Genomic DNA, 56321 nt, shown 5'->3' with positions numbered 1-56321 from the left:
GACTGACGCTCAGTGAGGTTAGGTGACTGATATGAGGTCATATACCCCCTGAGAACTGTGCCAGGGTTTGAACCCCAGTACACCTGTCCGATTTGGGTATTCTGCATGTCCAGCCCCTCCCCCACTGCCTCATCTCATGTGCCCTTTCACTCCAGTCCTTAGTTCTCTCCTCCACGCCAGCTGTTTATCCCACAAGTTTATTTAGGATAAACTTGTCTGTGGGAGGATTGCTAGCTCCAAAGGTTGCACATAAGGAGACTCCACAAACCTGCAGATGATGCTTCCACTGTCAGGTTGAAAGCAGGTCTCCTCTCTGAGCTTGGCATCGGGCCAGTCACCTGGAGGAATCCCAAAGCGGTGATAGAAGCCCCTGAGCATCCTTCCTGCCCTCCACGCCGTCAGGAATGTCAGCTGATGCTGTCTCCAGGTGAGCGGAGACATGCAGGTGCGTTCCTGAGTCACACACAGGTCACGTCCCTGGCAGAAACCCAGCCTGCTCTCCAACAACACCCTCCAGCCGTTCCCAATATCACGCAGATGATAGAGCAGTGAGACAAAAATTGGACGAGTGAGGCCGGGTGTGGTGACTCATGCCTATAATCCCAGTACTGTGGGAGGCTGAGGCAGGTGGATCACAACGTTGGGAGATCGAGATCATCCTGGCCAACAAGGTGAAACCCTGTCTCTACTAAAAATACAAAAAAGTTAGTCAGGCATGGTGGCGTGCGCCTGAAGTCCCGGTACTCAAGAGGCTGAGGCAGAAAATCACTTGAACCCAGGAGGCGGAGGTTGCAATAACCCAAGATTTCACCACTGCACCCCAGCCTGAGTGACAGAGCAAGACTCTGCCTAAAAAACAAAAACAAAACAAAAAAACTAGATGACTTGGCCACCAGTAAAGGAGGCCCAGGGTTTAGGGTTTAGTTCTTTAGGTGGAACAAGCCCAGTTATCCCATGGAACTGATGTTTATGGTTTCTCTGAATAAACATAGAAATTGATCCTCTCAATCATTCTTTTTTTGAGACAGGGTCTCACTCTGTCGCCCAGGCTGGAGTGCAGTGGTGCAGTCTCAGCTCACTGCAACCTCCACCTCCTGAGTTCAAGCAATTCTCCTGCCTCAGCCTCCAGAGTAACTGAGATTATAGGTGCACGCCAGCACACCTGGCTAATTTTTGTATTTTTAGTAGAGACGGGGTTTCAGCATATTGGCCAGGCTGATCTCAAACTCCTTACCTCAGGTTATCTGCCTGCCTCACCCTCCTAAAATGCTGGGATTACAGGAGTAAGCCACCACGACTGGCCTTAATTGCATTTTCTTAATGAGTATTAATGATAATCACCTTTTCAGGTGCTCATTAACCATTGTGATGTCTTGTTTTGTGAAGTGTTTGTGTTCATATATTTTTGCCTAGTTAAAAAAAAAAGAGCTGTCTATGTTTTTCTTATTGACGTGTAGAAGTTCTGGGTGTGAGTCATTTGTCAAAAACATATGTTGCAAACCTATGTATTCCTAAGGCTTGCCTTGTCATCCTCTCCTAATGGTCTCTTGATGAACGGGCCATTTTTCTCAACGGTGATGAAGGCCAGTCTTTCATTTTGTGATTAGCACTTTTTAAAGAACTGGTTTTGTTTTGAGATAGGATCTCGCTCTGTTGCGCAGCCTGGAGTGCAGTGGCGCGATCGTAGCTCACTGCAGGCTCAAACTCCCAAGCTCAAGCCATCCTCCTTCCTTAGCCTCTGGAGGAGCTAGGATCACAGGCCCAGACCACCACACCTGGCTGATTTTTGTATTTTTGCTGAGAGTGGGTTTGCCTATGTTGCCTAGCCTGGTTTCAAACTCCTAGCCTCAAGCAATCTGCTTGCCTCAGCCTCCCAAGGTGTAGAGATTACAGGGACGAGCCAACATGCCTGCCTTAAAGTACGTGTCTAGATGACTTTGTTTATCCCAAAATCACAAGGCATTCCCGTTTCCTTCTAGCAAAATTGTTGTTTTTACCTCTCACATCTAGGACTATAATCTATTTCAAATTAATTTTTGGATATGGTGTGAGGTAGGGGGCTTTTATTGAAAAGACCATCCTTTCATCAGTGATTTCCAGTGCGTTCCTGACCCTATGGTTAGAATTACCTTCTTTAGGCACTCATAGGATCACTCCATTTTCCCATCTGTCTTCAATGGCAGACCATTGCTCTTATGGACAATAATCAGATGATGATCAGCTCCTTGTGTAACAGCACCCAGCTTGATCTGCCACCTCCTGTTTCGCCTGCCAAATCTTGTCTTGTGTCTGTCTGCATTTCCACTTTGAATACAGAGTTCTTTGATCAGGTCACACCCTCCTCCCCAAGCCCTTCCCATGTAGTGTTTTCATCCTGTTGGACTACTTAGTCAAACTTCAAGTCTCATTTCTTCCAGAGCCTTCTCAACAACACATTCCCTGTCCTTTAAATCTAGGTTGAATGACTTCCATATATGTGTTTGTCATACCCCTGAGTTTCTAATTATATTTATGTGTTTATTTTATTTTTTGAGACGGGGGTCTCACTCTGTTGCCAAGGCTGGAGTACAGTGGTATGATCTCAGCTCACTGCAGCCTCCACCTCGTAGGTTCAAGCAATTCTCCCACCTCAGTCTCCTGAGTGGCTGGGATTACAAGGGCGTACCACCACATCCGGATAATTTTTACATTTTTAGTAGAGACAGCGTTTCACCATGTTGTCCAGTCTAATCTCGAACTCATGCCCTCAGGTGATCCACCTGCCTCAGCCTCCCAAAGTACTGGGATTACAGGCGTGAGTCACCATGCCTGGCCTTTTTTTTCTTCTGCTCTGTCATCTGTCCAGGCTGGAGTGCAGTGATGCAATCTTGGCTAACTGAAACCTCCACCTGTTGGGGCTCAATTGATCCTCCCACCTCAGCGTTCTAAGTAGCTGGGATTACAGGCACCTGCCACCACACCCAGCTAAATTTTGTATTTTTAGTAGAGACAGGACTTCATCATGTTGGCCAGGCTGGTCTCGAACTCATGGTCTCATGATCCACCCACCTCAGAGTGATCCACTCCGGACCTCAGGTGATTCACTCCTCCCAAAGTGCTGGGATTACAGGTGAGAGCCACTGAGCCCAGCCTTCTAATGATATTTAAATATCTCCCCTACTATAACTTCTCTGAGGGAAAGGAGGCCTATTTAGTTCGCATGAGGGGTGTGTCAAAGTACTGTTGAATGAATACATTTAAGGGACAATCCTGTCCCAGGAACCCAGAAAGCATGGACCTTGGAGAAACAAGGACGTTTCCAGTGTCAGATCTAGTGCTTGGCAAATAGATTATTATTTTCGAGGCTCGATTTCCAAATCTGTAAATTAAGATGTACTATTCTCTACATAGGATTGTAGTGGGCATCAAATAAGATAATGTGGCTGGTCGTGGTGGCTCACACCTGTAATCTCAGCGTTTTGAGAGGCTGAGGCGGGCACATCACTTGACGCTAGGAGTTCGAGACTAGCCTGGGCAACATAGTGAGACCCCACCACCACCACCTCCATCTCTACAAAAAATTAAAAAGTTAGCAGGGCAAAGTGGCGGGCGCCTGTGCTCTCAGTTACTTGAGGTTGAGGCAGGAGGATCTCTTGAGCCTGTGAGTTCGAGGCTGCAGTGAGTGTGATTGTGCCTCTGCACTCCAAGCCTGGGCAAGAGAGGGAGACTTTGTCTTTAAAAATAATGAAATGGTTAAACCAAATTTCTTCTCTTCAGAGGACAGTAAAAAAAGAAAATAATAAAATGGGCCGGGCGAGGTGGCTCACTTCTGTAATACCAGCACTTTGGGAGTCCGAGGATGGCGGATCACGAGGTCAGAAGTTCAAGACCAGACTGGCCAACATGGTGAAACCCGGTCTCCACGAAAAAATACAAAAATTAAGTGGGCATGGTGACTCGTGCCTGTAATACCAGCTACTTGGGAGGCTGAGGTAGCAGAATTACTTGAACCGAAACTCTGGAGGCGGAGGCTGCAGTGAGCCGAGATCGCACCACTGCACTCCAGGCTGGGCTACAGAGTGAGACTCCATCTCAAAAAAATAAAATAAAATAAAAATAATAATAATAATAATGATAAGGTAATGTGCAGAAGTATTCAGCAGTAATTGGCACGCGGAGGGCCCATTGAGATTTTTTTTCTTTTTTTGAGACAGAGTCTCGCTCTATCACTCAGGCTGGAATGCAATGGTGTTATCTCGGTTCACTGCAACCTCCGCCTCCCGGGTTCAAGCAACTGTCCTGCCTCAGCCTCCCGAGTAGCTGGGACTACAGACGCCCAGCTAATTTTTGTATTTTTAGTAGAGACGGGGTTTCACCATGTTGGCCAGGCTGGTCTCGAGCTTCTGACCTCAAATGATCCACCCACCTCGGCCTCCCAAACTGCTGGGATTACAGGCGTGTACCACCGCGCGCCGCGATTGAGTAAGAGGGTACGCAGAGAACAGACTCCCGCCCGCTCTTCCCCATGCACATGCGCGGCCGCCGCGCGCCCTCAACCAGGCCCTGCGCGCCCCTACGCGTCCTCACGCGTGCGTGATCCACCGGAACCCGAGCACGGGCAGGAGGTGAGAGGCGGGGCCTCCACAGTACGTATGCGCTGTGCGAGGCCGTGCGTCGCGGGGGGCGGGGTCGCGCAGTCGCACCGGCGCCCCGGCTCCGGAGCATAAACAAGAGCGGGGACGGGATGAGGCGGTGGTTGATCCCCGGGAGACTAGTGGTGGCAACGGAGGCGGCGAGCGGGGCCCGGCGCCGACACTGAGTGCAGCCTGACCCGCCCTCGCGCGCGCGCGCGCCCTCCCTGGCCGGGCCCACCCGCCGCGCGCCAGCCATGAACCTGGCGAGCCAGAGCGGGGAGGCCGGCGCCGGCCAGCTGCTCTTCGCCAACTTCAACCAGGACAACACGTAAGGCCAGAGTCGGGGTCAGGGTCTGGAGTTGGGGTCGGGGTGAGGCCGGGGTCGGGCCTGGGCCTTGGCAGCGTGGGGAGGTCTTCGCTGCCAAGCTCAGCGGAGTCGCAGTTTCGGCCTCCCTGTGGGCCAAGGCGAGCAGAGGCGTCCCCAGGGGCGGGCCTGGGGCGCGCAGGGAGGGGCGCCCTCCAGGGAGACCCTCGGGTGCTGCCCTGCAGCTGCGGCCTCGGGGCGGGAGAGGTGGTGAAGAGGCGGCTGCTTTCACCCTCCTGCGGGGAGGCCCCCTGGCTTTACACCTCAGTACTTCTCGCAAAGTTGGGGCCAAACTTTGGGGCTTGGCTTGTCTAGGCCGCCTGTGGAGCGGTGGGAGTGAGTCGCTTCCTCTTCTCTCCTCTCCCTGCTTCTTGCTTAGCGTCTCCTATCAGTCTCTTCTGAATCAGCCCCTTCTCACTGTCTCTTCATCGTCTTAAGGCCCCTTCTCTCTTTCTGATGTTCTTTTCTTTCTCATTGTTCTTTTTTTTTTTTTTTTTTGAGAGGGAGTCTCTGTCACCTCGCAGTAGCGTGATCTGATATCAATGCAACCTCCACCTTCCGGGTTCAAGCAGATCTCCTGCCTCAGCCTCCCAAGTAGCTGGGATTACAGGTGCCCACCACCATACCCTGCTAATTATTTTGTATTTTTAGTAGAGACGGGATTTCAACATGTTGGCCAGGCTGGTTTCGAACTCCTGACCTCAAGTGATCGCCCACCTCCGTCTCTCACAGTGCTGGGATTACAGGCGTGAGCCACCACGCCCAGCCCGCACTGTTCTTTTTGGCAGGTAACTTTGATGTCGTCTCCAGCAAGGAACAAACTTAGCAATAACCTTGGCATCTGGCCTACCTAGGGAGAACCTGAGCCAAGAGAGGGGTTACAGACCAGTGCCCCAGGAGTCTCGGAGCTCTAGGGGGTGGGTCATCCTCAGGGCAAGAGAAGACCTTAGTGCCAGCCCATGCATTCGGAAGCTGTTTGTCCACAGTGATATGAGTTAGAAGCTGGGTCTTCAGATTCCTGGGAGGAGGACTTGTGAGGATGGTTAATAGATCAGCTTTCTGGAGAGAGGAGGATGAGTTATGGGGTTGGAAGGGAGGAGAGCCATCTTGGAAGTGAGTAAGAGGAAGTGATGAAAGAGAGGAGGAGTGGGTCATGTGGCTTCTTACTAAGTAATTGGTTGAGTTGTTACTGCCTGAGTGGAATTAAAGCAGAAAACGAGATTTTTTTTTTTTAAAGGAAATTTAAAGTTTAGAATGGCCGATATCCAGTGGATGGTGTGCAGCAAGTGTTCAATAGCACTGTCACAACGCTGTGAAGACAGTCGCACAGTTGGACTATGTGAGAGTTGGAAGGGGCAGATCGCCTCATCCCACCACAGATGAGGAACTCGTTCTGAAAGGTTCTGAGCTGGCCTGGGTCTTAGAATTGGTTAATTGTGGAGTGGGAGCAGGAGTCGAGTCTAGCCTCCTGAGTTCTCTCCCAATATTATTTCTGCTCTGCCATGCTGGTTTTTTCTACCTGTGGAGTAGAATTCTGAAGACAATGAATTTAGAAATCATAGCATAACAATGTATAAAGATTACTGTAGTGTTCAATGTGACCAAAAGCCAGACAGCAGAAACAGTTCAGACAGCCTGTTGCAGTTGAAGTGGAATAGACTATGTTCAATCCAAGTAGGGAAGAGGACATTCCAAACCAATTGTGATTTGGTTTTGAAGCCCAAGCCCACAGTATTTTGAGACCAGTAAGAAATGGTAGTAGGGGGTTTTATGCCTTATATAAAGTAGAGAGTTTCCAAAACATCATCGACCACTCTTTCAGTTTTTCACTAATTATTTACAGCAGAATGAAATCAAATAAAGAAAAGCATTCTCTTTTGCTGTGACTTCAGCTAGACTGCCATGTTCCCAGTGTAATAGAAGAATGTCACTGTGGCCTGAATTAGGATCTTTTCACACTTGGAAATTTTCACATTTACCCATGTTTCTATGTGCCCTGGAGTTATTATGTTCAAGAAATTGTAACTTTGGGATTTCATAACTTTGACTTGTCGGAGAGACCTTGATGTAGTGTAAACCTAAATTGGAATGAAGAGTAAGTTAGGGTTATACTCAAAGCTGACTAGACCAAAATGACTGTAATTTGTTTTAAATCTACCATTGAAAGAAACAGAGAAGTTCCCGGAGGGAGCTTTAATGGCTTTTACCTTTTCCTCCCTTCTTAATCTCCAGAATTTATTGAGGAACATAATTTTTAGCAAGACAAAGAATGTCCATCTAGAACTCACATTGACTGTATTCGGTAAGAAAATTTGGAAGCCAGTTCTCTTACTATAATATATGTTAGTTATAGGGTCATTTCACTTTTTTTGTCTTTTAAATTTTTTCTGTAGTCGTTACATATCAAACTATAACTGTCCTGCCTTTCTTCTTGTACTGGTAATATGATTTCCAATATTGTACTTTCTCATGATTCTTATCTTAAAAGTGTAAATAAGTTTTATTTGCATTTTACCATCTGTTTGTTTTTGTTTTTGTGTTTTTTTTTTTTTTTTTACCTAGAGCAGTGAAAAGGGGATCAAGAGCAACTGGTCCTGGCCATCGCGCTGTTGTCTGGTTAGTTCCAACCCTGGTTTCTGAAAGTATCACCTTGGAAGGCTTATGTTAGAGGACTTTTGGCTTTCTGAAATTGAAGTGAAATTAATAAGTGGCAGAGGATCACTTGAATCTTAAATGGAAATACCAAGGACTAAATTTTTCCGGTGGACACTGCAGCTTGTGGGAAGTTAGTGATGTGGCAATGTCTATTTTAAACGCCACATGTAAAAGGGATGGCGTAAAGAAGGGACTTGACTTTCCAAGTCTTGTGTTTGCAGAATTTATGTTCTGAAGTGTCTGGGAACAATAGGAGAAACCTATTTGCTTCTACCATGTCTCTTGTAGGTTACGTCATTGTGCTGGAAAGGTACTGCTCTCCTCTCTCTGCTCATCTGTTAATCAAGGGTTTTGGTTTTTGTATTTGAGATGGAGTCTCACTCTTGCCCAGGCTAGAGTGCAGTGGCACAATTGTAATGATCATAGCTCACTGCAGCCTTGAATTCCGGGGCTCAAGTGGTCCTCCTGCCTCAGCCTCCCGAGAAAATGGGACTCTAGGCATGGGCCCCCACACCTGGCTTATTTTAGTTTTTGTAGGCAAAGGGTCTTGCTCTGCTGACCAGGCTGGTCTTGAACTTCTGGCTTCAAGCTATCTTCCTGCCTCAGTCTCCAGAGTATTGGGATTACAGGTGTGAGCCATTGTGCCCGGCCTGAAGATGGTTTTTAAGATCCTTCACCCTGAAAGTGTTAAGTCGTTCTGCCTGCTCTGCAGGAGGGTATGTTGGAGGAGGGCAGGGGGTGACTGAGGAGGATATTGTCCAACAGCAGTGACCACTGGGAAGGAGACTGACTCGTCATCGGGACTTGTGTGACCCACAGGACGTGCATCATGCAGCCAAGGAAGAAGTTAGGTGACGCCCAGTTTCTGGCTTGGGTTCTGGATGAACGTGATAACATCATGGTGAAAAAGCCTAGAAAGAGCGACCTCTGCCCGGGATACTGATGAGTCAGAAAGGCTGCAGGGATAGGGAGGTGGAGGTCTGGAATGGAGAGGATGTGAGGCGGAGCGGGGATGGGGCAAGCTGTCCATAGCCCTGAAAGAGAGGGCACCAGGGCCTACCCACTGGAGGTCTGGACTGGCAGCCACAGTTGAGGTTGCTTTAGGTTACAGTGTTGGGCTGTATCCATCTAAGCTCGCCATCGAGTATGGCTCCTCTGCAAAGATCATGAAGGAGGAGAGCCTTTACGGACTGACAATTAGGGATGGTGGAGAAAAGGAAGTTAAGCAGAAGATCTGACTCACATCTTCATTTTTTAGTGGCCATCACTGTCTTTTTAATGTTGAAGGTTCAAGTTTAAATTCATTGACAGAGGCTTTCAGTTCAAAATGATGGATCAGACATAAACATTTATTGTGGCTCCATCCCCAGGCCCTAATAAAATGTTAATCAGTAAAATATCAAAAAGCTGTATTTTCTAATTTTAAACATTTCTTAATTTTTAATTTTTGTAGAGATGGGGTTTCACTTTGTTCCCCCGACCGGTCTCAAACTCCTAGCTTCAAGTGACCCTCCTGCCTGAGTAGCTGAGATTGCAGATGCAAGCCACCACTCTTGGTCTCAAAAAGATATTTCAAAAAGCTTAAATCCATAGGATAGAAAGAATGAGAATGGAGATACTAGCCAGTTTGGAAGCTAGCAAGTGGTAAAGGAAGCTGGATCTAAAATTGCTAATGGAGAAAGCAGAGAAGCAACATAGTTTAAACTGCAAAATCCCCGACAGGCTCAGGAATGGGCAGTCCAGGGCTCCAGAAGCAGGGTGGTGGGGGTGTGAAATGAGGAGGATGGGTTCCAGTGTGTTTAAAATGCAGTGACTCTCCTTTCCTAGCAAGGGACAGGCCTGGTCTCTGCGGAGGGTAGAGCAGAGTCTCTGGGTTTTGACACCAGGCACAGTTGAAGATTGGGGTATTGAGCAAATACACTTTTTTGGTTATGATGTGCTAGTTTTCCTCTTTGTCAGTGAAAGATCCCACTGATGGGCCAGTTACAGTGCCTTATGCCTGTAATCCCATCACTTTGCAAGGCCAAGGTAGGAGAATCCCCTGAGTTTAGGAGTTTGAGACCAGGTTAGGCAACATGGGGAGACCCTGTCTCTACACAAAACACAAAAATCAGCCGGGTGTGGTGGCATGCGCCTGTGGTCCCAGCTACTCAGGAGGCTGAGATGGGAGGATTGCTTGAGCTCAGGAGAGGTTGGGGCTACAGTAAGGCGAGATGGTACTGCTGCACTCCAGCCTGGGTGGCAAAGTGAGACTCTGTCTCAAAAAAAAGAAAAAATCCCACTCTGTTGCCGTAAAGAAATAAACATTTTTTGGCAATAAAACTGTGTTAGGGCAGATCTCATACTTGCTCTGCCTCTCCCATTAATATGTCAGCCATTTTATGGTCAGGTCAGTTTCAAAATGGTTTAAAGCAAAATCTCCATAGGTGTGTGGAACTCGATTGCTTGATGTTGAGATGAAAATATCAATTGTATTTATATTTAATACCATTCTTTAAAAATATTTACCTTTGGCCGGGCACGGTGGCTCAAGCCTGTAATCCCAGCACTTTGGGAGGCCAAGGCGGGTGGATCACGAGGTCAAGAGATCGAGATCATCCTGGTCAACATGGTGAAACCCCATCTCTACTAAAAATACAAAAAATTAGCTGGGCATGGTGGTGCGTGCCTGTAATCCCAGCTGCTCAGGAGGCTTAGGCAGGAGAATTGCCTGAACCCAGGAGGCAGAGATTGCGGTGAGCCGAGATCACGCCATTGCGCTCCAGCGTGGGTAACAAGAGCGAAACTCCATCTCAAAAAAAAAAAAAAAAAATACCTTTGGCCCGAGTGGTGGCTCATGCCTGTAAACCTAGCACTTTGGGAGGCTGAGTCAGGTAAATCACCTGAGGTCAGGAGTTCAAGACCAGCCTGACCAGCTAGTTTTTATATTTAGTAGAGACATGGTGAAACCTGGTCTCTAAAAAATGCCTATAATCCCAGCTACTTGGGAGGCTGAGACAGGAGAATCACTTGAACCTGGGAGGAAGTGGTTTCAGTGAGCCGATATTGTGCCATTGCACTCCAGCCTGGGCAACAAGAGCAAAACTTCATCTTAAAGCAAAAGAAAACTTATCTTTACTAATAATTTGTACTCATACTATATTATATATACATCTCAAAACATTTGGAATATTTTTGCTTTCCTTTCTGTTGATTGGAATGCACAGTTTTATAAACTGTGGGGTAAAACTTTTAGCTGAGGTATTTAATATCCTAACTCAGCTTCCAAATACCTGAATTTGATTGGCAAGTTTTAACAAATTCTGTGTATAGGGAGCACAGCTCAGAACCAGGATTTCTAACCCAAGGATCAGGGGCTAAGGCTCATTAATTTTGCCCCTGGGAGAAGCCCTACCTAAGCTTATTTTATATATAATGCTAATAAGCTTGGTGATTTGGTTTCCAAGTTACTAAGAAATTAGGAAGGAGAAGGGCTGTTAAAGATGGTAGGATGGTCACGAGGAAAAGTGACAACTGTTGGCAAAACAAAAGATAGAAAACAAAATTTTTTTTTTTTTAGAAAAATATTTTTATGAACTCATTGCTACAGGCCGGGCGCAGTGGCTCATGCCTGTAATCCCAGCACTTTGGGAAGCCAAGGCAGGTGGATCACCTGAGTTCAGGAGTTCAAGACCAGCCTGGCCAACATGGAGAAACCCTATCTGTACTAAAAACAGGAAAATTAGCTGGGCGTGGTGGCAGGCGCCTGTAATCCCAGCTACTCAGAAGGCTGAGGCAGGAGAATTGCTTGAATCTGGGAGGCGGGGGGTTTGCAGCAAGCCAAAATCAAGCCACTGCTCTCCAGCCTGGGGGACAGAGCGAAACTCAATCTCAAAAATAGATAAATAAATAAACTCAGCACTACAGTCTGGCTGTTTGATATGGGGTACACCAAACCCTCAAAAGAATTTGTCATCCCTAGGCCGGGCGCAGTGACTCACACCTCTTCTCCCAGCACTTTGAGAAGCCCACACAGTGGATCAGGAGTTCAAGACCAGCCTGACCAACATGGTGAAACCCCTCTCTACTAAAAATATGAAAATTAGCCAGGTGTGGTGGTGCATGCCTGTAATCCCAGCTACTCAGGAGGTTGAGGCAGGAGAATTGCTTGAACCCAGGAGGCAGAGGTTGCAGTGAGCCAAGATCGCACCATTGCACTCCAGCCTGAGCAACAGAGCGAAACTGTCTCAATAAAAAAAAAGGAATCTGTCATCCCTTGTTTTAAGGACACAGGAAGGTATATAATTCAGGAACAGTTTGTTTTTTAATCAGAAAATGGGAGTGGGGGAGTGATGCTTAAAATAGGAACCCTTAGTTATCTGGAAAATATTTTCCTTTACATCAGTTTCCCAAAAGTTCTGTGTTGCTGAGATTTTGTTTTATTTTTAACCTAGGGATATTACTCTATTCTTCTTGGTTCTTTTATTAATTTCAAAATACTTACAGGTAATACCTAATTGCTTCATTGCTATAACAATTGATACAATTCAGTGTAGTAAAGAAGCAAAGAATTTTTACAAAGAAAAATGATATGAACTGCTAGAGTTTTGTTTCTGTTCTTTTTATACTTGTAAGATGAACCAATGTGATTTTACAGATTAATACTGATTGTAGCAACTTTCTTCTTGGAATACATTTCTTCCACATACGTGCGAAAGAGTGGTTGGAAATCTCAAGTTTTTAATAAATGATATGATCATTAAACCAGCCCTGATCCTATCTTGGGGTACAAATACTCAGTGTGGAACATCCCCCTTCCCTGTTTCCAGCCCTCTGTTTTACCTGCTCATTTTCACCTTCTCCCAGACGTTCAAAGTGATTAAGGTGTCTGATTCCTCCACACCCAATGCTTCCTGCTCATTCACTCGTCTTTCTTTTGCTGAAAGCTGGTCTTGCTTCTTGTTGTGCTTTCTTTGGTCAGCTGGGTTCTGGAGAGGCACTTTTCTGATGAGGAAACCCCTCCTGTGGTATCCCTGAGGCCCCTGCTGGGAGGGGCTGCTGAGCTGTGAGCTTCTTGAGCGTCCTTGAAGAAGCAGTGGCGTTGGGTGAGGAATATGGGATCTTAAATGCAAGGCCATCAAACCAGTCCTCTGTTTTTTGTTGTCAGCCAATGATGGGGCCTTCTGATTCCAGACTCTAAGGTAGCTTTTGAGTCCGTTTCATTTCCACCCTACTGCTCAGCCATGGCACAGCATAAAGGATGGAGCCACAAGTGGTAAAGGCCTGCAGAAGTGCAGAGAGATACCTGCATCCACCTTGATTGTAAATATTTTTGTTTAAAATTTAGAAAATTTGCTCACCTTTTTTTTTTTTTTTTTTGATGGAGCCTCACTCTATCATCCAGGCTGGAGTGCAGTGGCACAGCCTCCACTCACTGCAGCCTCCTCCTCCTGGGTTCAAGCCAATCTCCTGCCTCAGCCTCCCAAGTAGCTGAGATTATAGGCGGTGTCTATCACCGTGCCTGACTGATTTTTGTATTTTTAGTAGAGACAGGGTTTCGTCATGTTGGCCAGGCTAGTCTCAAACTCCTGACCTCAGTAATCTGCCTGCCTCAGCCTCCCAAAGTGCTGGGATTGCAGGCATGAGCCACTGCACCCAGCCAGTTTACTTAACTCTCATACTCTGGCATATACTGTGTGTATATCAGCTCACTTGAAGGAGCTGATACATTGTTTTGAAGGAAACAATAATTTAAGGCTGATTACTTTTGCTTATAACCCAAACTTAAAAGTTTTACAGAGTTTGTTTTTTAGTATTTTTATTTTAATTTTCCCTAGCTTTATTTTGGTATTATTAAAATTGTGTCTGTTTAAGGTATACAATATGATGTTTTGTATATACGTACCTTTTGAAGTGATCACCACAGTCAAGTTAATTAACACATCTATCACCTCAAATAGTTACCTCCTTTTTGTGACAAGCACACTTAAGATCTGTCTTAGCAAATTTCAAGTACATAATACGTTATTGTGAACTACAGTCATCATGCTTTATGTTAGATCTCCAGAAAAAGTTTTTTGGTTTCTTGAGACTGTCTTGCTCAGTCACCCGGGCTGGAGTGCAGTGGCACAATCATAGCTCACTGTAGCCTCAACCTCCTGTCCTAGACTCAAGCAGTTTTCCCACCTCAGCCTTCCAGGTAGCTCCCTGGGACTACAGGGATACCCCCATGCCTGGCTAATTGTTTTATTTTTAATATTTTTGTAGAGATGGAGTCTTGGTATTTTGCCCAGGCTAATCTTGAACTCCTGGGCTCAAGCAGTCCTCCCACCTCAGCCTCCCAAAGTGTTAGGATTATGGGCGTGAGCCACCACATCCAGCCTCAGAAAAGTTTTACAGGTTTTAACTAATAATATTGTCCTTATTTTACTGACCTTGGGACACCTTCCTGTCCCAGGCACTTGGTACAAATGATGTGAAATGATCTGCTCTGATTTGTGGTAGGCATGTTGGGAACTAGCCGGGTACTCACTGGGAATGTGGGAGCTAATTTGTACACTTGCTCTCTGCATGTATCAGCTCTTATTTCTGAATTTGGCTTTTTTGCAGGTCCCTAGCTGTTGGTAGTAAGTCCGGTTATAAATTTTTCTCCCTTTCTTCTGTGGATAAGCTGGAACAGATCTATGAATGCAGTAAGTGTTTGCTTTATTTCTCCCCTTCTTAAAAAAATAAAAGACAAGTTGTACTTGAACTGGAATGCGGTCTAAAATTCAGGCACTGTGGTTGAAGTTCAGACACCCTTTGACCGGTCAGTCCTCTGCTTCCACCTTCATCTCCCAGGAGGCAACTGGTGACATCTGTAGGTGCCTGCCCAGATCAGTGCCTTTGCCCACATAGGAGTCTGGATACAGAAGGAGTTCTGTTCGTGAGGGTCTTCAGTACATGATCTCATACCATGTGTACTGTTCTGTAACATCTCTCCCTTTTTAATGCTGCTTAAACTGCCTAGATTACTGTCATAAAGGGCTTCCAGAAAATTGAAAATTTTACAGCCCCTGTAGGAACAATGTATTTTCTCGCATTGGCATTTTACAGTTTTGAAGCAGCCCGCCTGTCAGAGAGGCATGTGGAAGAGTGGGGAGGGTCAGGTTCATCGGCCTCTTGCTCACTCGTGTTGTGTGTGGTTCTAGGTGGATTACTTCATCTCTGGGCCTCAGTTTCTTTTATTTTTTACAAAACAAATAATGCAGGTCTATAAGATTATTGCCAAGATTAGAGATTATGTACGTGTGTACTTAACAGTGTGCAAAATAGTGCCTGCTGAGTAAACCCCCTGATGGAAACAGTGACGGGAAGCTTTGGACTCTTCCCACATGTGTCATTTTTAATTAAGATAATTATAGATTCACATGTAGGAAATAATACAGGTCCCTTGTACCTTTTGCCCTATTCTTCCCCATGACAACATCTCACAAAGCCCTAGCATACTATCATAGCCGGGATATTGACATCCACCTCTCCTTTGCACACTCTGCAGCCTTCCTTGTGCTCGTTTGTTTGTGTGTAGGTTCTGTGCAGGGTTTTTTTGTTTTGTTTTGTTTTGAGACACTTGAGCCACTGCATGTTGAAAGTTTGTTTTGTTTTTTTTTTTTCCGAGACAGAGTCTCACTCTGTCACGCAGGTGGGAGTGCAGTGGTGCAATGTTGGCTCACCTCCACTTCCCAGGTTCAAGTGATTCTCCTGCCTCAGCCTCCTGAGTAGCTGGGACTACAAGTGCACAACACCACACCCAGCTAATTTTTGTATTTTTTGGTATAGATGGGGTTTTGCCATATTGGCCAGGCTGGTCTTGCACTTCTGATCTCATGATCTGCTCACCTCAGCCTCCCAAAGTGCTGGAATTACAGGCGTGAGCCACCACTCCTGGCCAGTGTTTTGTTTTTGAGACAGAGTTTTGCTCTTACTGCCAGGCTGGAAGTGCAGTGGCGCAATCTTGGCTCACTGCAACCTCTGCCTCCCAGGTTCAATCGATTCTCCTGCTTCAGCTCCCGAGTAGTTGGGACTACAGGCATCCGCCACTACACCCAGGTAATTTTTGTATTTTTAGTTGAGACAGAGTTTTACCATGTTGGCCAGGCTGATCTTGAACTCCTGAACTCAGGATACCCACCTGCCTTAGCCTCCCAAAGTGTTGGAATTATAGGCATGAGCCACTGGGCCCGGTCAGGTTCTGTGCAGCTCCCTGTATCTCCCACAGTCAAGTTAGAACACCACAGTGCTCCTTCCTGCTGCCCTTTCATACCACACCCCCTCCCTGCTGCTGCCCCCGCATCTCACCCCTAATCTCACGCATCACCTGTCCTCCATTTCTAAAACTTGATCATTTCTAAAATATTTGATAAATGGAAGCATAAAACCTTTTGTGATGGCCCTTTTCAGTCAGCATCATTCCCTGGAAATGCATGCCAGCCGTTGTGTCTGTCAGCAGCTTATTCTGTATTACAGGGTAATACACCATGTTCTGTCTGTACCACAGCTTGTGTAGCCACCCACCTGTTAAAGGACGAGTGAGCTGATTCCAGTTTTTAGCTATTACAAATGAGACTGCTGTGAACATTCATGTACAGGGTTCTGTGGGGACATCAGTTTTCATTTGTCAGAGGCAGATGCCCAGGAGTGCAGTTGCTGGCCACATGGGAGTTGCATGTTAACATTTTTTGAGAAACTCCCAAACTCTTACTTTATGTTCTCATCAATAATGTAGGAGTGACCCTGTGTCTTTGCATCTTTGTTGGCACTTGGTGTTCTCACTGCTTTTCTAGCACCTCTGACAGACATGACACGTGTGCTGCTGCCTCATTGTGGTTGTGATTGCGTTACCCTATCAGGCCATCTCCTCATGTGCTGCTCTGCCATCTCTCTGTCCTCCCTGGTGAATCATCTGTGCACGTTCTTGTACACTTTCTAATTGGATTATTTGTGTTTTTAGTGTTGAGTTCTGCAAGTTCATTGTATCTGCTTGATACTCATCCTTGATTGGTAATGTGCCTTGTAAATATCGTCTCCTCTGTACGTGACACTTTGAGTATACCTGAACCTCCCTGTGGCCCTGACCTCAGTTAGGAATCCTGGTCACAGGAAGTGGAGGAGTTCAGCAGTTGCAGTACCCTTGGGATGAGTGATACTGGGATATCAGGTCAAGGAGAGTTCATCGTGATCATTTTAATTGTCTGCAGAGCTTTTGGGGAATTGGGCTTTCTCGTTGACAATGCCATTATTGCTTTTCTGAGTGTTCCGGTTTGAGGAACTTTGCTTTCACCGTGATTTAGTGTAACATTTTGAAATTCTGCTTTTCCTATTGACATCTCTCAAGAATGAGGAGGATCAGGGAGCTCATGTGGATGAACACTTAGTATTCATTGTTGTTTCCCTTCCCTTGTATGTGTTGATTGAGGGCTTGCCACAGGCCGATGCAGTTTCCACAGAGTTCCTGCTCTGATGATGCCTGCATTTCAGTGGAGGACAACCAAGAGCAAATATATAGGTGTCAGCTCTCAGGCCAGGAACACAGTGGTGAGCAGACAGACAGAGATAGCGCCCCCCATCTCCCCTTTAACATAAGATGAAGACACTGGGAAAAATCGCTTCTTTGTGCTGGTGACTTGAAATGATGGCGTTCTCCTGGCCTGCCAAGAGGTGGGGCCTTTTAGGCTCCCACTTGGGCCCTGGCCTCCTCTGTGCAAGTGATCCTGCATCCCTGCTCAGGGCTCCTGCTGGCTGGCTTAGGTTTTACGCCTTTTTTTTTTTTTTTTTTTTTTTTTTTGTCCTTAGACTTGCCTACTAGTGCTTACTAAATCTTCCAAAAAAGCCTTCTGCCATGGAGGCTGGGAGATGTGATCTGGGTGATGACATAGGTGTGAACCAGGGCTGTTTATCCCAGGTGCCGCTGCCCACCTTCCTGAAGCCCTGCCACCTGGCTGCCCTCACCTGAGCCACACAGGACTGCTCCCCAAGGGGGGTTTCTTCAGTGGAGGGCAGCCCTGTCTCTAGGCTTTTATGAATGAAACATCTCTTCAGTCCAGGTCCAGAGGAATGAAGCGCCTGAATTATGCTATTACATTATTGCAGGAGTCACTATAGTCATCTGTTTTGAAACACGCAGCATTTTTCCCCCTATTGGAGGCCAGTGCTTAGAGTGGAAGAATGCCAAAGCCTGGTCTTTCCTCTTCCTCAAATTGAAGTTTATTTACTGGCTTCTGGTGCCTTATTTTCCAGAGATTTTTTTGTGGAACAAAATGAGATGTTTTGATAGCATCTTTTAAAGAGTGGATATTGGCCAGGTACACTGGCTCGTGTCTATAATCCCAGCACTTTGGGAGGCCAACGCAGGTGGATCACCTGAGGCCAGGAGTTCGAGATGAGCCCGACCAACATGGCAAAACCCTGTCTCTACTAAAAATACAAAAAATTAGCCAGGTGTGGTGGTGGGTGCCTGTAATCCCAGCTGCTAGGGAGGCTGAGGCACAAAGTGAACCCAGGAAGCAGAGGTTGCAGTGAGCCAAGATTGTGCCACTGCACTCCAGCCTCAGTGACAGTGAGACTTTGTCTCAATAAGTAAATAAAAAATAATGAATGGATACTGACCAACATGGTAAGGTGGGTGCATGAATTTCTGTGTTCTTCTTAGTGAACTTTGGCCCTTAAAAATAGATGATGAAATGGACAAAGAATGTTTTAAGGGTTAATACTTTAAACTGAAGCTATTACATCGTTCTATTACTGGAATATTATCTGCCTATCCTCTTTCATATCTTTTTTTTTTGAGTAGATAAGAGAATGTCACTTAGAAAACAGGTTAGCACAAGGTGAAATTCTGTCTCTACTGAAAATACAAAAAATCAGCTGGGCATGGTGGCGCATGTCTGTAATCCCAGCTACTCAGGAGGCTGAGGCAGGAGAATTGCCTGAACCCAGGAGGCGGAGGTTGCGGTGAGCCGAGATCGCGCCATTGCACTCCAGCCTGGGTAACAAGAGCAAAACTCTGTCTCAAAAAAAAAAAGAAAACAGGTTAGCTACTAAGTGAAATGTCAAGATTGTTTTCTAGCATTTTTCTGTAAGTAGACTCAGAGTAAAGAATATTATTTCATGTCTCAATATTTAGTTCAGGCTCAGGATTGACTTCTACTTAAAAACTCCTTAACAATCTGTCATAAAATCAGATCTTTGCTGTCACTCACTGTGGCTGTTACAGAAAGAATGAGCCAGAGCTGGTCTTAGAGAAAAACAAGATTGACAACTACTTGTTCTTCTTTTATTTATTTAGAAAAGAAAATTCACACACACACACACGCGAAAGCTTGGTCTAACAGTACTGGAAGATAGATTTTCTACGATTGATGTTACAATTTCAGAGTTGAAAGTTGCAGAACTGCCAGATAGGCTTTGCCCATTGTTTATGGATGCCTCATATGAGGAGAGTCCCACTCTGTGTCACCCAGGCTAGAGTTCAGTGGCATAATCATGACTCCTGTACTCTCACCCTCCTGGGCTCAAGCAATCCTCCCACTTCAGCTTCCTGAGTACCTGGAACCACAGGCACATGCTACTGTGCCTGGCTAATTTATTTATGATTTGTGTAGAGATGGGGTCTTGCTATGTTGCCCAGGCTGGTCTTGAACTCCTGGCCTCAAACAGTCCTCCTGCCTCAGCGTCCCAAAGTGCTGGGATTATAGGTGTGACCTACCACACCCGGCCTCTCATATGATGATTTCCTTTCTCCATGTGCATTTTTGTTGTCATTGTTGTTGTCTTTTGAATACACATAATGCACAAATATGTGCTCTCTTTTCACTAAAATATTCTACAGCAGTATCCTACACTATTAGGCAAAAGAAATGATGGGTATGGGTTTGTTATTTGTAAAAGATCACAAAAGTTTAGAAGTTGGCTTTCTTCAAAAGCTGCATTGTGTGTTTTCTTTGCATTTGCTAAGCTGATTTCTGAGCTAGGAAAACAGATCTCATAAACATTCACTTCTGAAACCCAGCACAAGCAGACTACTCCTTAGCTCAGCAAAAGTGACTAGAGCCTGCGTTGATTATGGAAGCACAGCCATTGAGATATAACACCTTTTATCAACTTTCCTGCTTGGCCAAGAAACTAATCATCATTTACTTTATGGGCCGTCGTCTGCATCTTAAGGTTTGAGAAATGGTGCTTTCTGACATTAGTCTATTTGACAGGCGGTGCACTGCTTGGAATATTAATTTCAGTGAGATTTATCGTAATGGATCCTATAGAGGAGAAACCATGAGCGCCTCTTGGCCTAAATCTGTGGTGATGGAATGCTGGGCTCATGCGGAAGTAGATTAAAGCTCTTCCCTTCCTACTCTAGGAGTTTCATCATCCCAACTATAAACCTCACCAGCAGAAACAAAAAAGAAGCATTCTTTCTTAAATCAAGTAATTAATTAATTTCTTAAGTGTTAGTCAGGCAATCTCTAGGAGGGAAGTTTGGCAGAAACTGTGGCTGAGGCCACCTGGCATGAGGGCTAAAAGCAAGGCCTTCGACACGAGGTCACGGAAGTTCACACTCAGCCCTTCTGAGGGTCAGCCTGAGTGTTTCTTGTCACCGGCGTCCTGGGATGTGCCATCTTGAGTCAATACATATGTGCAACCTGGTTTCTTTTGCTTTCATTTGATTGCTACTTTTTTTTTTTGAGGCAGAGTCTTTCTCTGTCACCCAGGTTGGACTGCAGTGGCTTAATCTTGGCTCACTGCAAACTCCACCTCCTGGGTTCAAGTAATTCTCCTGCCTTGGCCTCCCAAGTAGCTGGGATTACAGGCGAGCACCACCATGCCCAGCTAATTTTCATATATATATATATATATATATATATATTTTTTTTTTTTTAGTAGAGACGGGGTTTCACCATGTCAGCCAGGCTGGTCTTGCACTCCTGACCTCGTGATCCACCTGCCTCGACCTCCCGAAGTGCTGGGATTACAGCAGTGAGCCACTGCGCCCAGCCTCATTTGACGATTATAGCATCTTTCACCTAGCAGTTTGATCCATTGTCCACCATTATTTCATGGGAGGGCTCGGCGTCTGGGCTTCAGTTTAGTGGAAAGTGATTGTTCTGGCTATGTGGGTTCCATGTATATTTATGTGTTTAAAACTTTATCTGGGCCCAGCATAGTGGCTCACACCTGTAATCCCAGCACTTTGGGAGGCCAAGGTGGGTGGATCGCCTGAAGTCAGGAGTTCAAGAACAGCCTGGCCAACATGCTGAAACCCCACCTCTACTAAAATTACAAAAATTAGCCAGACATGGTGGCACACTCCTGTAATCCCAGCTACTGGGAAGGCTGAGGCAGGAGAATCACTTTAACCTGGCAGGCAGAGGTTGCAGTGAGCTGAGATTGCGCCACTGAGTTCCAGCCTAGGCAACAGAACAAGACTCTGTCTCTAAAAAATAAAAAAGTTCATCTGGATATGAACTGTCATAGAAAAAAATATTAGAGCATCTTGAAATAATGCAGTAGAAAAATGGCAACAAACCTAAAGCTACTAGCAATATGTAAAAGTAAGTTGCTTTATAAAAGGTGTATTCCTGAAGTGATCTAGTCAGGTTGGTGAACTTAGCTGGGGCCGGGCGCGGTGATCTATTAAGGTCACTGTGAAGTACATTCTTTTGTGTTATGGCTGTTACTGCTACTACAACTGCTTTTGAAAACACAGGCTGTTGCTCTGTCGCCCGTGCTGCAGTGCAGTGGTGTCAGCGCGGCTCACTGTAGCCTCAACCTCCCAGGCTCGAGTGATCCTCTTTTCCCACATAGCTGGGACTACAAGTACACACCATGCCCAGCTAATTTTTTTTTTGAGACGAAGTTTCGCTCTTGTTACCCAGGCTGGAGGGCAATGGCACGATCTCGGCTCACTGCAACCTCCGTCTCCTGGGTTCAGGCAATTCTCCTGCCTCAGCCTCCTGAGTAGCTGGGATTACAGGCACGCGCCACCATGCCCAGCTAATTTTTTGTATTTTTAGTAGAGACGGGGTTTCACCATGTTGACCAGGCTGGTCTCGATCTCTTGAGCTCGTGATCCACCCGCCTCAGCCTCCCAAAGTGCTGGGATTACAGGCTTGAGCCACCGCGCCCAGCCCCAGCTAATTTTTTTTTAAGAGATGGGGTCTCACTGGGTTGCCCAGTCTGGTCTAAACTCGTAGGCTCAGGCCATCCTCCCACCTTAGCCTCCCAAAGTGCTGGGCTTTCAGGTGTGAGCTGACATGCCCGGTGTTTTAGTCTTTTTTTTTTTTTGAGGTGGAGTCTTGCTCTGTTGCCGAGGCTGGAATGCAGTGGCGAGGTCTTGGCTCACTGCAACCTTCGCCTCCCAGGTTCAACTGATTCTCCCACCTCAGCCTCCCAAGTAGCTGGGATTACAGGCGTGCATCACCACGCCCGGCTAATTTTTTGTAATTTTAGTAGAGACGGGGTTTCACCATGTTGGCCAGGCTCGTCTCAAATTCCTGACCTCGGGATTACAGGCATGAGCCATCGTGCTTGGCCCCAGCCTATTAGTCTTAAGTAATGACAAAAATGTGTTCACTTCAGAGTGATGGGTGGTTCATCTCTACCTTTTGCAGAGCCACCTCTCCTACTTTTGATTACTGACTCTTGTAAATGTGGTGAGAGTTACAGATCTGTTTCTTCCGGAATGCTCAGCGTTTAGCATATGATTTCAGTGGTGTTAGAGACCCACAATGCCCAGCCAGCTATCCACGGACACTGTAGTCAGCCCTGACACTTAGTTTCCATCCTGCCTCTGCTGCTGCCCGTGTCCCCACAATAGGTGTGACTTGCTATTCAAAGTCCCCTGCTGCCTTACATTAGGTGTGTCGTGCGTCACATCTTAATGTATCAGCCAGAGTTCACGTCTGTGCAGTAGGTTGGCTGAGGGTGTTTTGGTTTGTTTGTTTGTTTGTTTCAGCAGCAGCCATACAGAGCATTTTTCTTTTAAACACCTTTTTTGGAATGGAATTTATATGTTATAAAATTCACCTCTTTACAGTCTGCAATTCAGTGGGTTTAGTCTGTTTACTAAGTTGTACAGCCTTATCATGACCTAATTTTAAGACATTTTTATCATCCCCAAAAGAAACTGTGAGTCCCTTAGCAGCCTCTCCCTGTTTCCCCACCCTCCAGCGCTGTGCACTCATGATCCTCCTTTCTGCCTCTTTAGATTTGCTGCGCTGGGCCTTTCAGATAAACAGAATCCTGTGCGGCTGGCTGCTTTCACGTAGCATAGTTCACGGTTCATCCTTGTTGTAGCATCAGCACCATTCCTTCAGATCGCTGAATCATAATACGTTGTGTGGATGTACCCTGCTGCTTTATTCATTCGTCAGCTGATGGGCATTGGGGTGGTGGTCGTCTTTTGGCTGCTGTGAATATTAGTTACAAGATTTTGTGTGGAAATACATTTTCCTTTCCACAAAAACTTGTAACTAATGGTCATAACTGTAGGAGGGCAATTGCTGGGTGGACATCTTTGTTTTGCCTGCTTGTGAGTACAGCTGTGAGATAAAGCGCTAAAGTCAGAAACGTTGAATCCACAGATAACCACATTATAAAATGGATAGACGTTGCCAAGTTGTCTTTAAAATCATACTGGTTTATGTTCCTGTTAATAGAGTGAGCGTGCCTGCCTCCCCTCACCCCACTAGTGCTGTCCATTACCCAACATTTTTATGAGTCTGAGATTTTAAAAAATATGTCCATTTACCTTCATTATTTACAAATCTTTTTTTTTTTTTTTTTTGAGATGGAGTTTCGCTCTTGTTACCCAGGCTGGAGTGCAATGGTGCGATCTCAGCTCACCGAAACCTCCGCCTCCTGGGTTCAGGCAATTCTCCTGCCTCAGCCTCCTGAGTAGCTGGGATTACAGGCACACGCCACCGTGCCCAGCTAATTTTTTGTATTTTTAGTAGAGACAGGGTTTCACCATGTTGACCAGGATGGTCTTGATCTCTTGACCTCGTGATCCACCCGCCTCAGCCTCCCAAAGTGCTGGGATTACAGGCTTGAGCCACCACGCCCAGCCGCTTTTTTATTTTTCCTAAAGACAGAGTCTTGCTTGAGTCACCCAGACTGAAGTACAGTGGCACAGTCTCGATCTTGGCTCACTGCAACCTCTGCCTCCCTGGTTCAGACAATTCTCCTGCCTAAGCCTCCCAAGTAGCTGAGATTACAGGCATGCGTCACCATGCCCAGCTAATTTTTGTCATTTTTAGTAGAGATGGGGTTTCACCATATTGGCCAGGCTGGTCTTGAACTCCTGACCTCAAGCAACCCGCCTGCCTCAACCTTCCAAAGTTCTGGAGTTATAGGCATGAGCCGCAGTGCCCAGCTAATTATTTACAATTTTTTTTTTTCTGAAAACAGTCTTGTTCTGTCACCCAAGCTGAAGCACAGTGGTGCGATCTCAGCTCACTACAACCCTGCAACCTCCACCTTCCGAGTTCAACTGATTCTCCTGCCTCAGCCTCCCTAGTAGCTAGGACCAGAGGCATGTGCCACCACACCTGGCCAATTTTTTATGTTTTTTCTTAGTAGAGATGGGGTTTCCCCTTGTTCCCCAGGTTGGTCTCGAACTCCTGACCTCAAGTGATCCACCCATCTCAGGCTCCTAAAGTGCTGGGGTATAGGCGTGATCCACGGCTCCCAGCCTTATTTACATTTCTGAAATAACTCAAATTGAGCGCTTTTTTCCCTCGTGCAGTCTCACTGCTGCTGCTGTTTTTTTTTTTTTTTAACTGCCTGTTCCTGTCCTTTGCCTGTTTTTCTGTTGGGTTATATATCTCCTAATGACTTAAAGCAAATTAGCCATTTATTTGTTAGCGGTTGCAAATATTTTTCTCTAGACTGTCATTTGCCTTTTGACCTTGTTTATGATTCTGAAGTCTTGAGTTTGTTTTGTTTTTTGTTTGTTTGTTTTTGAGATGGAGTTTTGCTCTTTTTGCCCAGGCTGGAGTGCAATGGCGTATTCTTGGCTCACTGCAACCTCCGCCTCCTGGGTTGAAGCAATTCCCCTACCTCAGCCTCCCAGGTAGCTGGGATTATAGGCATGTGCCACCATGCCCAGGTGGCACATACCTATAATTTTTCATATTTTTAGTTGAGATGGGATTTCACCATCTGAATAGATGGTAGGCATCAATTAAATACTAAGTAGAGTTCAATGTTTGTTTTTCTTGTAAGGTAAAATTTACTTACAGTGGAATGCACATATCTTGAGTGAGCGCTACGTGAGTTTTAACAATTGCCTGCATCTCTGAACTGAAAGGTTTACCATCCCTCCAGAAAGTTCTTTCATACTTCCTTTCAGTCACAGCTCCCTTCCGCCCACATTGCCCACGAAGCAACATACGCAATTTTTTTTTTTTTTTTTGGGGGACGGAGCCTCACTCTGTCACCAGGCTGGGGTGTAGTGGCATGATCTCAGCTCACTGTATCATCCGCCTCCTGGGTTCAAGCGATTCTTCTGCCTCAGCCTCCCGGGTAGCTGGAACTACAGGCACGTGCCACCACACCTGGCTAATTTTTTGTATTTTTAGTAGAGGTGGGGTTTCACCATGTTAGCTAGGATAGTCTCCATCTCCTGACCTCATGATGTACCTGCCTTGGCCTCCCAAAGGGCTGGGATTATAGGCGTGAGCCACTGCACTTGGCCTATAGATTAGTTTTGTATCTCCTAGAACTTCTTATGAACAGAGCATATACTCTTTTGATGATGTTTCTTTCGCTCTGCATGTTTTTTAGATTTATCCACATCTTGTGTCTCATTTGCCCGGTTATGTGAATATATGACAGTTGTTGATCTAGTCTCTTACTGAGAGATATCTGGGCTCTTTCCAGTTTAGCTATTATGAACAAAGCTACCGTCCAGTGGTGCGATCTCATCTCACTGCAACCTCTGCCTCCTGGGTTCAAGAGATTCTCCTGCTTCAGCCTCCCAAGTAGCTGGGAATATAGGCACACACCGCCATGCCTGGTAGTAGAGATGAGGTTTCACCATGTTGGCCAGGCTGGTCTCAAACTGCTGACCTCAGGTGATCCAGCCACCTCAGTCTCCCAAAGTACTGGGATTCCAGGTGTGAGCTCCTGCTCCCGGCCCGTAGCATAACTCCTGCAGATAGTCTGAGTTTTTTTCCTACTTCCTCACTCTCTTTCACATGTCAGCCATTCTTTGTGCACATCTTCTTCAAAATATGTCAAGATCTCGAGATAAGCTACTCGTTCCCAGACTCGGGGGACGTGTCTTGTTTCCTCCTCCCCTGCAGTGCTGGGCACAGTTGCTTTCCTGCCGGTCTTCAGACACCCTCTTCTTTTGGGTTCCGTCTCATACATAGTCCTGACTTCTCTCTTCCTCAGTCTCCTTTGCTGACCTTGGACAGTTTCAGTGCCACACAGGGCCCTGGGCCCACATCTCTTTGGCCTCCTCTCCGTGATGGCACCATCCTGTTTCCACTGTATACTTGCGGTGGTCTCTCCTGGTAGGATGTGGCTGTTTGTGTTGCATGAGTGAAGTAAATAAGTTTCACCAAGCAAAGCAGTAAGAATCTGTTCTTTGAAAAAACATAAAAATACAGTTGATTCTCGTTATTCACAGAGTCTGTAAATCTCTGGGACCCTGGCTTAGCGAATCGTGAAGCATTGCACCCCAGGGGAAAGATGGGAGGTGGCCTCTGGTCACAGCATTTTCATCAGCTGATCAAGAGAGAACCCCAGAGCCCAAATACAATTTAAAAAAAAATTGTATGAAGATCAACCTTAAAAAAAAAAAAAAACACTTGGTTTTCTGTGTGCTCCCCTGCCTCAAGACGTGCTGATACAACGCAGATTGCTGGGTCACTAACATAGAACTCACAGCTTGCATGGAACTCTCGTCAGCAGAACTCCTCTCGCATGCATGTTTTCTCCGCAGGGCACATCACAGGCTGCTTGTGCTTAGGGACACTCAGTGACGCTCCACACTGTGCCAGGGCCAACAGCGAAATCACCAAAAAGCACAAAAGTACGAAAAGCAGGCACTCAATAACCCTCAGTAGACCACGAAAAGGACAGTTGTTTTAAGTATGAGAATTGACACGAGAGGACAGGACATCACCCTGTGTGACCTCAACCAGGAACATGTGCATCATGTGACAAATCTTGAGGCGGTGGCTCACGCTTGTCATCCCAGCAGTCTGGGAGGCCAAGGTGGGCGGACTACCTGAGGTCAGGAGTTTGAGACCACCCTGACCAACATGGCAAAACCCTGTCTCTACTAAAAATACAAAAATTAGCCAGGCATGGTGGCATGCACCTGTAGCCCCAGTTACTTGGGAGGCTGAGGCAGGAGAATCTATTGAACCCAGAAGGCGAAGGTTGCAGTGAACTGAGATCACACCACTGCACTCCAGTCTGCACAATAAGAGCGAAACTCCATCTCAAAAAAAGAAAAAAAATTTCCCACTTTGCACGTGTCCACGGACAGCTGTAAAAGTACCATGAGGGTTGATGTGGGGTCACAAATAAACCTTACCAAGCAGGCAAGTACACAGAACAGAGCCTGTGAGTGATGAGGAGAGAACCTATTTGGAAGTAAGTTCTTTTTTTGTAGAGATGGGATCTCACTATGTTGCCCAGGCTGGTCTCAAATTCCTGGCCTCAAGCAATCCTCCCACCTTGGCCTCCCAGAGTGCTGAGATTATAGGTGTGAGCCACCGCATCTGGCCCAACCCTCTTTTTCACCCACTGTCTAGCAATCAGGGTTCTGTCATGACTTGGTATCCATGTCGATTTCCTGAAGGAAAGAGAGGACGATCCGAGAACATGAGGGTCTGACCTTTAGGGAAATTATATTTTACTGCCAATAATTGACATATTCCGGGTTATGCACCGTCTCTTCTGAGTTGGGTTGGCCTCGTGTCTGAGTGCTGCTACATGCCAGGTGCTAGAAGTGCATCGTTGACAGACATGGACTCCTGCCTCCACACAGGAGCATGATCACCACCCACCCCCACACACTCGCATGACAGATCCTGGAAGGCGGTGGGTGGCCCCTAGTCTGGTATGGTGCTGGGCAGAGAAGCTGCAGACAGAATCTGTCCTCCCTGCGCGCGTGCACGCTCCCTCTCCCCCATTTGTGCAGACGCTTGCCTTTGTTCTTTTTGAATAAAGGTCACTTGCTGTTGTCAGAAAGAAGGTTTATAGCAACTATCTAGTAAAAGCAACTGAGAAGAAACTGGCCACTGAAAAGAGCTTAGAATGATGCGCTTGAGGTGACCGCTGCTCCATTCAAAGTGGCATCGTGCTGCGTTGGTGTGTGAGCCAGCGAGGGGCTGTGTGTGCCGTGGTGGTCCTGTGAGAGGACCAGGCCGTGTTCTTGCTGCGGCTTTCCCATGTTTTGTTTAGACACACAGGTACTTAGAACTGTGCTGCGGCTGGCCACAGTATTCACTCCCACATGCCGAGCAGGTCTGTCGTCAGGAGCTACAGGCCGCACTATGTAGCCTAGGGGCCTAGTAGGTCTACCATCGAGCTTTGTGTAAGCACAACAGGATTGCCTACTGGACATTTCTTAGACTGTATGGCAGTGTTTTGTGAACATGAGTGCAATAGCAACATCTTTTTAAAAAATAAGTATGTGTCATGCCACTTTGGACATGTGTGATTCTTTGGCCAGCCCTGGTATGCGGGCACGTAGGCTAGCACTCAGCACATGAGTCTATGGCACCCAGAGGAAGTGACTGCAGTTTCCTAGGAGTTTGTGTCTTAATGAAGGGGTCCCTAGACCTTATTCTTTCACTTTACCTAGCAGTTTGTTTGGTTCCTAAACTCAGGTGTGTTTTTAGGTCACACCGTTCAAATCCAGCAACAGAACTGATTGAAAGGAACCTTTGTCTTTCGTGTGAATGCTCATGTAGGGCCATCCTTATTCACAGTGGAAACACTCCCCAGGCTCCAGCGAATCAGGACCCTCAGACACCCTGGGCTGTTCGCCTCCCCCCAACCGCACGACCACACCTTCCGCAGGTGCCCCCCAGCGCTGTGTTCTACATGTTGTCCAGGCCTGTGTTTATTTCCCAGCGCAGATTCTGCCTGTGCCCGTGGCCATGTGTAGATGTTTATGCACGTACTTCCCTTTGTGATTTCAGCCGACACGGAAGATGTATGCATTGTAGAGAGATTGTTCTCTAGCAGCTTAGTGGCCATCGTGAGCCTTAAAGCACCAAGGAAGCTAAAGGTGTGCCACTTTAAGAAGGGAACTGAGATCTGCAACTACAGCTACTCTAACACGATTCTGGCTGTGAAGCTCAACAGGCAGGTGAGCACCCAGCCGGGTGTGGGCGTGTCTGCTGCTCCCTCTAGCCTCTGGAACAAGCCCACCCCACCGGCAAGTCCGTCCACCATTACTTGACTGCCTGGCCCCACGTTACTGGGCACAGATCCTTGCCACCAGCAACCAGTTCTGTTTTCTCATCCCACCAGCTTTGCTCAGCCCATTCCATTCACAGCGAATGCCCAGGCCTCTGCCACACTGTTCCCATACAGGCGTCCCTGGCCCTATCCACAGGGTGGACAGCAGAGTCTCTTTCACTTATTGCCTGGTTTTGCTTCTTGAATGTTACTTAAAATTTTTAGACTTTTTTTTCCTTTTGTAAATTGTTAATTTAACTTGGAATTCAAGATAAAGGATCTATTTTCTGTATCTCCCCTAAACAAATAAGAAGGTCTGGCTTGGAGGAAGGATGCGGTGGGTGGCACATGCCTGCGTTTCGTGGGGCTGCCTCCCAGCCTGTGTTCGAGCCCAGTGTAATGGCATCACCCGGAAGACCCCTCACAGGCTATTTCTGACCACATTCCCTGCAGGGAAAGCTGATGAAGCAGCTAGCTGCCTCCAGAGTATACATTGTGACAGCCAACAGCTACACTTTGAGATACGGTGACTAGATGCAGTAATCACAGTAGAGACCCTCTTACCTCACACAGTTGAGACTGGGAATTGGTCTGTTAATTGACAAAGTTGGTTAGAATGGGAAAGTATAAGACATAATACCTTGAGCACTTAAAAAAATTTTGTTTTTTTGAGACAGTCTCATTTTTTGTCATTTAGGCTGGAGTACGGTGGTGCAATCTCAGCTCACTGCAACCTCCGCCTCCCAGGTTCAAGCCATTCTCCTGCCTCAGCCTCCTGAGTAGCTGGGACTACAGGCACACGCCACCACACCGGGCTAATTTTTGTATTTTTAGTAGAGACAGGATTTCACCATATTGGCCAGGCTGGTCTCAATCTCCTGACCTTGTGATCCATCCACCTCAGCCTCCCAAAGTGCTGGGATTACAGGCATGAGCCACTGTGCCCAGCCTGAGCATGTACAAATTTTAAAGCATACAAATTCTGTTCATACCCACCTGACGTAGAGCCGGGTGCATGGCATAAATCATCACAGCAATGCATCATCTTCAAGTCTATATTCATTTTCTTCCAAATGAAGCAAGAACTTGCAAACTAATCTGAGTGCAGAATAAATGTTAGACCTTTTAAAACCCCCAGGCTCTTATTTTCACTTTACCCGCGCCACAGTCAGCATCAGTTTTAAAAAGCAAATCTTTCCAAATCTATTCACAGCACAGTTGTCTTAGCTATAGGTTAGTGTTTGCCTAACACTGAGCTAAATGGCCTTTTTAGAATTCCCAGTACAGCTGGGTATCGAGGGAGAGGTGCACCTGCCCGGCTCCCCCTTGATTGTTGGTGGAAAGCAGCTGTATCCTCAGTGCTTCGAACATTGGTCTGCATGGTGTTCTAGAAGGAACTAAGATTGTGAGGCCAACATGGGGATGGGTCACCTGAGGTCAAGAGTTCAAAACCAGCCTGATCAACATGGTGAGACCCCATCTGTACTAATATAAACATTAGCCAGGCGTGGTGGCGGCCACCTGTAATCCCAGCTACTCGGGAGGCTGAGGCAGGAGAATCGCTTGAACCCGTGAGGCAGAGGTTGCGGTGAGCCGAGATCGCACCACTTGATTCCATTCCAAAATAAACATAAAAATAGAAGGAACTGAGAGCATCGTAGTCCAGGAGTCAGTCCAGTGAAGATTGGGGCGTGTGTTGCACCGGCTGTTGCTTCACATTTGGTTTCATTTCGTCTCTCACCTAGAGGCTGATAGTATGCCTGGAAGAGTCCCTGTACATCCACAACATTCGGGACATGAAGGTACTGCACACGATCAGGGAGACGCCTCCAAACCCTGCAGGTGAGCTCACTCGTGAGGAGAGAATCCTGTTTTTCTGATTTTGCCTTTGAAAGATAGCTATAGGTGAGAGAGATTTTTTCTCTTTATAGGTTCTGCAGATGAGACAGACTTAAAAAGTATTGATCCCAAACCAGGCTGCCTTCCTACCACATTAACTCATTGGTTTGATCAGCTTTCAAGTTTGAGGTTACTGATCAGTTCAAACCAAAGGCCTTTAATCTCTTTACAATACTGGTATCACCTCAGATGGGGATTTGGGGTCATGGAACCTTTTTTTAACAAAGCAAACAAGATCATATCCAAGTTATTATTTGTTCCTAAAGCTTTGTTAAATAAATGCTGAATTATGTCTGACATCTGAGAAGGAGCTCTCAGATGTGAGTTTGCATATCGTCCTCCGGGTGTCATTTGCAGGCCTGTGTGCGCTGTCAATCAACAATGACAACTGCTACTTGGCGTACCCAGGGAGCGCAACCATCGGAGAGGTGCAGGTCTTCGATACCATTAATTTGGTGAGATGCCTTTCCTACTCGAATAGCTCTTTCAAGTGTAGCTTTTTCCTGCGGATGAGTGCTGTGGCGTCTCTGGCATCCAGACTTTCTTGGCTCAGCAATACAACTGCTGTACTTTTTTTTTTTTTTTTTTGAGACAGGGTCTCACTTTGTTGCTCAGGCTGGAGTGCAGTGGTGCAGTCCTAGCTCACTGCAGCCTTAACCTCCCAGGCTCAAGTGATCCCCCTGTCTCAGCCTCCCAAGTAGCTATAGTCATGCACCCCCACACTCAGCTCATTTTTCACTTTGGTAGAGACGGAGTCTTGCTGTGTTGCCCAGGCTGGCCTCAAACCATCCTCCCGCCTCAGCCTCCTGAAGTGCTGGGGTGACAGGCGGGTGCCCCCACACCTGGCCCTGCTACTCCTCTCACTGGCGGAGCAGGTCTGGCTCATTCTGCTTCTGGATCTGCTGCAGCATTCACACCAGTGCTGAGCTCCTTGCCATAGGAATGTTTTCAGGAACGTAGAAACCCTTAGGGGTAAACTGCTTTGTTTTTTCTAAAGTTGGAGCAGTGTTTCCTTGGATTCTCGGCCCCAGTAAATCAGTGGGTTTGGCATTTGTATAGACGGTGTTTTAGGAACGGTTAACTGGCATCTTTAGACTGCATGCCAAGTGCCAGCCCTGAGGTGTGGGCTGTCCCTGCCCAGAGGTCACATTTTGTTGGTCTCCCTTTTTCAGAGAGCTGCAAACATGATTCCGGCTCATGACAGTCCTTTAGCAGCGTTGGCTTTTGACGCTAGTGGAACTAAGCTTGCCACAGCTTCGGAGAAGGTGAGTCTGTTTTACCCTGGGGAGCCGTGGTATGAAGGCTTCCACAGACTCTCCCAGTTCTGTTCACATAGCCAATTCAGAAGCAAGGTCCTATACGACCGGCTCCAGGAGAAGCAGAGACAGGCTCCCGCTTTTCAGACCGTAGCCATGTGCTGCCTGAGAGTGAGCGGAGCTTGCACCGTGCCCCTGTGGACAGGAGAGCTGGTACACGTTTGTAGTTGAAAATGCAGAAATGTCCAGAGACGGAAACGCTGTGTATAACTGTGCCACTCGCCCCGTGTGTTTCTAAATGATGAAACTAACATGTTATGGGGAAGAACCCAGACAATAATGAAACGTAAAAATGCCAAGACAGAATTCTCTCCAGCCAATCTGAATACATTTCTGTGTATTTCCTTTCATTTTCTCTTTATTCAACAGAATTGAGATCCCACTATGGGTGTAATTTATCCTTTTTCACTCTGCGTGACGACATTTTTCTAAGCTGAAAATACTTGTAATGGCTGTGCAGCATTCAGTTGTGATTTATGTTGACATCACCCTTCTGGGACACTATGTTTCAAACGTGTTGATGCCATAGATAGTCGTGTATTTAAGTCATGTATCAATCTTTTATATGTATTTCTAACTATTAAGAGATTCCAGTAAGAAGAATGTCTGGCTTTAAAGGACATGGCCTCTAAATGTCCCCGTGTACCTGTGACCAAGTGGCGAGGCTCCCTCAGCCTCCAGGACACTGAAGGGACCTTGTTCTCTTCCTGACTTGGACTGTTGCCTCTTTTTTCTTTTTGGTTCCTCTTCTTGAAAGTTCCATCTTTCCTTCTTCTGTCTTGAGGTCGCGTCTGCTGTCCCGCCTCCATCAGCTCCTCTGGATGCCAGTCCTGCTCTTCATTGCCCACAGATGGCTGTTACTTTGATGTGGATTTGATTTTGCTTCTCATTGAAATCCTCAAATAGCCTCCCCTTTCAAGTCTTCTCTCCCCTCAAACTATCGAGCAGATGAGATACAATAAAAAGCCCGCTCACTTCCTTAGCTTTCTTGCCTGGGTCTTTGTTCTTGAATCTTACACCTGAGTTCTGTAATAATGATGTCACCGTTTATGGGTCACTTCTGTGTCATGCATTATCCTGGATCTTTTATCTTCATTACCTCATTTGTTTCCCCTCAGCGAGGTAAACATTTTTGCATTTCATAGCAAGGGTTCAGAGAGGTTAAGCAGTGTGTCCGGGATGCCCAGCCAGGCAGCAACAGAGGGGTCAGACACCAAGCCGGACTTTGATTCTGATTGTGCTAGACTATCCCAATATCACCTTGTCCTTTTCATTTCCCTTTGTAATGGCCCTGAAATTCTGTTACTCCTTGGCTAATCAAAGTCTCACTGTTACATTTTTCAGTAGTTCTTACAAAGGCCCAAAGGTACTTGGTGGAATTTTAAGGCCCATAAAAATAGAATATTTTTTGGACTATGAAGAGCAAACATGAACGGATCCTCCTAGTCTCTGGAGTGAGAGCATCAGGACCTTCCTAGCCCTGCTCCGTCCCCAGGTGCCAAGGCCCCACTGAGGCCTGTGATCTAACCCTGCTTTCAAGAATCTTGCGGTCATGTGGCAACAAAACAACTCTTTTTTTTTTTTTTCTTTATTTTTTTGTTTTTGTGATGGAGTTTCACTCCGTTGCCAGGCTGGAGTGCAGTGGCACGATCCCAGCTCACTGCAACCTCCACCTCCCAGGTTCAAGCAATTCTCCTGCCTCAGCTTCCTGAGTAGCTGGGACTACAGGCAAACGCCACCACACCCAGCTAATTTTTGTATTTTTCAGTAGAGACGGGGTTTCACCGTGTTGGCTGGGATGGTCTTGATCTCTTGGCCTTGTGATCTGCCCACCTCGGCCTCCCAAAGTGCTGGAATTACAGGTGTGAGCCACCACGCCCGGCCAACAAAACAACTCTTAATTAGTTATATTTCCATATTGCACAGTAGATAGGCCACCAAAAAAATTATCTCCATCTAAGAGTTGAGGCTACAGAGGACAAAACCTTTGCTTTGGTTATTTTTATATGTGGATGCAGAACATATTTGATCCTCGAATTCTCAGTGTTATATTCAGTTTGTGCCCCTCCATCCAGAAAGAACCAGCCATCCTCAAGTGCCAATTTTGTTTTTTAAACCATGTTTTGCTTGCTCTTTCACCCAGGCTGGAGTACAGTGGCACAGTCTCTGCCCCCTGCAGCCTCTACTCCCAGGCTCAAGTGAATCTCCTGCCTCAGCCTCCCAAGTAGCTGGGACTACAAGTGCCTGCCACCACGCCTGGCTAATTTTTGTATTTTTAGTAGAGATGGGGTTTCACCATGTTGGCCAGGCTGGTCTTAAACTCCTGACTTCATGATCCACCCGCCTCAGCCTCCCAAAGTACTGGGATTACAGGTGTGAGCCAGCGCACCTGGCCACATTTTACTGTCTATAAGCACGGCAGATCGTGCAGTGGCGTGATCACAGCTCATTGCTGCCTCCTCTCCTGGGACAACAGGAGTACACCATCAACCTTTGCTCGCTAATTTTTTGTTTTATATAGAGACGGGATCTCACTATGTTGCCCAGGCTGGTCTTGAACTCCTGGGCTCTAGTGTTTCTGCCAGCTTGGCCTCCCCAAGTTCTGGGATTACAGACATGAGTTATTGCATTTGGCCTAATATTCTTTTTTTTTTTTTTTTTTTTTTTGACTGTTTCACTCTGTAGCCCAAGCTGGAGTATATTAGCGTGATCTTGGCTCACTGCAACCTCCACCTCTGGGGCTCAAGCGATTCTCATGCCTCAGCCTCCCAAATAGCTGGGACTACAGGCAAGCCACCATGCCCAGCTAATTTTTTTTTGTATGTATTTTGGTAGAGACGGGGTTTCACTATGTTGCCCAGGGTGGTCTCAAACTCCTGAGCTCAGGACATCTGCCTGTCTCGGCCTCCCATAGGTCTAGATATGCTTAACAGTTTTTATATTTAACAGTTCAAACCTTCTAAAATTTGCAGAGGGTGAATGTTGAATAGTTCTTCCCGCCCCGCAGATTTGAAATGCTGCCCATTTGATGGCCTGTCTTTCTGTCAGTCTCTTTTCACACTAATTTAATACCATTAAAACCATCACCTGATAGTTTTCTTTTAATATTCACGCACTGAAAATCCTGCTCGTGATTTTCTTGGCGCTTCTCTCATTTATTCCCCCAGATGTTCGCATCTGTCTCATCATCTACAGATCTGATATCACCTTAGTTGGGGAAGCTGGCATCTTCAAGAACTTTCCATTAAAACAGGGACATGCTGAGCTCCCACGTATTCCTAGTTCTTTGTCTTAGTAAGATTTTCTTTCTTTTTTTTTTTTAAGACGGGGTTTCACCGTGTTGGTCAGGCTGGTCTTGAACTCCTGACCTCAGGTGATTCGCCCGCCTCAGCTTCTGAAAGCGCTAGGATTACAGGCGTGAGCCACCGTGCCCGGCCGTAAGATTTTCTTCATGTGCATCTTACCATTTCATGAGTTGGGATTTACTTTTACCAGATACTTGAGCTTTGCAGCTAATCGGTTCTCTTGGTCAGTAACTGAATTGACAGCAGCAGGAAAGGACCTCAGTGGGGTCTGAAACCTTGTCAGACCACAGGGGCTTGCCAGTGTGCCACACACAAGTCCAGGCTTTTATTTTTAATAGTTTAAACTTCAAATGACTCAGAACACTAGAACGATGATATGCCACTTTTGCCCTCGAGGCTGTTAGTGTTGAGAGTCGGTAGTCAGTTAAAATAGACTTAAAGAGAAGATTGAACAGTAAGACCAAAATAGAACAGGGGAGTGTTTTCCTATACTCATGGCAAAAAGTGTGGAGGTGATACTCATGGGGGGCCCTGGAAGACCCCAAACTCCCTGGTGGTCCAGCACAGAGCTGTCCTGGAGGTAGCCATGTGGTACATTTGCAGTCTGCTGTGAAAGATCAGAAAATCCTGTTTTAACTCAACTAAAATTCTTTCTTCTTTTCTCTTTCTCTTCCACAGGGGACCGTGATTAGGGTATTTTCCATTCCAGAGGGACAAAAACTCTTTGAGTTTCGGAGAGGAGTGAAGAGGTAAAGTATGTGAACGTCAAGCATGGATTCTGGAGGTTGTATTTGGATTTCAGTTTTACGTTATCTGTGAACAAACAGCCCAGGAGAATTCCACACGAGCATTTTTAGCCCAGCTGGGTCACTAGTTGAGGTCTAAGACTTGATCTTGTCATGGGTTCAAGAGCACTTTGAGGAAAGCAAACTGGGTTTGGTCTGCAGTCCCACCAGCTCGTGTGAGAGTTGTGAGGAGCTTGCAGAACCAGGCAGGCCCAGTGCCCTGTGGCTCCCAGTGGGTAGCATGCCCCTCCTTCAAAGGCTACCCTCTGAGAACCTGTTCCCAGCTCTCCAGTTCTGCTTTCACCCGCAGCAAACGGTGTTGGCCCCTTCTTTGAAGAAACCCAGATGCCTCAGCCTGGCGTTCCCTTGCGTTCCTCCATCCAGGCTGCAGAGTCTCCCTCATCTGTGATTAGCACGCCCTCTGTGGCTCCTGCTTCCGAGGCAGGATCATCCCTCCCTCATCGGACAGCAGAGCAGGGGAGGCTTCGGATCAGACCCCTGGGGGCCACTTGCCACCACATGGCCTTGGTCGGCGGGACCTGACCCCCAAGTCTCTGGCTTATTTCAGATCAGTACCTCCCTCCCTGAGGGTGGCCACTGAAAGAGGTGGAGCTGTCTTTCAGGGACCCTCCTGCCATCTGGTCCCTCACTCCTCATGGGATCCCCATAGGTGCAACAGGTGAACCTCAGTGTCCCCAAACGTCACTGCTCCTCCAGCTCCTACCTCATCATGTCCCTTGGTCTTCCTCACAGCATACCTTTCTGGATTTTTCCTGTGTTGCTGCTTCTGCTCAGTTCCCCTCCTGTGCCTGTTTCTGCCTGGAGCTGCTCCTCACCCAGCCCCCTGCCCCACCCCCATGGGCTATATGTGCCAATCCCGGGGCTAGATGCGGTAGCCCAGCTTCCTGAGGTGCCATGTTCCTCCTCCCTGCTGGGTGCTGGGCACCTCAAGCCACCAGGCCAGTGTGACCCCAGCAACCCCTCATCCCTCACCCTCCCCATCTTGGTAAATAGTGCCACCCACCAGCACCCTGGCAGCCAAGCCAGAGGGGCTCGGCCCTGTGTCCTTCTGCCAGAACAGTGCATCCAGGGAGCTTCCCACTGTGGGCTGGCCCTGTGCCACGTCAACCACCCCACCAAACCAGGCTTTGGCTGGTTTCTGCTGTTCCCTGGATTCCCTTCAGGCCCGTCTTCAGATTCTCCCAGGCTGTTCTTTGAAAATGCAGATGTAATCCAATCACACCCCACCTAACATCTTCCACCACCCTGCTGATCCTGCAGGGTTGACCCCACACTCCCTGCTTTGCTTCACCAGGCCTTCCACCCAATCCGATGCCATTCCACTTTCCCTGTCCTGGCTCCAGCTGTGCCACACCTTCAGCTCTTCAGAAGAGCTTATCTCTTTTGTCCACTAGGGTCTTGCGTGGGCTGGCGGATCTAGTGGCCTGGCTAGCTTCCATAAGCCTGGAAGTCCAAGTCCAGTGTCACCTGGAGGAGGCCTTTTTTTGATCCTTGGGTTAAATCCCTTTCTCTGTGCTTCTCTAGTGCCTTCCATGTGTATTTTTCTGACATTCTTTTGCCTGTAGCAGATGGAATATTTGGGTGACTGCCCAAGGGGTTAACGTTCCCCTTGCCTAGACAGAGCCAATTCATCAAGACAGGGGAATTGCAATAGAGAAACAAATTCACTTGAGCTGGCTGTGTGGGAGACTGGAGTTTTATTATTACTCAGATCAGTGTCTCTGAGCATTTGGGGAGCAGAGTTTTTAAGGATAACTTGGGTTGGGGGGGGAAGCCAGTGAGCCAGGAGTGCTGATGGGTCAGAGATGAAATCATAGGGAGTTGGAACTGTCTTGTATTCAGTCAGTTCCTGGGTGGGGGCCACAAGATCAGATGAGCCAGTTGATTGATCTGGGAGGGGCCAGCAGATCCATCAAGTGCAGGGTCTGCAAAATATCATAAGCAAAGTTTCTCCCAAAGTTAATTCAGCCTATGCCCAGGAAGGAACAAGAGCAGCGTGGAGATGAGTAGCAAGATGGAGTCCGTTAAGTTAGATCTGTTTCACCATCTCAGTCATGATTTTGCAAAGTCAGTTTCATTTGTACCTCCCTGACCCCACCTCCATCATTGAACACTGCGTTAAGGTGAGAACCATTCCTAATTTCTACCCATACCTAATTCATACATGCAGTAAATACTGACTCCAAGAAAATCCTTACTGTTATGGATAGGATTAGCCCTTGGTTAACTGTCTTGCAGTTCTACAGTTATGAAGACATTCACATGACTTTAGTGGCTTTGGGATGCCAATTGGTTTTTAAGATACACTTGAGCCACTTTGCATCTTCAAAGTTTTGCTGTTTTTTGTTTGTCTGTTTGTTTGTTTTTTGAGACCGAGTCTTGCTCTGTCACCCAGGCTGGAGTGCAGTGGCAAGATACCAGCTTACTGCAACGTCTGCCTCCTGGGTTCAAACAATTCTCCTGCCTCAGCCTCCTGAGTAGCTGGGATTACAGGCTCACACCACCATGCCTGGCTAATTTTTTGTATTTTTAATAGAGACGAAGTTTCACCATGTTGGCCAGGAAGGTCTCAATCTCTTGACCTCGTGATCCACCCACCTCAGCCTCCCAAAGTGTTGGGATTATAGGCGTGAGCCACTGCGCCTGGCCCTTTACTCTTTCTTAAATTACATTTACAGAGTTTTCTTTAACTCACCTTAGGACTAGAAATCCATCCTAATGTGGCTAGAAGTGGTTTAGTGAAATCCTGATTCCTTTTGTCACCTGAAAGGTTGCAGTGTGTTAACCAGTTGTGCTTAGTATTTCCTTTCGAACACTTTCCTCTCTCAAGGAAAATGTTTGAGAAGGTGGCTGGAAGAGAATAAAACTTACCAGCAGGCCCAAGTGTGCCCGTGACAGGAACTCTTCTCTGCCACTTGAGTTGAGCCCCTGGGGCAGCCACTGGCTCCTGTGGCCCGCCCCGACCTGCACATCTCCCCAGGTGCGTGAGCATCTGCTCCCTGGCCTTCAGCATGGACGGCATGTTCCTCTCCGCCTCCAGCAACACGGAGACCGTGCACATCTTCAAACTTGAGACTGTGAAAGAAAAGTGAGTTGCAAACATTCCTTCCTTTAAAAAAATGCAGAACCCTTTGTCACCACTTGCTGATGGGATGAGATGGAAGCAAGGATCTGTCCCGCCCTCTGATACTGTTGGCTGGTGAGGACCCCGGAGCCGGCCATAGAACCAGCACCGCCACATCCAGGGTTGGCAGTGAAGAGGGCGGGCCCCATCAGGCTTGGCAGTGAGGAGGACATCCTCTTTTTGCTTTTGTCTGTGATCAGACTGCCCTCAAGGGTGAATGCCGTGTCTCTTCCCTGCCCATGGGTAAGCAGAGACATGGGTGACTTCCATAAGTATTTACTATTGCATATGAATATGTAGAGGGAGGGGGGTCTTTTAAGAGGGTCTTGACTGGGTGTGGTGGCTCATTCCTGTAATCTCAGCACTTTGGGAGGCTGAGCCAGGCGGATCACAAGATCAGGAGATCGAGACCATCCTGGCTAACATGGTGAAACCCCGTCTCTTCTAAAAATACAAAAAAAAATTAGCCGGGCGTGGTGGCATGTGCCTGTAGTCCCAGCTACTTGGGAGGCTGAGGCAGGAGAATTGCTTGAACCCAGGAGGCAGAGGTTGCAGTGAGCTGAGACTGTGCCACTGCACTCCAGCCTGGGCAACAGAGCAAGACTTCATCTCAAAAAAATAAAAAAGAGGGTCTTACTCTGTTACCCAGGCTGCATGCAGTGCAGTGGTGTAGTCATTACTCACTGTGCCTCAACCTCCTGGACTCAAGTGATCCTCCTGCCTTAGCCTCCTGAGTACTTGGGACTACAGGCATGTGCCACCACACCTGGCTAATTTTTAAATTTTTTGTAAAGATGGAATCTTGCTCTGTTGCCCCAGGCTGATATGAAACTCCTGAGCTCAAGTGATCTTCCCATGAGCTACCGTGCCCAGCCTCTCTTTAAAAAGTTTAAAAAGAGCATCCCACTCAGATCAGTATGATGATATCATACTTACGATGGTTAAAAATAGTAAATTTTGTTATATATATTTCATCACAGTTTTAAGAATAAATGGAACGTGCCCTACCCTTCCCCCCAAAAATGATGACTAACCACACAATTAGGCTATGGGAAAATAACACTTTTGGGTCTATACTCAAGGTTTATGGAGACTTCTGTGACAGAGATCTAGCAGGGGTCATCAGGCCCCATCAAAGGGGACATGGGGTCACCTGCCATTTCTTGCCCATGGCCACACAAGGGTCACAGCTCCTCCTGCCCTGGAGCCTGAGTGCTGCCTCCTCCTCCGATGCCTCCTAGAGGAAGCTCCGTGACACTTCTGGGGCTCCGAGTGTCTGTATGTAACCAACCAACCAACCCTTTTTAGTTTTCCTGAGACTTTGGCTGTTGGCTCCAGAGCTGTATGTCTATGTGAGTAGGGGGGTGGCTGTCCCCCCAGGGAGGGTGCAGCTTCATGTGTTTGCTGGCCTTTCCTTCCAGACCCCCAGAGGAGCCCACCACCTGGACTGGGTACTTTGGGAAAGTGCTCATGGCCTCCACCAGCTACCTGCCTTCCCAAGTGACAGAAATGTTCAACCAGGGCCGAGCCTTCGCCACAGTCCGCCTGCCATTCTGCGGCCACAAAAACATCTGCTCGCTAGCCACGTGAGTAGAGCCGGTACCTCCGTCCCCTGCCCTGAGCACCTGAGGCTGAGGGGCCCAGTCCTGGTGGCTCGTGATCCTTTTCATGTTTCTCCTGAACAAAAGCAGCTTCTTAGAGCTGGGGCTCCATCTAGAGTCGTCGGGGGTGGGAGGCGCCCTGGCAGGTGCTAGGCTCACCACTCTGTGCGGGGTGTATTTTTTCAATATTTTATTTGTTTTTTGTTAGAGAATTCCTGAGTCTCATGCGGGGTTCATTTCTATATGGTCTGTTGTTCTGTTTTGGTCGACAGTCTGCAGTATTAATAAAAGACATTAAGTCAAACCTCGTGGGCGTGCCATAGTTAACCGCATTTTCTGAGTCTCAGGCCTCCATCCAGCTCTAGGGTCAAGCTTCAGAATGCACACAGGGCCTGTAAAGGTGCCTGGGATTGTCTAAGGCCCTGTGCTGTGTGCAGGAAAGACTGTCTTTACCTCCAGCGATAGCAGGGCTTTGGGATTCCGAGCGTCTCTAAACATCCTTTTCTAGTTCTGTTATCTGACTAGTGTCGTCGAAAAGTTCTCTGACAATGACTAACCATAATATTCACAGAAGCCACAAAACTGGCTTTGTCCTGCTCTCTCCTCCTATGGGCTTCAGAGCTCGGCACACGGAGTGCAGTCTTGGCGCTATGGGCCGGGTCGATGGTGCACTAAATGCCCAGAGATGTCCTAGTGCTCGTTTTGCTGGGGTCTCCTCCCTCACCTTGCCAAGAGTGAGGCTGCCCGTGTAATAAGCCCCTTCTCGTGAAGGTTGTCTAAAATGTGGCTGCTCTTGATTCTCCCTAGAATTCAGAAGATCCCACGGTTGCTGGTGGGCGCCTCCGACGGGTATCTGTACATGTACAACCTGGACCCCCAGGAGGGCGGCGAGTGCGCCCTGATGAAGCAGCACCGGTGAGTCTGCTCCCGGCCCCACTGCACCGAGCTGCTCCACGGTGGCAGGTGGCCTTTGGGGCGCCTGGCATGTATTTGTTTATTTCCTTGAAAACCCAGTGACATGGACAGATTCCAGCGTGACAGCCCATGCCGCACTGGTCAGGAGCTTTGCTTTCCGAGATGAAATCGATGCGGCGCCAGGGCTCCCTCAGGGACTGGGCACAGAGGCGATGCAGGGGTGGCTGGGGCTGCATTTGTTCTTAGCTAGGGAGAGGCACAGGGAGGTCAGGCCCTCTTCCAAAGGGTGGAGCTTCGCATTTGGGGAGGAAGGCGCAGCGTGGCGGCCCCCACAGTTCAGTGCACATGGTTGAGAGCCTCCTATCTCACTGTGGGGAATGGGTTTGCTCTTGGAAAACGGAGTTAACATTTGTTCATTAGGAAGTAATGCATTTTCATTCTGTCTGACACATTTTTTATGATGAAAAGTTCTAACAGTACTGTAATTATTTATTTTAGAGACGGTCTCACACTCACCCAAACTGGAGTGCCATGGTGCAATCACAGCTCACTGTAGCCATGAGCTCCTGGGTTCAAGGGGTCATCCCATCTCAGCCTCCCTAGTATCTGGGACCACGGGCATGCAACATATCCAGCTAATTATTTTTTTGTAGAGATGGGGTCTTTTTTAACAGCAAATCCTAGTTATTATGTTTCTCCATCGTAAAAGTGAAATATTGCCTCAGTAGGTCTAACTCCCTCCTTAGACTTTCCATGTAAAACTCTTCATGTAAAAATGTGTGCAGATACACAAGAGATTAAAGTTGCTATGGCGTGGCGGATGCCTGGTGTTCTGTGTGGGGAGTGGTGCATCGGCTCTGTTGCCGGCATGTGCTGCCCGAGAGGCCACCCTGAGTGGAGACGGTGAGCTGTGTCACTTTCTCTCCCCTCCAGGCTGGATGGCAGTCTGGAGACAGCCAATGAGATCTTGGACTCTGCCTCTCACGACTGCCCCTTAGTCACTCAGACGTACGGGGCGGCTGCAGCAAAAGGTACTTATGTGCCTTCATCCCCAACAAGACTTGGTAAGGGGCGTGACGCAAACCTGGAAGGTAATTAATGCCGCAGCCGCCCCGGGGTGCTCCCTCCTGTTGGCTCCGGAGCTGCCCCACTGGCCCCTCACTGGGAAAGGGAGGAATGGTGTGGAGAACACGGGCCAGTGTTCATAAATGGGTGTTCCCAAGACCTCTCAAGGCTGAATTCAGTTTCCTTTTTTTTTTTGAGACAGTCTTGTTTTGTAGCCAGGTGCCAGGCTGGAGTACAGTGGCACGATCTTGTCTCACTACACCCTCCACCTCCCAGATTCAAGCAATTCTCCTGCCTGAGCCTACCAAGTAGCTGGGACTACAGGCGCACGCCACCACGCCTGGCTAATTTTTGTGGGTTTTTTTGTTTGTTTGGTTTTTTTTTTAGAGACAGAGTTTCACTCTTGTTACCCAGGCTGGAGTGCAATGGCGCGATCTCGGCTCACTGCAACCTCCGCCTCCTGGGTTCAGGCAATTCTCCTGCCTCAGCCTCCCGAGTAGCTGGGATTACAGGCATGCGCCACCATGCCCAGCTAATTTTTTGTATTTTGAGTAGAGATGGGGTTTCACCATATTGACCAGGATGGTCTTGATCTCTTGACCTCGTGATCCACCTGCCTCGGCCTCCCAAAGTGCTGGGATTACAGGCTTGAGCCACCATGCCCGGCCATTTTTGTGTTTTTAATAGAGATGGGGTTTCACGATGTTGGTCAGGATGGTCTCAATCTCTTGACCTCGTGATCCAGCCTCCTCAGTCTCCCAAAGTGCTGGGATTACAGGTGTGAGCCACCGCACCTGGCTTTTTTTTTTTTAAGATGGAATTTCGCTCTTGTTACCCAGGCTGGAGTGCAATGGCGCGATCTTGGCTCACCACAACCTCCACTTCCTGGGTTCGGGCAATTCTCCTGCCTCAGCCTCCTGAGTAGCTGGGATTACAGGCACGTGCCACCATGCCCAGCTGATTTTTTGTATTTTTAGTAGAGACGGGGTTTCACCATATTGACTAGGATGGTCTTGATCTCTTGACCTCGTGATCCACCCGCCTCTGCCTCCCAAAGTGCTGGGATTACAGGCTTGAGCCACTGTACCCAGCCTTTTTTTTTTTTAAGTAGAGATAGGGTCTCCCTATGTTGCCCAGGCTGGTCTCAAACTCCTCCTAGGCTCAAGTGATCCACCACGGCCTCCCAAAATGCTGGGATTACAGGCATGAGCCACTGCACCCGGCCCATTTTTCTCCATTTTTGAAGAAAACGTGGTCATTCTGCCTCAGGTGACTCTGGGAGCACATGACCTGTCCCCAGACTGGCCACCTCTCAGCCATGGGGAAAGCACTGCCCAGGATTTGGCCTCGGTCTTTCCCTCCCACCTTTTTCGTCCTTCAGCAAATCTGCATTGAGTACCGCCTTCGTGCTGGGCCTGTGAGGTGCAGAGGCTGGAGAGGAACGAGGCCAGTGGGCTCCCCTCTGGCGGCAGCACTGAGACCCATGCACAAGATCCTCCAGCCACAGCCTCCGCTCCATGCAAGCCACCCTCTTAAAAAAGCCAACTCGACGTCCAGTGGGAGAGCCTATGGTTTGCACCCACATGGGGCTGTGCCTGCTCACATCACCCCCATGCATGAGCCATTTCATGAAGCCAAGAGGCTCTTAGCGTCATTACTTGTTTCTTAGTGTTATTTTTGAGCTCAGTGTACCCAGCTTGAGAGAGTTTGTGTCCCGTCCATTAGGAATCCTCTGTTGACTGTGCAGGTGTCATTTTGACATTTAAGAATGTCAGAGAACAAATGACTTCATCTCAAGATGCATAAGGCTGCAAAGATTTCATTAGAAAAGCAATCAGAATTCAAAATGTCTTCACACAGGCTGCAGTTTATAAACATACACCAGCGTTTCCAAAACACAGTCCTCAGTTTGTGTCATGGGATCCGTTGTGTCCCCAGCCTTTGAAGGTTGACTTCATCATCTCTTTGCAGCCTATGCAGATGACCTGGGTGCCGTGGGTGGCACCTGCCTGGAGGAGGAGGCCAGCGCCCTGCGCCTGGATGAGGACAGCGAGCAGCCCCCCATGATTCTTCGGACTGACTGAACTTGACCTATGACCTATGACCCGGGGAGCAGAGAACACTGGCTTCACAGAGGACTTTGTGCATTGCTGCTATTAACTTTGACCTGAGTCGGGGGAGAGGATGGCAGAGACTTTATTAAAAAAAAAAAAAAAAGATTGTAGTGGTAGTCTAACTCCATAATGCTGAGGAAATACATCCTTTTCACTTCAGTGGCTTTTAATCCTGCTTATGAATTTTAGCTTTTTGTTTGTTTTCTCTTTTTGCCAAAATTAACTGTCTGGTGAAGCCCGCAAAACCTCCTTGCTTTGCATGCATGAATGTGCCAAGCCAGCGTAGGAGAGCTAGAAGCCACTTTCCAACACCTGCCGTTGGGGTTTTCATATCTGTACGCATGCCGAGTGCGTCAGGAAGCCGTGGCCGCGCACGCTGGGTCTGCTCGTCAAGGCTGGTTCTGCAGTGACGGGTCCAGGGCTGCCCACTGGGCGTGCTGGGCGGACTTCGGCCTGGGACACGAGTCCTCTCTCCCTAGGGCCCCATCTGGACCATTTTCCCTCCATTTTATTTTGTTAATTAAATTCTTTCCAGATTGGATCATCCTGGGATTTTTTCTGTGGTGGACTTCTGTTTCTGATCTTGTTTCTTCCCATGTGGATATCGGAGGAGAGCAAGGTTCTTTCTGATACTGAAAACCTTTGTGTCGGGCGGCAGATGAACTTGAAAGATTGCCTGGACTCCCTGGAGCAAAGGAAAGCGATTTTGTTTGTGTAATTAAATAATGCGTTCTTCTACTTTACCCTTCCTGTTGAAAAACTGTGTGATTTTTTTTTTTTTTTTTAAGGAAAGTTTGTAGCTACTCCTGTGCCCAGGAGAGCATAGAATTAGAGTGTGATGGGTGTCCGAGCTGCCCTCTCGCTGGGCCCCGCGTCTGCAGGGGCTGCCTACCTATGTGCGAGGTTGTAGTGGGAGGCAGCCACAGAGAGAGAAAGCGGCTGGGCCCCGTCCTTCCCAGGGCGGCATGTGCCTTTTCTGTTTTAATCTTAGAAAGTTTCCTCAGCATACTGATGAGGGATTGTGGTTACAAGTTTCAGTATTCACCTCGCTTCCCTTTTCATTTTTACGGAATTAAAGCAACCTCAAATACCTCAGACTCTGCATTCCAAACCAAGACATCTAGCAGCGAAGGTGTTGAGGGCATTTAAGTGGAATTAATGGCATGAGAGGTGGCTTTAGAATCTTTGGAGTGGTGTAAGTTAGGGAAAGAAGGGAAAAAGCAAAAACTGGCTTTGCCCTGCCTTTGCAGGCTCGGGTTTTTGAACGAGGAAGCTGAGATGCCTGTTTCCAGACGGTTGCATCGTGGTCACACTGGGCGAAGAGCTTAAGGGGAGTTGTCGCCTCAGCTGGGCGGCTGCAGTGAAATGTCCTGGTATTCTTGAGTTGACTTTATGGCAAACTTCTAGATGTAGGAGATGCTTCGGCCGTTCCTGACTACACAGGTTTCTTCACAGCCGCTGGTGTGAGGGGCACACGGCGTTTGCATTAGGCAGAGGTGCAAGTGGGAAATTGAACTTGTCTTCAAAACCTGCATATCTGTCCTGGATCTTTGACGAAATGGGATCTCAGTCACATAGGCCGAGACAATGGGGAGCACCAAGGCCAGAGCAGGCTGTGCTTGAGAAGGGCTGCAGCAGCACGCAGCCTTGATCCATGCCCACGTCGGGGAGCACGGCCTGAGGGCGCTATCTAGAACCTGACCTTGGACTCCATCTCCTGGGAGGCATGTTTGGCTAAAGTGAGTGTGGAGAAAAAATATTGTCCAAATTGTGCAGGAGAGATCTGGAAGCCTAAGCCAGACTTCCTGCTAACCAAAGTGTGAGCTGCATTTCAGGGTCTGTGTTAAAGGATCGTTAGTTCTGGTGCCTGCCTGTCGTGGTGGTGATATGGGAACTCAAATCTCCTTTGCCGGGTCTCGTCTTTCTTTAGGATTGGTAGTTCTAGAAGATGCTGGGGGTTCTTTTCCTCACTCAGCCTTGTTGTTTTCCCACACTGTAAGATGAGACCGTTTTCAGAGGAGGCCTCGAATGTCCTGTGACCCTCGGCCCTTGGGTGGCCCCGGCAAGTCTGCCTGGGCGTTTTCCCTGCAGACCACAGGAAGCTCTGTGCTTGCCTGGGTCGAGGCTAAGCTGTGTACCCTAGAGAAGGGAGAAGGACTGCAGATTCTTGGTCAAGAAGAAGGAAGAGGATTTCTGTATTTGCTCACCAGCCATTGTGGAGGGTAACCGGCCTCCACTTTTCCGTTGCCCATTGCATTGCCATCAGCTCCTCTTTGCTTGATTCGGCGGGTCCCAGCCTCACTGGTGGCCTCAGACATGCTTGGGAGTGACGGACAGAGAGGCCGCTGAATTGCCTATGGAAACTCACTGCTGCACCAGAGATCCAGATGGAGAGGGACCCTGAACCAAACAGAACGTGTACTAGTTTGCCAAACTCCACAAACTGTACACTCATTAAATTATATCATATTTTCCCAAACTCCATAAAAGATGATGAAGGTGGGGGATAGGAAACAAACTTGTAAGCGTCGTGAATGGGCTCTGGACTGGACCGAACCTTCTGTAATCTCTCAGATAATGGGACCAAGAGCTGCATTCAGAACCCGGCTGTACCACCTGCCTACCTGTGGGAGTGGCAGGGCGTCCACGTTTTCTGGACCATTCTGTGGGACCATCCCTACCTCACAGGGCTGTTGTGAGGTGTCGTGTGAATGTGTGTCCTGCAAACGCCCAGCTCAGTGCCCAGCTGGTGGTGGGCACCCAATAAACACTACATCATAAACGTGTCTTCTGCTGTTAAACATGAGGTTTATTCAGTTCTGGTTTTTGAATAGGGAGCTAGGTGGGAGGGAGGTGACAGTACAGGTAAGAAGTATAATTCAGAGGCTGGGGTGGTGGCTCACACCTGTAATCCCAGCACTTTGGGAGGCTGAGGCAGGTGGATTATTTGAAGTCAGGAGTTCAAGACCGGCTCAGCCAATGTGGTGAAACCCTGTCTCTACCAAAAAAAAAGAAAAGGTAGCTGGGCATGGCAGTACACGTCTGGAATCCCAGCTACTCTGGAGGCTGAAGCAGGAGAATCGCATGAACCTGGGAGGCAGAGGCTGCAGTGAGCCAAGATCACACCACTGCACTCCAGCCTGGGCTACAGAGTGAGTCTCCATCTCAAGAAAAAGAACTATTTCACATGGGGGTCACGTGGGTCTCTTTCGTCCCACCTTTTCACGCCAAGCCTAATGGGCAGGTGGTACAAACTGGTCTGGGAGGTGGTGGGCACCCTGGAGCAGCAGGCCCTGTCCCTGTCGGGGACCCAGGAGCTCCTTGGCTGCCGCACCCTGCCATGGAGAGAATTTGGTGACTTCCCACTCACAGTTTCATTTGGAGAGGAGGGAAAGAGTCTCCGCCTCCATGACTAGCAGGCCACATGTGGAAAAGACGGAGTGCTTTAGCCAAGGAAACAGGACAAGGGGTAGTAGAAAACGCTCCTGACTTATCCCTGTTACTCCTGTGTTTTGTTTTTTAGAGAGTCTCGCTTCATCACCCAGGCTGGAGTGCAATGGTGCGTTCTCAGCTCACTGCAGCCTCCACTCCTGGGTTCAAGCTGTCCTCCTACCTCAGCCTCCAGAGTAACTGGGATCACAGGCACCCACCACCACACCGGGCTAATTTTTGTACTTTACTAGAGGCCGGGTTTCACCATGTTGGCCAGGCTGGTCTCAAACTCCTGACCTCAGGTGATCTGCCTGCCTCGGCCTCCCGAAGTGCTGGGATTACAGCTATGAGCCACTGTGCCCGGCTGCTTGTGTTTTTCATAACCACATTGGCAAAGGGTGGGGATAGGGCAGGCTTGTTTGATTTGTTGTTTTGTGTGTCCCCTGCCCTACATCTTTGTAGACCAGACTTTTGCATGCAGGGAATGACTGAGCCACTTGTTTGAAATATATGGGTGATGGCTCACACCTGTAATGCCAACACTTTGGGAGGTGGAAGCAGGCGGATCACCTGAGGTCAGGAGTTCGAGACCAGCGTAGCCAACACGGTAAAACCTGTTTCTACTAAAAATACAAAATTTAGCTGGGTGTGGTGGTGGATGCCTGTAATACCAGCTACTAGGGAGGCTGAGGCAGGAGAATCGCTTAAACCAGGGAGGCAGAGGTTGCAGTGAGCTGAGATCACACCACTGCCCTGTAGCCTGGATAAGACTCCATCTCAAAAAAAAAAAGAAAAGAAAAATGTACATGTGACACCTTGGCCAGGAGAGCAGGAAATCCAAATGCATTATTTTACAAGTATACTTAGAAACAGGTGGAAACGTCTGGCTTTAGCTCTGTGGTATCAGAGGTGTAAGAAGAAACTGCAGGGAAGCCACAGATCTTCTGTTCGGGACTCTCCCCTGCCTTACATAGAATTCTTTTTTATGACTGACTGATTTCTCACTGAAGATACAATAACCATTGGCCAAGCAGATAGGGTTTTCCTGATGTATCTTTTAATTCTGACCCAGGTCATAACCCTTCACCTATGTCATATCTCTTCATTCTATGGGTTTTTCTGAAGCACAAAAGCAAAAGCAACCTCAGGGTTTTGAGATGTGACCTGTTCTTACCCTTCCTTCCCTGATACCTGGCTAGAAAAGTCTCTAACTTAGAAAAAGGAAATCTTCCTAAAGTTCAGAATGTAAAGAGACTGTCTCACCCCTACATTGTTTCCCTCTATAGCGAGTTATAATTTAAATAGATTCCTCTTAACATTCCATTTTAGGTGAAGCTTGTCGGTGCTGCCAGAGTGTTTGTTGTCTGTGTGTGTTTGTGAGTGTGTGTGGGCACGTGCACGAGCTTCAGGTAAACATACTGACTACATTCCCCCACCAAATCCCACTGAAAGCCCATCACTATCAGCATTTTAAACACATTAAGGAATTGAACGTCATGACTCATGCCTGTAATCCCAGCTCCTTGGGAGGCTGAGGCAGGAGGATCACTTGAGACCAGGAATTTGAGGCCAGCCTGGGCTACAGAGCAAGACCCCCTCTCTTAAAATTAACACCTGTATTCTGGGTTTTCTTGTTCACTGCCTACTCACAGGCAACATCTCATTTGTTTTTGTTGTTTTGTTTTGTTTTGCTTTTGAGAGGGAATCTCGCTCTGTTGCCCGGACTGGAATGCAGCACAATCTCGGCTCACTGCAATCTCCACCTCCTGGGTTCAAGCAATTCTCCTGCCTCAGCTTCCCAAGTAGCTGAGATTACAGGCACCTGCCACCACACCTGGCTAATTTTTTTGTATTTTTAGTAGAGACGGGGTTTTGCCATGTTGGCCAGGATGGTCTCAAACTCCTAACCTCAGGTGATCCGCTCACCTCGACCTCCTAAAATGCTGGGATTAAGGCATGAGCCACCGCGCCCAGCCTTAAACATCTAATTTATACCAGATTGCCCTATAATTCTACCTAGAATGTTATAGCAAAATGCCAGAAGCCTGACTAAAATTTTTTAAAGAAACCTGGCCAGGCACGAAGGCTCACACCTGTAATCCAGCACTTTGGGAGGCTGAGGTGGGCAGATCTTGAGGTCAGGAGTTTGAGACCAACCTGACCAACACGGTGAAAGCCCGTCTCTACTAAAATACAAAAATTAGCCATGCGTGGTGGCGCGTGCCTGTAATCCCAGCTACATGGGAGGCTGAGGCAGGAGAATCACTTGAACCCGGGAGGTGGAGGTTGCAGTGAGCCGAGATCGAGCCACTGCACTCCAGCCTGGGCGACAGAACAAAACTCTGTCTCAAAAAAAAAAAAAAAAGCAAAAAAGACTCTCCCAGGTGGATGGGATTACACAGGTGAGACCCCTCGGTGTCCCCGAGGCTGAATGATTGCATGGGTTGAACAGTTGGCCCGCTTGTGCGTGGGCCGGGACACGGTGGACTTGTTCCACCTGTGTTCTCACCACACCGTGTTTGGATTGGGGCGTGAGTTTAAATGCAGTGCTGGTGCGGCGATTCCTTTAGAAGCACATCCTTCTCTGAGCTGAACTGCTCCATCACACACTTCCTTCCAGCTGGGGGGCTTCTTCTACATCAAAGGCCGAGCCTTGTGGGTTTCGGTCCTTCCCACCTCCCTGGGGCCTGCGGGGCGTGGGGCAGCGTGGAGTCTTCACAGCCGACTGTCCAGGCTGGCTGCGCTCCATCTGGCCTTCTCACAGCCACCGTCTGTCTGAGCAGACGCTGAGGCATCGTGTCATCCCTTGGGACACACGCAAGACTCCATCATTCCATGTGCTGATTTCTGTTGCTTCTGATTTCTTTTTTTTTTTTTTGAGATGGAGTCTCGCTCTGCCACCCAAGCTGGAGTTCAATGACATGATCTCGGCTCACTGCAACCTCCACCTCCTGGGTTCAAGTAATCCTCCTGCCTTAACCTCCCAAGTAGCTGGGATTACAGGCATGAACCACCACACCTGGCTAATTTTGCATGTTTCTGTAGAGATGAGGTTCTACCATGTTTACAGGCTGTTCTCAAACTCCTGGCCTCAAGTGATCCATCCGCCTTGACCTCCCAAAGTGCTGAGATTACAGGCGTGAGCCACCACGCCTGGCCTTGACATTACTTTTTGATGGGTCGGCATAGAAACGTGCTTGAGCTCCCTGTGACATCAAAGGACTTTTCCTCAAGGGACTCTGAAGACCGGGTGACTTGGGGAGCAGAGCGGTGCAGGGCTTTTGCTGCCTTTTCTCCCCCTTGGGGAGGTCCCCTCAGCGCCCTCCTCTTGACCTTCCCCAGCGCATTCTGTGCTGACCCTGGGCCTGAACCTGGGGACCTGGGAGAGTTCAGACCGAAGTCCACTGAAGGCAGCAGAACCACAGGGTTGGGGAATGGGCTCCCTTGCGCACACAGCTCTGTCTGCAGGGCGCGGATCTGAAAAGATGAAGGAGCCGGGTGAGAGGAGGCAGGGTGCATGTTAAGTCGAGATGCTTCTAAACTCTGCCACCTGCTTTGGAAATAGCTGCTGGGATTTCCTGCTCAAACCAGCATCCCAGAGCATGCAGGTACTAGCAGAAGCCCAAGTGAAATGAAATGGGCTCTGAAGGAAGCCTGGGAGCGTCTTGCCTGCTTGCCCTCTCCCTACATTCAGTCCTGCAGTGACTCAGGAGTGGCGCGCAGTGCACTCCAACCTGGATGTCCGTCTCAAAAGCTCCCGGCTGGATGCCGTAGCTCACGCCTGTAATCCCAGCACTTTGGGAGGCCGAGGCGGGTGGATCATCTGTAGTCAGGAGTTCAAGCCTGGCCAACATGGTGAAACCCCGTCTCTACTACAAATACAAAAATTAGCCAGGCGTGGTGGTGGACACTTGTAATCCCAGCTACTCAGGAGGCTTAGGCAGGAGAATCGCTTAAACCGGGGAGGCGGAGGTTACAGTGAGCCGAGATTGCACCACTGCACTCCAGCCTGGACGACAGAGTGAGACTCCATCTCAAAAAAAAAAGTAATGCAGACTTTAGAACTATAAAATAGTATTCTAGGGGCCAGGCCCAGTGGCTCACACCTGTAATCCCAGCACTTGGGGAGGCTGAGGTGAGAGGATTGCTTGAGGCTAGGAGTTGAAGACCAGCCTGGGCAACAGAGCAAGACCCTGCCTTTACAAGAAAAATTTAAAAAATTGGCCAGACATGCTGATGTGCCCAGCTACTCAGGAGACTGAGGCAGGAAGATCACTTGAGGCCAGGAGTTCCAGACCAGCCTGGGCAACAGTTTGAGACCATCCCCCTTCTCTACCAAAAAGAAAAAAAATTAATGCTGAGACCAGCTCAGCCGTGGAGACCGCAAACCAGGGGGCACTGAAGGAATTAAGAAACAGACACATATTAAGTAAAAGGTGGACAATCAGGGATCTCCCAGCATTCCCAGCTGAAAGCCCAGAGTAGACTGTGACCCATGTATTTATCCTTTACTTTGCAGTGACAGGTTTTATACGGGGATGCTCTGTGTTCTTTCATTAGTTAAAGGTAAACTAAGCAGGCAGCTGGTGTGTGTTCACTGTAGGTTACAGACGAACTAGAAAGCACTCTTTACCAGGGAACAAAGGAAAGGGTCACATAGAACTAATTCATCTAGCGTGAGAAGTATTCATATTGGTTACTGTGTTACAATGCTTTGAGCAGTTTTCCTTGCAACGTGATTTATCACACACGTCAGAATTGCTCTCAACAAATTAATATTCTAGTTTGCATCATGCTACAGTTACAAACTCTTCCTTTCTAAGATTTTCCTTCCCAGCCGGCTGTTGTCAGAATCCTGCGAGCTGGGTAGACAAGGGAGGCAGACCCGGCCAGGTGAACTCCCCTGTAGCGCTCCCCGCCCCCACCCTGCCTTCCATGTACCTCTCTGGATCCTAACACTGCCAGAGAGGGAGAGACCATCAGGGACTCAGGAACTGCCTGAGTCTCCCAGCCCCGGGCTCTGCTGAGGGTGGATGGGTTTTCTCATGGCCACTAGGTGGTGGAAGTCTCCCGACTGCAGGGCTGGTGGGTTGACCTGCTGGGGGTGCCCTGGCCAGACCGTGTCCTTGGGAGCTGAGCGGTCGCACCCCGGAAGCTTCACCAATGCACTAGTTTGAATGAACTCCCAACACAAAAATGGCAAAAGGCGGCCTTGGAGTAACCTGGCTTCCTCTGACAACGGGAATTTTCCTATGTCCTCCTCCTTACCGCCTGTGGATGAGTGTGGGTCTCTGAGGGCGCCTCTCCCTCTGGAGACAGGGTGACCTTGCCACAATGGCACTGCACTCCAGCGGGCTCCCTCCCCCATCTGCAGCCCCGCGGTCTCCTCACAGCCTGCCTTCTTATTGGCCACCCTCCCCTTCTCTCAACAACCTGTTTCCCAATCATGCCATTCCCCCAGGGAGAGCAATTCATCACCATTTAAGACATTAAATCGAAAAAGCCAGTCAGGCTGGGCACAGTGGCTCATGCCTATAATCCCAGGACTTTGGGAGGCCAAGATGGGCGGATCACCTGAGGTCAGGAGTTCAAGACCAGCCTGGCCAACACAGTGAAACCCCGTCTCTACTAAAAATAAAAAAATTAGCCGTGCGTGGTGACAGGCGCCTATAATCCCAGCTACTCAGGAGGCTTGGGCAGAAGAATCACTTGAATCTGGGAGGCGGAAGTTGCAGTGAGCTGAGATTGTGCCACTGCACTCCAGTCTGGGCGACAGGGTGAGACTGCATGTCAAAAAAGAAAAGAAAAAGCTGGTCAGATCTAGGGAGGACATCCAGGGCATCACCCCCGGCTGGCTTGACTCTGAGCTCCTGATCTCAGCCTTGAGACAGAGGCTCCCCCACCCCGCCAAAACACAAACTGCACCAGCAAACTCTGCTCTGAAGCGCTCTGAAGCAGGCACTGTGCAGTCTGAGATGTCCCTGGGGAAGGAGGGCAGCTGAGCAGAGACAGCTCCCGAGAGAGCTTGAGGAGAGAGCTGTCCAGCACCTCAGGACAGAGAAAGTCCTAGAAAGGGCCCTGAGCTCCCCTGTGTCCCATGGAGATAACAGCAGGAGTGTGTGTGGGGGGAGGGGAGTTCCAGAGCGGTGAGTGTAAACCACAAGGCTCTGCCCGAGCAAGACGTGTTCCACTCTTTTTTTTTTTTTTTCTTTTTTCTGAGACGGAGTCTCACGCTATCTTCCAGGCTGGAGTGCAGTGGTGCGATCTCGGCTTGCTGCAACCTCCACCTGCCTGGTTCAAGCAATTCTCCTGCCTTGGCCTCCCCAAATAGCTGGAACTAAAGGCATGCACCCCACCATGCCCAGCTAATTTTTTGTATTTTTAGTAGAGATGGGGTTTACCATGCTGGCCAGGCTGGTCTCGAACTCCTGACCTAGTGATCCGCCTGCCTTGGCCTCCCAAAGTGCTGGGATTACAGGTGTGAGCCACCACGCCTGGCCCTATTCTTGCTATTTTCTTTTAGAATTGGGGGTCTCACTGTCACCCAGGCTGGAGTGCGGTGGCATGATCATAGACCACTGCAGCCTCAAGCTCCTGGGCTCAAGTGATCCTCCCACCTCAGTCTCCCAAGTAGCTGGGACTCCTGGTACACACTACCATTCCTTCTTGAAGAGACAGGGGCTCACTATATTGCCAAGCTGGTCTTGAACTCCTGGGCTCAAGCAATCTTCCTCCCTCAGCTTCTGAAAATGCTGGGAAAACAGGCACGGGGCACTGCACCCAGCCATCTACTCATTCTAAGACCGTTCCTTCCCTGTGATGGTGTTTATGAAATCGGAGGTTGGGGGCCGGGTGCGGTGGCTCACACCTGTAACCCTAGCACTTTGGGAGGCCGAGGCTGGTGGATCATTTCAGGCCGGGAGTTCAACACCAGCCTGGCCAACAGGGCAAAACCCTGTCTCCTTTAAAAAAATACAAAAACTGGCCAGGCGCAGTGGCACAGGCCTGTAATCCCAGCACTTTGGGAGGCCAAGGCGGGCAAATCACCTGAGGTCAGGAGTTTGAGACCAGCCTGACCAATATTGTGAAATGCTGTCTCTACTAAAAATACAAAACTTAGCTGGGCATGGTGGCAGGTACCTGTAATCCCAACTACTCGGGAGGCTGAGTCTGGAGAATTGCTTGAAAGCAGGAGGTGGAGGTTGCAGTGAGCTGAGATCGCGCCATTGCCCTCCAGCCTGGGGGACAGAGTGAGACTCTGTCTCAAAAAAAAAAAAAAAGGAGAGAGAGAGAGAGAGAGAGAGAAAGAAATAAATAAATTGGAGTGTTTCACAACCCAGTGTCATTAATTTGGCTGCCTGTCCCCTGGAAATTCGTAACTAAGCGATGTCTTAGCATAAAGAAAACCCCTCCTGGTATGTGCAGTCACCCATTGGCTTTAGAGGCCGTTTGTTCACAAAACACCTCCTCCCCAAATAGGAGACCCTCCCTGGGTAAGTTAAGTCCTCCCAGCTGGTGCCATTGGGCAGGACAGGGCTCAGTTCCTCCTGGCAGAGGCCAAAGGAGCAGGGCCGGGGGGAGCCCCCTGCTGTCCTCCTCTGAAGGGCCAGGGTCTGCACAGCTCCCCACCCTCAACTACCCCAGCCTGGCTCCCCTGGACCCCTTCTGAGA

The 56321-nt window shown here is 48.2% G+C and overlaps 1 protein-coding gene across 15 annotated transcripts; it reads left to right on the top strand.

The window, feature by feature from the left end:
- The first annotated feature begins 4674 nt into the window (after nucleotides 1-4674).
- WIPI2 (WD repeat domain, phosphoinositide interacting 2) lies at nucleotides 4675-48004 on the top strand. Of its 15 annotated transcripts, none has more exons than XM_035292053.3 (13): nucleotides 4675-4941; nucleotides 7540-7593; nucleotides 14221-14303; nucleotides 28812-28981; nucleotides 30819-30915; nucleotides 31330-31427; nucleotides 32145-32237; nucleotides 36272-36342; nucleotides 39380-39487; nucleotides 40945-41109; nucleotides 41932-42039; nucleotides 42973-43070; nucleotides 45076-48004. In XM_035292053.3, exons 1-13 carry the CDS (start codon nucleotides 4868-4870, stop codon nucleotides 45186-45188), a joined length of 1332 nt encoding a protein of 443 aa, XP_035147944.1. In that variant the 5' UTR covers nucleotides 4675-4867; the 3' UTR covers nucleotides 45189-48004. The 15 variants fall into 15 exon arrangements, with proteins under 15 accessions (XP_035147944.1, XP_035147941.1, XP_078214378.1 ...); XM_035292050.3 differs by having other exon boundaries at nucleotides 42973-43103; XM_078358252.1 differs by having other exon boundaries at nucleotides 42973-43130.
- The last annotated feature ends 8317 nt before the right edge of the window (nucleotides 48005-56321 follow it).

Source organism: Callithrix jacchus, chromosome 2 (assembly GCF_049354715.1).
Source record: "Callithrix jacchus isolate 240 chromosome 2, calJac240_pri, whole genome shotgun sequence".
Lineage (NCBI taxonomy): Eukaryota > Metazoa > Chordata > Mammalia > Primates > Cebidae > Callithrix > Callithrix jacchus.
The sequence above is the reverse complement of the archived record's forward strand: the minus strand, read 5'-3'. Positions and strand labels throughout refer to the sequence as shown.

Excerpts from the sequence above, each read along its gene's own strand:
- WIPI2 (XM_078358252.1), top strand. The coding sequence starts at position 4,868 with ATGAACCTGGCGAGCCAGAGCGGGGAGGCCGGCGCCGGCCAGCTGCTC. Across the intron at positions 4,942-7,539 it reads AACTTCAACCAGGACAACAC|AGCAGTGAAAAGGGGATCAA; the intron begins GTAAGGCCAGAG and ends TTTTTTACCTAG. Across the intron at positions 43,131-45,075 it reads GCGTGACGCAAACCTGGAAG|CCTATGCAGATGACCTGGGT; the intron begins GTAATTAATGCC and ends ATCTCTTTGCAG.